The 72,089-nt window shown below is 44.1% G+C and overlaps 1 protein-coding gene across 6 annotated transcripts; it reads left to right on the forward strand.

The window, feature by feature from the left end:
* Positions 1–8,308: 8,308 nt before the first annotated feature.
* On the forward strand, positions 8,309–58,952 carry lmo3 (LIM domain only 3). Of its 6 annotated transcripts, none has more exons than XM_072673095.1 (4): positions 8,309–8,369; positions 17,524–17,737; positions 48,090–48,215; positions 57,220–58,952. In XM_072673095.1, the coding sequence occupies exons 2-4, from the start codon at positions 17,532–17,534 to the stop codon at positions 57,323–57,325; spliced, it is 438 nt and encodes a 145-aa protein (XP_072529196.1). In that variant the 5' UTR covers positions 8,309–8,369; positions 17,524–17,531; the 3' UTR covers positions 57,326–58,952. The 6 variants fall into 6 exon arrangements, with proteins under 6 accessions (XP_072529196.1, XP_072529197.1, XP_072529195.1 ...); XM_072673096.1 differs by lacking the exon at positions 8,309–8,369 and adding an exon at positions 8,699–9,113; XM_072673094.1 differs by lacking the exon at positions 8,309–8,369 and adding an exon at positions 12,120–12,597.
* Positions 58,953–72,089: the final 13,137 nt, after the last annotated feature.

Below are 72,089 nucleotides of genomic sequence, written 5' to 3' on the forward strand. Positions count from 1 at the left end.
TATTTTCCTCTTCAGGCGGAGTAAATTGGTTTTGGATTAAGGCTGATTGATTGCCGCGGAGGTATACAGCAGTCTGTTTGAAATGCTCAGTTCTGAACACACGCGTAATTTCAGCCGAGCTACTCGGGGAAAGCATGCCGGATGGAATCGATTGATATTATGTAGCAGTTAGCTGTATTGCATTGCATTGCTTAAGGTTATCATTAAAGACTTGAAGAGATATTATTCAAAGGTTCATCTTCTTGTGGTTTGTGTGTGTGTATATGTGGGTTCATTGACAGTAGAGGCCTAATTTAATGGAAGATTTATTGGAGAAATGTAAATAACAATGACCTCTAAAACTTCAGCTCAGCCCAGAGCCTCATCTGTCAAATGATGTGCAAATGATCAAGCTTTCTTTGCTATGGATGCTTACTTTCTTAAAAACCTTCACTAGAGCATCTTTTATTACTCATGAATGCCCCAACCAATAATTTCTATGATATGTCCAAATGTTTGTGGACACCCCTTTTAATGAAGGCATTCAGCTACTTTCAGTTGTGGCCATTGCTGACACGGATACATATGCAAACATACACAGCTTGTTTGGTCCCTGCAGAGAAGTACTGCCTTTAGAACAGGACTCTCTGTAGCAGATAAACATGAGCCTGTTGGCACCATACCTAATGTCATGTGTGGGATAGAGGGGTGTAAAGCCCCCCCCCCCCCCCCAGCATTGAGCTGTGGAGCAGTGGAACTGTGTTCTCTGGAATGATGGATTCAATCAAATCCTCACAGCAGTGATCCAAAATATAGTAGAAGGCCTTACCCAAACAGTTTTGGGGAGACAGTAACTCCAACAAAACAATTACTCTAACAAAAACATATAATTTACATAGCATGGCATTTTGGAATATCCAGAAACATCAACATGGTTGTTCTCTTTCTGTTTTTTCTGTTGTTTTCAGAAAATAATTAATAAAAAAGAGGATAGTAGAGGGGTATAAAGACCCCCAGCATTGAGCTGTGGAGCAGTGGAACTCTGCTCTCTGGAATGATGGACGGTGCTCCGTCTAGTACTTTTGGGATGAGTTGGGGAGTTGGGGATGTGGTGGGGTGGTGATCATCCATCCAACATCCTGACCTCACCAATTCTCTTATCATCGAATGCAATCAAATCCTCACAGCAACAATTCAAAATATGGTAGGACTTCCCCAAACAGTAGAGACAATTACTCAAGCAAAACAATTACTCTAATTTCTCTATTAACTCTATTACTAGAAAAATAGCTGCATATGGAATTGGCCATGGCATTTACGGATATCTGGAAACATCAGCTCTCTGCAACGCACAAAAATATTAAGGTTTTTATGTTGTTTTCAGAAAACAAAAATAAAAAAGAGGATAGAATGGTGCTGCACTGCTGGAGGGAAAGTAGAGGGGTATAAAGACCCTCGGCATTGAGCTGTGGAGCAGTGGAACTGTGTTCTCTGGAATGATGGACGGTGCTCCGTCTAGTACTTTTGGGATGAGTTGGGGAGTTGGGGATGTGGTGGTGTGGTGATCATCCATCCAATATCTGACCTGACCTCACTAATTCTCTTGTCACTGACTGCACTCAAACCCTCACAGCAATGATCCAAAATATAGTAGAATGACTTCCCCAAACAGTAGAGACAATTTCTCCAACAAAATTATTCTACAAACCAGATTACAAACTTAAGAGAAATGGCTGCACTGATGTGGAAACATCAGCTCTCTGCTGAAAATCCAGCTCAAAATAATGCTCCAGATAATTAGTAGAAAGCCTTCTTCCCTGGACAGTACAGACAGTTACTCCAACAAAAGCAGGATCAACTCTTTTTTTCTTCGTAAGAAAAATCAATGAATGAGCTGGTGTCCCAATACTTTTGTCCACGTAGTGTACGTGGCCATGTACATTTTGATATTTGGCCTTGTAGATTTCATTGCAGTCAGAAAGTTTCCTGTGTAAATCAGCAGTCTTACGTATATTAATATCACTGCGACAAAATCATTTACAGTAATGGCATTAACAGTGCCGGTCTGATCAATAAACTCTGACATATGCAACTTTAATGAGGACGGATTATTTATTATCATTTTCTCAAAGGTGGAATTCGTGCCATAAGTGAAAAATGACTTGTGCAGTTGCTTGGCCCTGTAAAGTCATATCACCCTTTATTTTAGCACAATGTACAATTAATTGAAACTTTACTCAGACTGAGCGCGGTGTTTGCGTAGGCTGGCGTTTCTGAGCATTGCTTCGGGGGATGTTTTATTGCATTTGCTTCAAATCAAAACTCCTTAGCTGATCCAAGAAAAAAGTTCTAGCAGGAAAAAAAAGTTTCACAGATCCTTTCAATCCTCCAATTTTGACTGTGTTCTACTAAAGCTACATTGTGTGAGAAGTGCTTAAGCGATCATCAGCTTGTACTGTTCAGTTGTACAAAGAAATAGCCTTGGTGATGGGTTAACGGGAGTCTAACGATCGCTGAGTCAGAGCTCGTATGTAGGTCACAAACAAAACAGAGCTGATGTGTTGAGCCATCATTTTCACCACAACCTACAGTCAGATCTTTCTAAGGGGGGGGGGGTCTTTGTTTTTGTGTAAATATGGAGTGGACTATTAAATCATGGGTCAAGGGTGAAGTTTATTATCAGGATCAGGAAATGCCACACCTTGTTGAATTTCAGCTTATATATATATATAATTAATAGTAATAATTTATATATATATATATATATATTATTAATAATAATGAACTTTTTAGCGAGCACTACTTATACCAAGGGTGGGCTACGGGGGCCAGAGATTTCCCTGCTCTAATGGACCTACTAAATCTGGCAATCAACAGGCACTAGACAATATAATTGTACACTATATGTCCAAATGTTTGTGGACACTAATACATGCAATCCATTGCTGACACAGATGTGCAATTGCACACACACACACACACACACACACACACACACACAGATTGTTTAGTCCCTGTAGAGAAGTACTGCCCATAGAATATGACTCTCTGGAGCAGATTATCATGAACCTGTTAGCACCATGCCTAATGGCCCCCTACAGTTGGAATAATTGAATAATGTCCGCATTGAGTCGCAGCCATAATGTTGCTTCAGAGACACAATACTGGAAACAGCAAGGAATGCTGGGAAGCTCTGCCCCCAGTGGAACAATATTCAGTCTGTATAAATACACACATTTCTGGACTGTCTGAGAGATACAAAGCTGAGAAAGTGAACCAAAAGTTAAAGAATGAGGCGGTAGAGTTAATATTACCGGATTTTACACTAATTTGACTCGGTTAAGGTAGTTCTGACTAGCGTTGATCTACCCACTTCACCAGAGTTACATAGTGTAGTTAGCAGCGTGCTGAGCCTGGAGTGGGTATGACCGAGGTGTCCTGTTACAAGCTAGTGGAGCAATCGGCACAATGATTCTGGAGGTGCTACTGTAAGGTAAAAAAAAATGCTACATTGTCCATGCTGTCTCAAAAGGCAGTGTAGTGCTGAAGGTCTCTGTAACTGAATCACGAAGCCAACAATACGCCCTGGTGTTGCCAAGGAACCACAGCTCAGTGCTAGATATGAGCGTTTAGCTGTGTTGTCATTCGCCATTAGCATTTTCGCCCAATAACATAAAAGGCTAGATTACTAACCTTCAATTGAGACATGACTGCGTGCCTTCCTGCTTCAGAATCCTGTCTGATTAGGCAGCATTTCTTAGGTTTCAGACGCAGCCGTGATGTTGCTTCAAAGGAACAATAATGGAAACAGCAAGGAATACTAGGACGCTCTGCCCTCAGTGGTCCAATATTCAGAGACAGTCTGCTCAAGGCTGCACAAAATAAAACAATGACAATAACACATATTTACTGTAAAATCCAACATTTTAACCTGTTTAACCTGAAACATGATTTGTATCTTCTAGATACACTCATTTGTTAGAAATGTCCAAATTTACATTGTGTTAATACCAATACAGCTGCTTTTAATTGATGCTTTGGCCTAAAATGTAATTTGCTAAATTTGACCAAATTTGTCTTGCTAAATTTCACAATTACTGCCACTACTGTTTTAACTATGTTTTAACCATATTTTCTTCGGATTATCTTAAGTATACTTGCACTGTAGCTTTTTCCTGAACCTAACCTGTACCCTGTTTCGTCAGCCTACTTGCCCAAGGGCATTGAGCAACCACCCCTTTCTGTAATAGTATCACATTGTACTTAGATATTCGGGCTCTCCGACCGGCCTTTGCGTTTGTTCTGAACAAATTAATTGCCAGTTGAATTAAGTAATCTCCATCAGTTCCCTCTGGTGCAATAGTAGGACCCAATTTTCTGTGGTCTGGATATACTTTAAATCCAGAGGGCTCCCCTTAGACCCATTACTAAAGGTGATCCTTCAGACTTTGTCAAAGAGAGTCTCCGTAACTCACAGCAGTCGCCGCTCTGCCAAAAGCTAAAATTGGTCTGTAAGGCAGAAAGAGAGAGAGAGAGAGAGAGAGAGGTAAAAAAAAGAGAGAGAGAGAGAACTTCAAGAGAAGGAAGAATGGAGGGAAGGAGAGAAAGAGAAAGTAAAGTGGGACAGAAAGATGGCATTAAAAGCAACGCATCCCTTGACCCTACTTGAGGGTCACCTACCTGAAGCAATTACCAAGTATCCCTCTAAGGAGAGGCCCTGCTGGTCGTTAGAGCACAAGTCACATGGCAGTCTCCTGGGAGAACAGAACTCTAAAAGTGGGGATAGATGTGGTTTGCGTGTGTGTGTGTGTGTGTGCATGTGTTAGCGTAATGTCCAGTTGCGGAAGCTTTAGGATGCGGATATTAAAAGTACAACATATGTTAAGATGAGATTTGGGAGCAGGCTCCTGAGGCTTTCTTTAAATGTCACTGACGCTCGGCAGAGGGCCTCAGTCAGAAGGGGAGGGAAATAAAGCGGCACAATAAACCAACACATGGCATCGCACCTGGATCCTGACGCCCAGCGTTTCCCTGCAAGGGGAACAGGACGCATGTGTCTCGCACACGCTTTGACGCTATCCTCATCGGAAAACACTGAAGTTTCAGGAAATGGACAGCGTTGTGCACTAAGAGTGGAATAACCCTTTGAAGCAATACTGGAACAATTTCAGCTCGATCTCTGTCCGCCATTTCTGTAGCATACAGTTGATTAGCACAGACAGTAATTCTGGCACATCTCCACTGAGCTTATTAAAAAGAACAGACAAAAAGTGCTAGACATAGGCATAATGTCTAGAGGGGATAGGGAGGCTACAACCTTCCCAATAATTAAAGCTCCATATAACCCCCAGTAATTAATTTTGATGATATTGATTTGGTAGTCGCTATATAAGCCAGTAGACATAATTGACCACGGTCAGAGTTATCTGATGAGTGTTAATACACTCTGCTATATCATTTGAGAAGAAGATTAGTTATATGGCTGTGTAACCATTACAACAGTTGCATATTTAGGCTTGAATTCTTGGTGCATTTTCCAATATTTCCAAAAGCCATTTAATAGATTCCCAACATGCACTCAATTAAATTCCTTTAATGCTCAACCCAAAGACCCCGTCCCATTCTCAGAACTACACACCAGTCAACATTAGCAGCATTGACAGGTAAAGTGAAAACACTTAATCTTAATCTACAGTGGTGTCTGTCAAGCGGAGGACCTACATGTTAGGCAGCCAGTGAACAGTCAGTTCTTGAAGGTGATGAAGGTGTTAACAGCAGGGAAAATGGGCAAGCCTAAGGTTGCGAGCCACTCTGACAAGAACCAAACTCCAAAACATCAGGCAGGTCTTGTGGGTGATCCTGGTCTGCAGTGGTCAGTACCCACCAAAAATGCTCCAAGTAAGGACAACTGGTGAACCAGCGACAGGGTCATGATGTGATTCATGGAGGCCCCACCGTCCAGCTTACAGGACTTAAGGGATCTGCTGCTAACCTCTTGGTGCCAGATACCACAGGACACCTTCAGAGGTCTTGTGGAGTCCATGCCTCGAATGGTCAGATTTGTTTTAGCAGCATGAGGAGGGCCTCCTCAATATTAAGCATGAATGTTTTGGCTGATTGGTGTAGATCTAATATGTTAATTACTTAATAGTTCCTGAATAATTCATGGTGGTTACTGAGTAATTAATGGGAGTGTCTGGACAATAGGCAGTAAGTTTAATAAATGAATGATAAGACTAGTGTTTAATGAGGAAAAGTCAGTTTGCATTGATGTTCTAGAATTACACCATTTGTAATATTCTCTCAAAGCATCGCTTAAAGGGGAATTCCATTGATTTTTCAAAACGTCTGCATAATTTAGTCGTTAAGATGTAAACACAGTTGTTTAGAGTACCTTCTTTTAAAATGAGCCATTCAAGAGAAACTCAAATAATTCACAGGGGCGGTGACAGGACAGCTGCCATTCAAATGTTTCCTAAAATGTAATGTTACTGTGGTTTTATGAGAAGGTTTTGACCTATATATTAAAACAAATACATACATGATGGAGAGGAATGCAGGGTGTTGGTGCAAAATCTCGTAAAAATCTCATAAACTCATAAAACCTACATGTGTCTTATTATGGTCGTATCAGGTTGTAACTAAAGTGCTTATGGTCGGGTCCTAGAAACAGGGTGGTTAGGACGATTTTAAGGGCATGTGACTGACATTTATTATTATTATTATTATTATTATTTTAATAGTAAACTATTAAACTTGTATTATTGTTAGAGTGTTCCTAGAGCATTTTATTTAATGCAAGTGGTCGAGCAGACTAAGGCGCTGCCACTATGACCTAAGGATAGCTGGTTCGAATCCTGGGTCATGCTGCCTGCCATCAGCAACCAGAGCCTGAGAGAGCACAACTGGCCTAGCTCTCTATGGGTGGGTAGATGTCTCTCTCTCTCTCTTGCTCCCCACATCACTTTAGTGTGATGCTGACCAGCGTGGGTGTCTGCTAGCTGATTCATCAAAACCGGACACCCAGTGCTTTCCTCTGAGCACGTAGGTTGAAAAAAGGTGGTGGTTGGTTGCACATGTGCTGGAGGAGTGTCCTCATTATCCCGGTATCGGGAGCATTACATGCGATAGGAGGAGAGTAGTAACGAGTGGGTTGGGTAATTGGCTAATCTAAAATTGAGGAGGAAAATTGACTTTTTACAGAATGACGCACAGCGGTGTTATATTTGTGTTGATATAACATCAGACACAGATATCGTGACCTAGTTCCTGTCACCACCACTATAAAGATATCTGAGTCAGTGAGCGTCTTGACAATGAAGCATTTCACACCAAACTACTCTGAATGACTTTGTTTACATCCCAGCAACTACATTATGGACACGTTTTAAAACTGTAAAATCCTCCTTTGAATGTAGATGTAGCGTGTGATACGTCTAAGCATAGCTTACAGTTTGATTTGTTGTGTCTACAAGTAGTTGATTCCTGAACTGAATAAATAATCAGCCTATAAGGGCTTACGGTCAATTCGCACTGATGTTCTTGAATAGCAGTGTTTCAGATGTCGGCTGTTTTAAGACTCAGCTGTCTGAATGTTGACGCTGCTTACAGCTTGATTTGTTGTGTCTATACAGTCTGCAGTTGTTGTTTTTTTTTTTTGAAGGGCACAAACACGCTCGCAACCTGTGCTGCAGAAAAACGTGCCCGCCGATGACTGGCATCGAGTGCACCCGCGCTTCCTCTGTCTCCCAGTGTGACGAAACTGTCTCCCCTTTTAAGTGAAGAAGTGTGACATCCCCATTTCCCTTAAGTGCTCTGTGTTTTAGCGTGCTCGCTAATTAGACGGGTAATAGGAGTGGCTCTGATTGGCATTATAAACGCTTCGCCATCGCTCCTCAAACCCTTCACGCCACCAGCCTCTTCTCCTCTCACAGCTGCTCTCAGAGTTGCCATCAGAGGAATTATCAGAGATAAAAAGACATTATAAAAAAAGATCCTCCCCTGACAGATATTATCATTACAACCTTTTATCAAAAGTACAAACTTGTTTTCTCCCCCCCCCCATCTCTCTCTCTCTCTCACTCTCTCTCTATCTCCTTCTCCCTCCCATCCTTTCCTGCTCTCGCCCTCCCTTCCTCCCCACCTTCGTTTCATCCCTTTCGCACACCATCCTTCACTCTTTCCCAGGGTGGTTTTTCGGCAGGGAGAAGAGAGAGGGGAAAAAAGGGGGAGCGAGCGAGCTTGAGAGAGAGAGAGAGCGAGAGAGGGGATAGAGAGAGAGAGAGAGGGAGAGAGAAAAAAGAGCGAGGGATGGATGGAGGCAGCAAAAAAGAAGACTGAGCTCTGTCAATTGGAGTGAGCGCACTACTAAGTCTGGCTTCACTACAAAGGTTAGCAGATCTGACTGTCAATACTGTCAGAGGGATGGAGTCTTTGGGAGACGGAGGAGGAGGAGGAGGAGGAGGAGGTGTGGAGGTTAGGTGGTGGTGATGGTGGTGGAGGTGGTGGTGGAGGGAGGGAGGAGAGGCGGGGGGAAGCAGAGCAGGAGGGTTTTTGCTTTGAGAGAAAGAGATACTTTGATATTTCGGAATGTTGGAAGGGTGAATGTGGAGAGCTGGAGGTTGGGGATCTAATTACCGGGCCATAATTGGGGGCTGGGGAATAGGTTGCCGTCCTCTCAACTCGCTGCAGATCAATTATGTTAAGAGAACATCTGTAAGTAGAGCTTAATGAGGTCCATTAGAGCAACATGCGCTGCCTTCCCTAACGGTGCTTGTCAGCTTCTTGGATGAGCTGGAGCGCGCTGCTAACTAGGGACCTGCTGGAAGGTGCTTAAATAGGGCCGGCTCAGGTCCGCCTCGACTCTGCTGCCAGAGAGAGGAGAAGAGAGGACAGGACAGGAGAGGAGAGGCGAGGAGAAGAGAAGAGAGGACAGGACAGGAGAGGAGAGGCGAGGCGAGGAGAAGAGAAGAGAGGACAGGACAGGACAGGACAGGACAGGAGGAGACTGCAGGGAGGGAGGAAAAGAAGGAAAGGAGACGAGCTGCTTTCTGGACCCAAAGCAGGAGGTGGAGGAGATCCAGTCCAGGCTTAGACCTGAAGCACACCAGCTTGGCTGCTGCTTGTTTTGCTCGGTACAGTATCCTGAGGCTTCTCGCGTCTTTCACAGTCTTGAGTCGCAGGTTGCACGTGCACGCGCGCGCCAAAAAAAAAAAAAAGGGCGGAGCGTTTAGTTCTGTTATGATTTACAAGGCTCGTGCGTGTGTTTGAATGAAGTTTGTGTGTTTGGTAACTTTTACATGCTTGGGGGGGGGGGGGGGGGTGGTCTTTTAGGAGCAGAGGAGTACAGTCGTGCTGCTGTGTGAGGGGCTGGATGTGCAGGTGCAGTAGAGTAATGGCAGGGCATCCATCCCTCGTGCCTTAAATGAAGGCTTACGGCACGAGGCTTACGGCGACGTGTGCGTGCGTGTTTATTTACTCACTGTTGCTGTAGTTTGTTGTAAGGAGATGTTTCTATCTTCCTGCGCGTGAAGGGGCAGGAGGAGCTCGCGCGCGCGGTGCGTCCTACCGCTGCAGGAGCGCGAGGGATTGTGTGTGCCTGCGTTTATGCGAGTGCCTGCAAGTTCGCGCGTTACAGCAGACCGGGAACTTCAGACGCCTGTGGACGTAAAGCGTGCGCGCGAATCTTTTATTTCTCTCGCCAATATATATATATATATATATATACACACACACACATATACACACACACACACATATATATACACACACACACACATATATATACACACACACACATATATACACACACACACTGCCGTTTTTCAGCTCATAACTAACACATATCTGTGCTGAATAATTGACGTGATAATGCGCGAGATGAAGTGGTCGTTAGAGGGAGGGGGTGCAAAAAAGGAGAGAAGAGCCAGCCTCGCGCTCCCCATCTCTCTCTTTCTCTCTCCCCCTATGTGTGTCTCTCTCTCTCCCCCGCAAATTGCATGATTACGCAGATAGCCCGCTTTGAAATAATTCAATCCATGACAAAACCTAATTACTGGCAGGTAATACCCTGTCAGCTTTAATGCATCTCATCACTCATAATGGTGGCGAGGAGCGTTTTATGACCCATCTCATTAGCGCTGCGCTTTAGCCACAGTGATTGGCAAGAGGCCGCGAGCTACCGGTGGACTCGCTAACTCTGACCCCATCTCCTCACCATCATCTCCTCACCATCATCTCCTCACCATCACCTCCTCACCATCATCTCCTCAACATCACCTTCTTACCATCACCTCCTCCACATCATCTTCTAACCATCATCTCCTCAACATCACCTCCTCACCATCATCTCCTCACCATCATCTCCTCAATCCATCATCTCCTCAACATCACCTTCTTACCATCACCTCCTCACCATCATCTCCTCAACATCATCTTCTTACCATCATCTCCTCAACATCACCTTCTTACCATCACCTCCTCACCATCATCTCCTCAACATCACCTTCTTACCATCATCTCCTCAACATCACCTCCTCACCATCACCCCCTCACTATCAACTCCTCAACATCACCTCCTCACATCATCTCTTCAACATCACCTTCTTTCCATCATCTCCTCAACATCACCTCCTTACCATCACCCCCTTACTATCACCCCCTCACCATCACCTCCTCACCATCACCTCCTCACCATCACCCCCTCACCATCACCTCCTCACCATCATCTCCTCACCATCACCCCCTCACCATCACCCCCTCACCATCACCTCCTCACCATCATCTCCTCACCATCACCTCCTCACCATCACCCCCTCAACATCACCTCCTCACCATCACCCCCTCACTATCAACTCCTCAACATCACCTCCTCACCATCACCCCCTCACCATCATCTCCTCACCATCACCTCCTCACCATCACCTCCTCGCCCCCAGACTACACAAGAGGGACAACTTCTGTTGGGGGTGGGGGGGGGGGGGCTAATCTTTTAGCTGCTAGGCTACACTAGGAGTGTTTATACCTTGTATGTCCAAATGTTAGTGGACACCCCTTCTAATGAATGCACAGATGTGCAAATGCACACACAGTGTGTGTATAGTCCCTGCAGAGAAGTACTGCCAATACACTAGAACCCCCTGGAGCACATGAACCTGAACCTGGATTGGCCCAATGTCAGGCGTGGGGTCGAGGTCAGGCTCCGTCTAATACTTTTGGGCTGAGTTAGGAAGCTGGGGGTGAGGTGAGGTGGTGGATCATCCAACATCCTGACCTCAATTACATTTGCTCTTGTCGCTGAATGCAATCAAATCCTCACAGCAATTTTGTTCCTCCAAAATGTAGTAGAAAGCTGGGTAATGTTTTGTTCGGTACCCTTGATTTCAAGGAAAAATAAATGAGTCCACATGAATGAGCAGGTGTCCACATACATTTGTCCATATATACATTATGTGTGCAATGCAGACATCAATAGGCGCTAAAGGGAGTAAAGACTGAGCACGAGCTTAGAGTTACCCCACAGACCCACACGCACACGTGTTTACCAGTGGAAATCAATCATATCTGCAGTAGCGCGAGGTGTAAGCAGATCAGAAACACTCTCTAAAAAGAGATGTGCTACAGATGTCAGAATTTCAGCACAGCTGGTGAGTTCACAAACTCTTTAGGCTAACACCCCCCCCCCCCCACACACACACACACACACTGCATAAGCAGGGTGCACGCCGAGGTGGAGTTTGGTAATGGTCAGATCTGGGCCTGCAAAGTTGATCGTTTGTAGTTGATCGAGTCCCATTTTTGATTGCATGTGGCCTCTATACAACTCCACAGCCTTGCTTCTGCTGAACGTCCCTCTTTCAGAACGTGCGGTGATCCTGCACGGCACGTGCACATCTTTTTTAAAGATCCTGAATTCGCAATTAGTTGCAAATTAATCTAAATCTATAGCATGCACGCTCCTAACACGTCGCGCGGGCCAAAAAACCCCAAAAAAACCCAGAAAAAACCTGTAGGAGAGAAGTAGAATACCAGAGTCGTTTGAGCGCGCGGCTCGACCTCCCCGCACGCGCGCCAGGCGAGGAGAGCGCGCGAGAGTTTGTGTAGAGACGAACGAACGAGCGAACGAGCGAACGCACGCGCGCACGCACGCACGCGCGCACGCACGCGCGCTCGCGCGCACACTCACGCACGCGCGCACGCACGCACGCGACTCCGACTATCAGTTATAAGTGAACGACCTTTTCCCTCGCCGTGTAAAACGTCTCTCTGTACCGGTTTCCAGTAACGCGGTAAAGCTCGCGACGCACGGCTGCTGCTCGCGCACCGCTGCACGGCACGAGTCGAGTCTAGTCTAGTCTACTCTGGTCTTGTCTATGTCTATGAAGGGCTCGCGCAAGAAGAACACCTGTAGCTGTGGGTCCGAGCAGCGGTTCGTACCTCGATCCATGTGGACCTCGTTATTTTCCACCTGAAGATTCGCTGTCGTCCGGCCGCCGCGGCGCCATGTCGGTCCCCTGAACTTTACTACTGTTGATTTTCCGCTCGGAGATAGCAGAGAGTTGAGGGGGGGAGTGAGAGCTCGAGCCCGGAGTGAACCTTCTGCTCAACTTGGTCAAGAAGGTGAGTGGAGTGGAGTTTGGGGTGGGGTGGGGGGGGGGGTGTGTTGTGCAGGGGTGGTCGGCGGAGGACACACTTTGGGCTCTTTTAGGCTTAGTTTAGTTAAGAAACGGGGGTTTTAATTTAGCGACCCCCTCCTGAGATTTGATTGTATCCGTGTCTGCGGTGCTTCATACGGGCTGTTAGGGCTGTATTGGAACAGCAGCATCTTTCAGGTAGTTTACAGACGTTTCCACGACGTGCACGCGTCTTCATTATGCTAAGCATTGGCTGGAGCTTTAAGAGTTTAATTGGGTCCACAACTCTTCATGTAGTGCTGTTAAGGTGCTTTAACAACGTTTTTACAACGTTTTAAAAACGTGCATACGTTTTTATTATACTTTTTAAAGGACTATTTCTTTGCCACGCGCTATATGTATTTAATATTTTAATTTTTTAATATTTGTACGTGTATATTTTCCCCCTTTCAGTATATTATTATGATTATTATTGCACGTGTTGTCTGTTAGTTTTGTCCACCGAGCACGAGCGAGAAGTCCAGACTAAACGCACGGGCTGCTGCTGCTCCGCGCGGCTCCCTGTTTGCTGTGTCTGTGAGTGAAGCGGGGGGATTATACTGCGAGGGCGCCGCGGAGGGGTTTGCCTGAGCCTATGCCTCCGCTTTGTCGTCCGCTGTCATTTTGCTCGCCGTCCCTCCGCGGCGGCTGCGGCTGGATCTAATTTCATAGTCGAGCACCGCTCGTGACGAGACGCACGGTGTTAACGGCGTGTGGCGCGCGGCGATAGCGAGTCTATCTCTAGCTCTCTCTCTCTCTCTCTCTCTCTCTCTATGCCTCACTCTCTCATCCCGCTCTACCATCAGCACCGGCGGTCCGACTGTGCGCCGTTGATTGGTGTTTTCCTCGTTTCTCCCTCTTCTCTTGTGAGGCGAAGCTGGATTTGTTACTTCTAACAAAAGCGAACCGCCCTCAGAGAGAGAGAGAGAGAGAGAGAGAGAGAGAGAGAGAGCGAGAGAGAGAGAGAGAGAGAGAGAGGGAGAGAGAGGGAGAGCGAGAGAGAGAGAGAGCGAGAGAGAGAGAGAGAGAGAGAGAGGGAGAGAGAGGGAGAGCGAGAGGGAGAGGGAGAGCGAGTGTGTGAGAGAGCAAGAGAGAGAGAGACAGAGTGTGTGTGTGAGAGAGAGAGAGAGAGAGAGAGAGAGAGAGAGAGCGAGCGCGCACGCGGCTGCTCACTTTACGAAGACCGGGGGGGAAACAGCCTTGGCTCGCGCCTCCTCCTCTTGTTGCATGGTGTGTGTGGTGGTGTTTTTGGAGGCGCTGAAGCGGGTCGACCAATGCAGAAAAGGGAGAAAAGTTTCGGTAAGAGCTTCACTGTGTGCTTTTCTACCGTTACCGTGCGGCCGTTACCGCCGCGTGACCGCGAGTCGCCGCGCTGTCCCCGTGCTCTAGCCGTGCCTCTTACCGCTAGTTCACCCCAGCGCGCGTGCCCATTCCGTCCCTGCTGATCCCGTTTACTGTTGTTGTTGTTGTTGTTATTATTATTTGTCGTGTGCGCGCGCGTTTCCCCTTTCGCCTCTCCTCCGCTCCGGAACGGTGTTTCCGCCGTTTCCACCGTTACCCGTCTTCAAACGCCTTTTTTTAACGGTCCCCGAGTTTAACGGTCGGGCTTCGTTCGTGTCGCGAGCCGCTTGGAAAATTGGCTTCTCTGTAGCAGATCTTATTGGCCTTTTCCAAGCACCGCGCTGCCATGGCAACCGTAATTAAAGTGATAAGCGGGTGAAATGTCAGCATCTCCGGCTCGCGCAGCTGTGACGCGCTTGAAAGCAGGGTGGTGGTGGGGAGGGCTGGGTGGAGGAAGAGAGAGAGAGAGAGAGAGAGATAGAGAGATGGGAGGAGGGGGGTAGGGGTAAGGGGTAGGGGGTGGGTCAAATTGGTACTTTTTGCCCAAGTCTCGCTAAAATCGCTCAAAAACACACGGTGAGAGGAAAAGCTGAGGAAGAAGAGCACGAAGAAGAGTCTCCGAAACTGCTAAATGAACCATCCTGATGAAATTTCGAGTAAAGACTGTAAAAGAGACAGACCCGAGGACAGTGGTGGGTTAGAGGCCATTTGGGCTAGCTAGAATATCCAGCAATTCTCCTCTTTTAGACCCCGGACATCAGGAGGCAGAGCACTGAAGAATAGGGCTGTATCCGAAAGCCGTACTATAAGATAGTACAGTACACGTATACCATTGAATGCCGTAGTGACGTTCTTTGACGTGTAGTGTCTCTGTATATGCATGCAGTACTCTAATGCATGTAATAGTGGTGCACTGTTTTGACATACTAGTATCTTAGTACTAGTACTAGTATCAGTATCTTAGTATGCATGATATCGTAGTGAGTGTCCAGCTGAAAAGTGCGGTACTACACTGATATACTGCTTAGTACCTTTGTTTACTAATACATTGTACTAATGAATGTATCGCATGGTGATGGTGATGTACTACTTTGACTTTAGTACGCATGTTATTGTAGTTACTGGTCTACTAAAGGGTGTTGTGTACTGTATTGGTGTATCTTAGTGTGCACATTGTACTAACGAGTGTACTACAGATGGTGGTGCACTAGTTTGACAGGCTGCTTGGTATCTTAGCAGGCAGTTCTTGGCGCACTTATCAGAAAGGGGCCGTTGTACAAGTGTAGTACGAGTGTACTACAAATGGTGGTGCACTATTTTGACGTACTACATATTGTACTAATTGTACTAATGTGTGCACTACAGATGGTGGTGCACTAGTTTTACAGGCTGTTTTGTATCTTAGCATTTAGATTTGGACGCAGCCTAGGACGGTCCACTCGAACCAGTTCTGATATGTATTGTACTAATGAGCGTACTACAAAAGGTAGTGGTGCACTACATCGACATGCTATTCAGTATCGTAGTATGCATGCCGTACTAATAATCTAATCGCATTGTGCTGCACTATTTTGACATACTGCTCAGAATTGGTACTAATGCATGTACTACAAAGGTGGTGTACTAGTTTAACAGGCTGTTTAGCATCTTAGCATTCAGATTTGGACGCAGCCTAGGACATGCACTCATCAGAAAAGGGCCATGTTCCGATTCCCGTTGTTCTAATGAATGTGCTCTAATGGGGACGTACTGTTTTGCCTGTTGTTCAGTGCCTCAGTATACACGTTGTACTAATTACTGTACTCAAACGATGGCGTGCTACTTTGACATGCCGCTCAGGATGTTGCTGTGTGCGGTTCTGGACACAGCCTGGGACATGCCCTCATCAGAACAGGGCCATCGACTCAAACTAGTTGTCGGGCAGAAGTAAGAGGAGAGTAAAAACTGGAACTTCTTTGGCTGGGTAATGAGAGGCGGCGGCTGTGTTGTGTTCCCCGGGCTGGTGCGGATGAGTGCTGCTGAAGAGGAAGCTCGCATAGCAGAGGCGATCAGCCGTGCGCTCCTCACACACACTCACCATCCAGCCAATTAAAAGCTCAACGGCTTAAATGCAATGGCTTCGCTCATTACCGCAAACAGAGTGGCAGTCCTTTTCTGCTTTTTTCCCCCCGTCTCTCTCTCTCTCTCTCTCTCTCTCTCTTTTTTAACAAATGCTTCACTTTTAATCAGCTTCTTAAAAAAAAAAAAAACTTCTAAGCAAAGGAGCATTTTGTTTGCATTCAAATGACAAATGTGTTGAAAGGGGTTTGTGGCCTTTGGATGGTTTGCACACTCACGCCTGTGTTTTTTTTTTTAACACTGTAACTTACAAATTCCTACAACTTTAGAGCGGCTCTGTAGCTGAGCGGGGTCATCGCATGGCGCTTTGCTCTGGTTTGTACAGGATTACATTTTTGTTACTAAGTGATAGTAGATCCTCGTATACCTGCTGTTGGATTCACACTTTAAAGGTTGTTTTTCCACCTTCTCACTGTTCGCTGTGTGTAGAGGGTACAGTCAGTTGCCATGGACAGTAATTTCCCTGCAGTCAGTTTTGAGTGGAGTGTTCTTTACTGTACAGGGAAATGTGTCGAAGTGATTGTCCATGCTTATCGCCCATATGCTGATCCAGATTAGATAAAATAATAGTCATAAAAAATGACTGCTCTTTATAATTTAGAGATATATAAAGACCTGTTTACCTACTGTTTTAATTGTGGTAGGCTAACATTTCATTTATTTGTTGTTTCAGTATAGAAAGTTGAAGCCTCGCACAGCTTCCAGCTTCCAGTGCCAAAGTCTTCCAGCAACTTCCCTTCGCTTAAACTTTACCCTTATTTCTGCTTGCACTTTTACAATGAACTGCGCAACATATACATTCAGTGTAGGCACCGCGGCTGTGACAGTTCTCTCGGCAGCGCGAGGCGAGCAAGGCGTACTGTCCCGGTGTCAGCACAACAGGCGGGAATCAGACACACTTGTAATGGAGGACAAAAACTTATTGGGGCAGGACAAAAGGGGAGCGGGAGTGCAGGCGTGGGGTAGAGCTCACTCTCCTCTGTATGGAGGGAGAATACTAATTACAGGCCGTCTGCATGAGCCTGCATTGTTCCCTCTCTACCCAACAAAGCCCTTTCAGAGCCTAAATGGGGGCTACACAATGGCTGCTCTGGGGGCAAGCTTCTCCTGGCCCCTCCCATAGAGAGGGGGAAGAAAGAGTAAGAGCAGGAGAAGGAGAAGGGGAGATGCTAGCAGCTGTGGCTAGCTGTCTTTTTTTTTTTTTTAAGTGGATAAGTAGCAATATGTTTGTCCTTGTTGACTTGCCAAATTTCTTCCCACTGGATCTAATCTGTATTTATGATCCAAGGTTTGCATATATGGGGTCTCACTTTGTATTGTATTAATGAGCCAAGGGGTACTTGTCAAAAATACTTGCTAATTGCAAGCTATCGTTTATTTTCTCACAGTGTGCACTCTTTTCTCATTACTGCAGGTATACAAATGCTCTCCGTCCAGCCGGACACGAAGCCAAAAGGCTGTGCCGGCTGCAACCGGAAGATCAAGGACCGCTACCTGCTGAAGGCCCTGGACAAGTACTGGCACGAGGACTGCCTCAAGTGTGCCTGCTGCGACTGTCGCCTGGGCGAGGTGGGCTCCACGCTCTACACCAAAGCCAACCTCATCCTGTGCCGGCGGGACTACCTCCGGTAAGAGTCCTCCACCACTTCACCTTCCTCTGAGACAGCTCACGTCCATCTTCACCAGCCACTGTATGGACATACATTTTGTGGTGCTTTTAGCACAACCAGCGTGTCAGCGTATTGAACACAGGCATGCTTCGAGAGTATGGTCAGATATGTTCTAATTACACTGTCATGCTGAGCAGTAATAATAATAGGGATAACGCAAAAAGTGTGTGGTGATTAACATGTCACTTTTGAGAGAGGGCAAGATAAATAAAATCTCTTCATCAGAAGAGATAAACTGTAGGATCTAAAAGAAAGAGGAGACATTTGGGGTAGACGATAGCAAAGGAGTTGCAATTTACAAGAACAGTGAAAAGAGGTCTTGAGATTTTTCCTGATTGATGCCTGAAATCAAACGCTACATTTGCCACATTCAAGAAAAGGCCTCCTCTAAATGCCCTCCCTGTGAAAGCGAACGTCTAATAGGCCCTGATTACTTGCAGCAATGGTGTTCTTACCATTCTCCCATGGCTTTACATATGCTGTACTCTGTATAGAAAGGGGAGAATTTTATGAGCTAATAAAAAGCCAATGTTTCTGCTCCAGCTTGAAGGAATTCACTTGTTAGATCCAATCACTGTGCTGGAGCATTGAGCTTTTTAGACCACCCCAGATCCTGTTAATTTTCTCTCATAGAACGAGGACTTCGTGTCCAGTCTAGTGAGCACTACTATGCTTTTCACACTATTGTAGCAAGGCGGACAGCACCAGACTGACACGGGTTCATTTGTTTGCAAACTTTTTAGTGCGATTTGGCTCAGCTGCAAGCACACCGAGGTGTCCCAGTAACGGCACAGACGCTGGCCTCATTTCTATTCCTTCACAAAAGAATGACTGCAAATAAACTTTTCTGAATGTATAAGTAGTTAGTGTAGCAGTTTGGAGCTGCCTCAAATATTATTATTATTATTGTGAGGTCAATTATAAAATTAAATTGAATAGTTTGGTTTTTTTTAACATGATGCTGCTGGTAACAGAAACATCAGACCATAGTGGCAAAATGTAGGATTTTAAAAAAGCCTATTTTGATGTAATGCTTTAATACAGACCCTCTCAAAATCATATTAGAAATTAGCCTATGTTAGACCTGCTGGTTAATCTATTCTACAGCCTCATCTGTCTGCTGTCTGTAAGTTTACAGTGGTGACGATAATGATCATTACAGCGATGAGATGTTCGGCCGAAAGATTTCCAAAGGGCTGATATTATTTCACTGTTCTATCTGTGGGGCGATGTGACTCCAGTTGGACTTCCTGCTGTGTTTTCACTTGCTTGCATGCAAGCACATACGTAAAAAGATTCCCTTGATGCGATCAGCTCTAGTGAACTCTGTTCTTAGATAATGTCAGAAATGCACACCAGTGTCACATACGAGCGTACGCAAACTCATCGAAGCGCTGTAGGCATGCTGGGCTTTTGTGAAAACGGCTGGAGCTACAGTAAGAGCTTGGAGCTTTGCGAAGTCACAGTTCATTTAATTTGGGTGGGAGGGATGAGGGTCTCCATTAGGCGTGGCGCGCACGAGCAGACTTTGGGGAGACAAGAGGGAAACGCTGCCAGAGGGCTGAGACTGTGCTCAGATTACCATCCTACATCAAGCCTCATTGGCTGCACCCTGGTAAAGCGCATCTCCAGTCAGGACAACACACACAGGCTGTGGGTAGGCGATAACATTTAACATCACAATATTTTACGATATTTTTATAAAATTATATAAATTTTTTTATCCAAGATGCAACGGGGTGAAGCTAATCAAATAGACTAATAAAGGGCAGTAAGGCCACAATCGACTGACGTCCTATGTACTCAGCTACTTGAATGCAGTTAGTGCAGTTGCTATACACTAGCTGCTGGCAATCACAGGCTAGGTGTAATGGGTCTAAATCTTTACATTTTTATGATGCACGCATCTTTTCAGTGTTCAAGGAGTTCTGACATTCTCAGGGTGATAACATGATGTGATTGATCACTATAACAATAACATTATTACATTGATATTCCTTATTATGTACATTCTGCCATAAAACAACATCAGGTGAAGAAAGATGACAATAAATGTGCTCAGCTGTGGAAGCTGGCTCCTCTTTGTTAGTGTTAGTTTTGATAATGCAATTAAAAGTGCAGGGTTGTGTAATTCTTTTCTTTCTATTCCATTCAGCCACTGCCTGAATCTTTCTGATGTCTGTCAGTGTTTGCCAGGATGTAGGCAGCGCTCACTTCTTTCTGTCTTCCTCATCATCAAAGTTCAAGGTGACTGAATTGATTTGATTGTGGCTATCACGCAAGTGGCCCGTCCTCCTGGCATCTCCTGGCCGGCGCTTAATGAATGGCAAACATGGCTGAGGCCCGGCTCCTCACATCGCATTTGCAGCACCACAAAAGAAAAGCGGTCTCCATCGACGAGACAATCAATGGGCCACTCTTACAAAGCACTACCTCTCGACTCACACGCCTCGATCCGATCGTTCCCTTATTTATTTTCTTAAGTTAGCGCCGCCATCGGACACAGAGATAAGAGGGGGACTTAATCCCCCTCTCGCTCTTTGTTCTGCGCTCTATTTCAGCTTTCTATTTAAAAGTGAATTATGCTTGGATTTATTATACACAGCCACCCAGCCCCCCCCCCTTGCCTTCCATCCACACAGAATCAATCCAGCCCTGTTTAGCAGTGTGGCATGTTATTAAGGCTGACATAACCAGGGTTAATAGAATTCTTCAGGGGTCTACAACCATGAGCAACCAAGAGCAATGTGATCCCACCAGCTGAGAAATAATAATCCCTATCACGACGCACACAAAACAAATTAAAAAAAGCAACCAAAAAAAAAAAAAACCTCCACCCATCTCCCTCGCTGTTTATTGTATTATCAAGTAGAACGTGGGACTTTCCTTAGTGGCAGCGGAGGGGCAGGAAGTGTTTGGTCTCCGACTGGCAGTTACTGGGGAGAGAAAATCAGTCGATTCATATTCACAGCATTGAGAAGGTAATTATTGATGGAAGGTGTTATCGCGCCCGGCTCGATTCTTGTGTTGCACTCCAAATGTGGGTCTATGGTGTTGGGTCGCGCTATCGCCAAATGATTCTTTTGATACTGTGTTGACGTCTCCATTATTGATAAAGGTAATAACAGCAATAGCAGTGTTTATGCTGATGTGGTTGCATTTCACAGAGCACGGAGAGATAACGTTAAAAGGCCCAGACAAAAAAGAGACGGACACATTTGAGTTGGGAAGGTGGCAGAAATAAACTGTGTCGCAGCCTACAGAGAGTAGCCACAGACAGAGAAGCCATCCGCCAAGGCCAGGATGCAAGCAGGGGGGAAAAGCTGTTAGGCATCAGTTAATGGAAAACTGTAAATTTCAGGCATCCATTTTAAAGACAGCACAGGGAGACCACTTATTTATTTATCTATCTATTCATTCATTTTTTTTTAATCCAACTTCAATTTTCCTCTACAGTGGTTTTACTAAGATTGTAAATGCAAGCCAACTCACAGAAGCCGTCAACATGACTGGATTTATTACCGTTTTGGAAAGCAGGCTATCGGTGAAAGATAACCGACATGTAAAGCATGGTTTAGTTGTAATAACTTCTAGTCTCCCTCACTCATTCAGAAGCAACTTTGTGGACCACATCCACCTTGTCCTGTATAAACTCATGGAAATGAACCATGAAAATGTATCTTTGACTTTTTCATATTTGCATCTGCTATATCGCAGCCAGTGCAGGATTCGCATGCATGCTGTGTGTTGTCTGTCATACAAAAGATCAACAAAGTGTAACACATTTGCCTTATCTGGAACAAGTCTGGAATTAAGGTAAATTGACTTGAATATATTTATCATATATATATATATATATATATATATATATATATATATATATGTTGTTTTTTTATAATCAGTCCAGCATTCCCGATGTGCCCATCAGAGAGGTGATCATACGTTCCATCCAGAGTTGCAGATGCCGCACTTCTACAAAAGCACTGCAGTCTGTCAGTGTTCCTGGCTCTGGTGTGATTTCATGCCTTGGATTTGTCCTTGATGGGCCCCAGACACTTTGCATTTGGGTCAGGGGCCCAAAGAGTAATGACTTTAAAGAAAGAGACATATTGTTTGGAGGTTTTTTCCTTTTTGGTGTGCACAAATAACTTTGTCCAATCAGCTATTTATCGAATATTTCAGGTGTGCTGCAGGTGTGTGCAGTCGCGTGTTGCTCTTTCAGTCATTCATCATTTGACTTAAAGACGACTGCAAAAAGGTCACGCAAGAGTCCGTAAAGTCCGTAAAAAAAAAACTTGGAAAGTTTCAAGGCACACATTTGTGTCCTCAATGAATTAATGGCCGTATGATAATTCACGTCAGCTCATTAATTGTTCGCTGATGATACAGTGCTAGGATAGTGCCGTAGTGTCGTCAGTGAAAGGTTAGCGTGGGCTCTCCACGGGGACCAGTGCAGTGCAGCCTGCTGCAGTTTGTCATTGGCTCTCTCCCCCCAGTTTCTCTGAGGCTAGCTGAAAGATTGAGGCCAACTCTGCACCTAATGACCAGTGCAGATGTTCATATGGAGTAGTCTCTCTGCACTCTGCCACTGTGGAGCAATAGGCAGGACTCCTCGGTCAGTCGCTTTCGCTTTGGTCACCCTCCTAATGGCCTACAAAGAGCATTCACACTGAGTAGTGTGTGTATAAGTACATAGATGGACTGTGGGAACAGTCAGCACCAGTCAGGTCAGGTAAAGATTACACCAGTCACATGAGACTCTTCCACTAACTTCTGAGACTCCAGAATGACGACTGTAGGGGTACACAGGTTCAGATCTGTGTGTGGCTGGTTTAACATGTTTTAGCTGGTTTTACTTGAACAGCAAACAGCAAAATCCCCAGACCTCAATCCCAGTTCTCAATGTGGGACAGCAGGTCCACAAACTCCAGGTGAAACGTGCCCCAGGGACGAGCAGACTATAATGACCATCATCTCAAGACACTGGTGTAATCCTTAACTGACTCAACTGACTGTGCTATTAATGCAAAATGACATATTACTAAGAATTATGCAAGAAATTATGCTTTTAGTGTGTATTTGATGTTTTATGTAACATTACTTATAATATTTTATTGTCATTCACTGCATGTCTATATTAGTAGTTCATGTGTCACACTCCTGATTTTATTGTGTGAATCACCTTGACAGCTGCTATAAACTATGTAAGTACTAGTATACTTTCTCGTTTAATAATCCAAACATATCGGTGTATAAAGCACCCCTCTGGGCCTCTTATGTGTAGTAGGAAAAATATTTGCATTGAACAACAACCTTTTACAAGTGTTTACAGATGCATTAGCAGAGATCATGGCGATCACATTAAACTCTTCGATAGGTCAAACAAACAAACACCTCTCCAAAACCTTTTAATGAGCAGTTTTTTTCAGTTGGTTTAGTGAAAGTCAGGGATTTCATTTGTTTCAGAAGTTTTACATGACATTTACATACGCTTCATTTAGGCCTAGTGTCCGAGACATGTTGTTTACATGTTGAATGTGGGGCTATACATATTACATACTAATATTAACTAGAGATGGGCCAATCAGTGTTGTTGGGGCTGATACCGAGCACATTTTGTCGATCGAGATGCTACAGCAAGGCTGGGTGATACGTTAACCTGTCCAGGCAAGGGCTCAGCTGTTTACTGCGCTGCCACTATGGCCCAGGGTAGTGAGTTTGAAGCCAGTTCAGCCATGTCCATATCTGCAACTGAGACTTAGTCCAGAAAATTAGTGAAATTCAGATGCTTCCTGGGGTTGCTTAAATGTTTTTTTTGTGCCAGTATTGATGTTTGAAACATGCTGTGTATCTACTAATACTAATGTGATACCAGTACCACTGTGGCCATTAATATTGTATTCCAACAAAAATCTGTGCACTCACCAGTTTCATTGAGAAGGTCCTCTAATGTAAGTGATAATTTGTGCTGCAATGCTTGGAGCATTCTTCTCTTTGTGTCATTAAATATAGAAAACCGTGTAGACTGCAGTTGTGCACAGGCTGCATAAAGCTGAGCACGTTTTGCTGTCTGGAGAGAGGTCCAGATTGAGCTAAGCATTAGGGCTACACATATTAAATAGATGAGGTTAAAAACAGCTATAGAGAACAGCCTCAGGTTCATTCGGAAACGTCTCGGGCGAATGCTCCTGGAATGCAAAATTTCCAACATTAAGACACTTTATGAGGAGTTATGCTCCACCTTTGTCAGCAGTGTCATCTCCTCATTGACAAATCTCCATAGTGCTTCAAGGTCAACTTCTGAAAACACATTGTGCTCAACACAATGTTGCTGGATGCACCTGTGGTTGCACCTGTGCTATATTTTCTTTCACCTTTTTTATTTTTGCAAAGAAGGCTGATCCCCCACCCCCTTCCTTCTTGTCTTTGTGAAGAATACTGCTTTCTTTGGGGTGATCTCTGTGTCAGCAAATGTTTGCAGTGTCCTCGTGCTGTCGACCTCTTGTAAAGCTTATTTCCAGTGAAGAAAAACACTTGATATGGTTTAAACACGGACCTGCAGCAGGTTGACCTGAAGCTCTTGTTGGTTGGACTACGGGGATACCTCGATTCATCTACTACCCACAGAACACCGAAATAAATATTACAGTGTTGCTGGTCAGGACGCTGGTCGGACACAGTAAACACTTCGCTCATTTGCATGTCGCATCCCTCATCTTTCCTTGCAAAGGCCACATATTACAATAAAGCCTATTGTGCAGCCCCAGTTACTGCATGCTCTCAGGCTGTTGCAGCAAACTCTCACACCGCTGAAGTGGGGTTAGAGTGTTAAGCCCCGAGTTGGACGAGAAGATGTCGTGCTCGTTTGTAAAAGCGCTCATTAAGTCTTCAGTTGCTCAGCACAGACTTATGAGGTCCCATTTCAAAAGAGGACATTTCAGTGGCTTTGAGGAGGCAAATGGAGAGTGTGCTCTATTAGGAGCCGCCTTTAGTCTCGCAAGATCAGAGGCACTTGAGGTGTGGATTCAGCGTCTGCACAGTGTCTCTTAGACCCTGATAGCCCTCTGTCTCGGCAACACTTGTTACCATAGAGCACTCACTGTGTACAAAAGGGCTTCTCCCGGTGAAGATTTTAATGGGCCGGCGGCACCGGACTCTTTACCTCCTTATCCTCTTGGTCTCATTAGGTAGCCCCACATCGCCTTCGGTCCCCCTACTCCCAAGCCCGCGTCCTTGCTAGTGCTCCTCAAGGGCCCTTGTGGATGCAGGTTTTCTTTAGTAGGCTTGTTTTTGTTCTCACTCTGTTGATGTCAACAGCAAGTTTGTCTCGTCCTTTGAAAGGGAGCTGGCATTTATCAAAATGATGAACGCTTTCGCTGTTGGAAATTAGGACACTCGCGCTCTTAGCCTCAGTGAAGGGACTGATTTACCTAAACTGCTGTAGCCGTGTGAGCTGATAAAGTAACTAGGAAGGAAATTGTGGAAACAGAACATTGGCGATATCATACCCCCATGTCCAAATTTTTGTGGACACCCCTTCTAGTAAATGCATTCGGCTACTTTAAGTTCAATTGCTGACAGATCTGCAAATGCACACACACACTCAGCTCGTCTAGTCCCTGTAGAGAACTACTGCCAATATATTAAGACACTCTGGAGCAGATCAACATGAATCTACTGACACCATGCCTAATGCCAGCAGTGCCGTTGAGCTGTGAAGCAGTGGAACTGTGTTCTCTGGAATGATGGTTGATGCTCCATCCAGTAGTTTTGGGGTGAGGGATGACGTAGATGAGGTGGGGTGGTGATCATTCAATTTTCTGACCTTACTAATGGTCTTGTCACTGAATGCAATCACATCCTCAGCCTTCCCTGGACAGTATAGACAGTTACTCCAAACTCTTTTTTTAATGCCATTGATTTAAGAAGAAACAATGAATGCGCAGGTTTCCCAATACTTTTGTCTATATCATGAATTCGTTAGTTCAAGTTCAAGTTTCAAGTTTCAGGTTTATTTGTCATTTGCACAACATGTCAGGACATTGAACATGTATGCATTGAAATGCTTGTGGTGAGGCTCAGGTTGATACACTACAGGAGGACAAAACTTTATACATACTAAACATATTAAAATAAAGTTAGATATGAAAATTATATTAAATAAATACAAAATACACACAGAATATACACAAAATACAGAATATACAAAGACAGGAGGGATCTGTAGAAATTCTCTGATAAATTCTTGAGAAAATCAAACCACCTTCTTGAAGGAATTAATGAAGACAAAATGAGGGAGAAAGCAAGACTGTTCACTCAAATAGTAACAGAATGAAAAACAAAGACAGACGTACGTACCGTGAATATACATCAGTATATCAATATCGTAAAATTAAACATTGAGTTGTGATGCCTTTAAATGTGAGGCTGGCATAGAGGAGTAACAAGAGCCTTCGTTTGATTAGTCTGTGAAGCACACATCTTGGACACTGACATCTTGGCAGCTGAGCTTGCTCATTTGAACCCATCAATAATCTGAGCTGTAAGACCCATGTGACTCATTGCAGAAAGACAATGTGTAGAAGACACAACTACACAGCTGAACACACCTCACAAAAAATGCTTATTTTTTGGCTCTTATTTCTATTTGAGGAACAAATCAAACCTGGATAATGGTCCTGAATGCCACAGCCTGATCGATCCATGAAGGTTTAGCAGTTCAGAGGAGATTGGAGCTGTAAAAATGAAAAAAGGGGGTTTAAAAACATGTGATGATGCGTCAAGGTGAAAGTCTGATTACAGGTTACGCCAAATGTTAAAACTCAAGTCAAGGTAGTCTGATATTTATGGAGCCTATGTGAAGGAGAGGTGGAAATTCAGGTCGAGACAGTAAAAATTCTTCGCAGGATTTTGTTCCAACTGCCTGAGCAGCTCCTGTACTGATTTGAGCTAACTAGAGCCGGCCAGGCAGTTGGAACAAATCCTGGTGAGCATTTCCACTTTCTAGACTTCCTGAACCTTTCCATCTCTGATGTGAAAACAGAAGCTTGATCAGGTGAAGAGACTGGTTAGATACAGCCTGGAGCTGGTGATGTTCATCACTGTTGTGATACATTACAGTATATTATGTGACAGTATGCTCATATTTAGGCCTGATGAACTAAACGCCCCGTTATTAAGAGAGCATAGTTATTTATAAAAAGGCTGTCATGGCTGGTTGTTTTTTGTCTGTTCTAACATTAGATGTATGGTGAGACTATGCTCATTTCACAATCAGGCAGATTACATTACATTACATAACATTGTGCCAAAATTTCATGAAAAATGAAAGGACCAATAGAAATGCTTCAAAATTACTTGCAATTAGGGCTGCACAACATATCGCTTCATCATCGTTATTGCAGTGTGCACATACACAATGGTTGTGCAATGTCCTTGTTCAATATTATTGCCTAATGCACGATATCATATTATTTGGTGGAAATTCCTGTATTTTTTGATATCGCAGAACAGCAATCGCAATGTCAGTTTTTTTTTTTTCAATATCGTGCAGCCCTAATATATAAAATCTTTTTACACAGACTTCCATTTCAGAATTAAATAGTTTGCATAACAGTGTTGATATGGATGCAGTGTGTGTATAGAATCTGAATCATTTTGAATGAAGGTCAGGTCCACACAAACTGCACATCATACATTACAATGTGTGAGACAAATTAGACCTTCTTCAAATAACCTTATCAGGCCTATATATCATATAAAAAATAACATGCAAAGAAAGTTCCAGAAGCTCCAGAGTTTTTGTTTCGGAGCTGGTCGGAGGCTGTATTATTTGTTCCCCGCGGCTCGTCATATGATTCCTGCCCCCGGAGACTCCCCAGTCGGGCTGTGAGCTGCAGCGGCCTCTGCATCGCCACAAGGTGAACTATTCCCCGCCGCGCGTTATTATTAATAACTGTCAGCCAGAGGGGGTCACCCACGACAACTCCTTGAAAAGAACCCAGGGCGAGGCAAGTAGGCCGCAGCTGGGCGCCTTGTAAAACAATACCCCCCCATGCCCCCCTCCCCCCTTCCTACTTCCCCAGAGAATCAATGCTTAAGGCAGGAATAATGCATGGGGGTGATTGGGGACTAGAGCACGGCCATGTTTGCGGTCGTGAAAAATTAAGATGTCACTACCTGGCGCTGTTAAGCATACCTTTAGCCAGAGCACGGAAGTTATCTGTTAGAGCGGAGCGGGGCAAGGGGAGTGGTTTTTTTTTTCCCCACCCTCATCAACCTTTCTTTTTTCCACACCTTCCCCCGTTCCCTCATCCAGGTTTAGGGTTCCGACAGTGCCTTTAAATTGAAACGGATGCAGAACATTAAGTAAAAACTGTGTGGAGCTTCTGCTGATCAGTACCAATATCGATGGTGTGGGATATCCGGAAGTTACGGTGGGCACTAAAGAAAATTCCAATGAATTGCTCGTAAGATGGATGAACTTTCTAATGGATCCCCTTTTAGATCTTGGTGTGTCAGTGGTCAAAATGATTGGAAATAAGTGTTGCCACAACCCTGCCTCCAGCAGCTCGACCACTTCTTAAAGCGCATTAAAATAAATGTTACTGCTGATGTGTGGTGGTAGTGGCGTGCATGGGTGCTGGGGGGTAGGGAGGGGTTGGTCGGGGGGCTAGTGACAGCAATTTATTCATGCTAACCTCCCCTCCCGTGTACTTTCTCTTTGAATGCATTACAAATCCTGCTTTAATTTTCTCTGCGGTACCACATAGACATCCAGCTACATCACTCCAATCTCTCCAAATGAAATTGGTTTCGGAGGGGTCAGAGTTCGGTGAGTTGGTCTGTGTTATGATTTCCATCTAATCTGGGAGAGGAATATAAAAGCCTAATCCTCCCTACCTTTCCCAGCCACTGTTGCATTCTCATGCCCAGCTAGGGAAGCCATAGAAAGGTGGCGGGGTGGACGGATGCAGTTTTTCTCCCCCTATTTGTTTTGTGGATTTATGGGAAGCGAAATGTCGGACGGCTCTGACTGCGCCATGCGTGGACAGACTCCATGAGTCTGAGGCTAGATTAAATGTCAACTTTGACCCTGCTGCTGATCAGAAAGGGCCACCCAGGGGCTGGAGATGGGGTTGATTTGGTCCAGAGGAGGAAACGGAGCGCCTGTGGATTTATTGCTGCAGACTGTTGCTGTTGCACTGAATTCCCTCACTACCCCATTTTTCATCATAGGCCTTTAATGGAAGGCAAATGTCCACCATGAATTCCTTTTTTTCGTAATTGCAATTTAATGTTTAAAAAAGAGAAAGAAATCAATTCTCACCCAGACATTTTGTTTTATTTTATTTTTTTGCTCTGTTCCCCACCTCTTGTCTATAATTTCTCTGAAGTATATTTTTAAGGATAAAGAGATTTTTGAATCACTGTTTGATTCTGACTTGGTCAATATTTCTCACCCATTATTAAAATACATAACTTTAAGCAAAGTAAAAAAAACTATACAGTTGATATGAGGGCAAGAGTGAGTCACAATGAATTTGCAAGGTCTTGTGCACGGGTATTATTATTATTATGGATTCTTGGTACCTCAGGTAAAGCTGCTGTAGCTAGGCTGACTGGCATCATGCTAGCAGTGGAACACACTGCCTTATGCCACAGCTACCTGCTGAGTGCAATATTATCTTTTATCATCCCAGAAGTGGAAGAAACTGTTTGCCGGCAGCTTGCTGTTCCTTGTTGTTTTTGCTGTATTGATTTCTGCCATTATGGGTTTTTTACCCCCTGTTATGTAGTGATACAATTCTCTGAGGTTTGATTTGTATTGACAGAGCAAAGGCTCTGAACAAGAGCAACGCTCTTAAGGTTATTCATTAGCTCTTCACGTACTGGACCTGCTACTAGCTTCAGTCCGTAACACACCCGACCTGTTGGCACTGCCTGTTTATATATTAGACATGCATCTGCAATGGCTTGATTCTAATTCTCTTTGCTGGCTGTAGTAGTGCTTTGATTTTTTTTATCAGTATTTGTTTTCGTCAGGTTATGTCACGTGTGTTAAGGCAAACTCTTGCTGGCTTACATGATGTATGATTGTATTGTATAAGTATAAGCCAAGTCTTCATTTTTTTCCCCGATGTACATTAATTTGCAGAAACTGCAGCAAGTTAATGAGGAAATTAAATCAAGCACCTGCTGACTGGACTCAGAGGGGTGATCATTTTTGCTCTCTGACAGACTAAATTTAACTTTCACCGGCAGACATTCTCGCCAATTCCTTTTTCTTGCCCTCCAAACCATTTGATATCCTTGCTCCTCAGAGATTAACCTTTACGCCCTTAATAAATGGACTATATTGACATCAAAGGGACAGGGAAGATGGCGCATGGCCTTCTGGGAAGGGGTCCCGGGGCTTCCTAAAAGAGCTAGGCCCCAGCTCTCTTACATGAAGAGTAGTAATCTGGGCTGGCCGTATGGAAATTACACTCTTCTTTGTCTTTTTAATTAAACTTGAGCGTAGTTTGGAGGCTATTTGACCTTTCCCGGCCCCTCTTTGTGAGGATTGCTGCAGGTCATTTCCATGCATATATTACCACCGGTCTGCCCGTCGCTTCTTCTGGCCTGACCATGATCTGCCAGGCTTTCCACATTAAGTCTGAGGTGTGGTTGAAGAATACCGGGCAGGTTCTTATCTACAGTCATTGAAGAATCATGGAGAGGATCAAGAGCATACTTTTAAAGAGGCCTCATTTTCAGCGTGGGATGAGGGAACGAATATTTGCCCACTCACATTTTCTCATTGTGGTATCAGGTTTCACTGGTTTTACCACAGAGTACAAAAACAGGCTTTTCTTTTCTTTTCAGAGACTCTGTATCTTCACATTTCTGAGTTTTAGGCGCTCTGTAAAGAGGACACCTTCAGAGCATGTGGAGTTACCACTGTGTTATGAAAAAAAGAAGAAAACTGAATCGCATTTGTCCTGTCTTTGAGATTACTTACCTCCCAGATCCATGCTGTGTTACAGCTCCAACTGCAGCGGTCCTGCAGGCCGCACATGCTAATTGAAAATCAGGCACTGTGTTTTTGCAGGTCTGGTGTACCCTGTCCCAGCTGCGCTGGTGGTGGAGATGGTGGTAGGGGTATTGGGGGGGGAGGGGGTGTGTGGGGATGAGGTGCCGTCGCATACTTGGCTGGCATCTCTCCTCTGCCGGCATGCGAGAGTGTGATAACCAGCCTTGCCGTTTGACACACACAGATATGCAAGCCCCCCGCCGCCCCCAGAGCTTTGGCAGACACCGATCGGCTTTTGTTTCTGGGCTCGGCGCTTTGGAAGCCCACCGCCATCTTGGCTTGAGACACACCGCAGCCATTCGAAAAGGCTCACAGCTCAGCCTCCAACCTGCCGACGCAATCCTTCCAACCCTGCTCGCCCCTCACCTGCGATAAAGCAACACGCGCAACCCAGGAAACAAGACGGGAATGGATCCCCTGCCACGAGAGAGAAGGCGGGAGGCTCTGCTTCTTCGCGGCAGGGTTCTGTTTTAAGAAATCCAGCATAAATTTGGTTGCGGTGCAACAAAAACATAATTGTTGATGCAGGATCAAAAGCGGATGCCTCAGATTCATTTGGCCTGTTCAAGATGCTCAGGGGGTGTCTGCTGCAGTGCTCACAAAGGAGAGACACTGTTCGGAGGTTTGTGGAAAAGCACAAACTCTGTCTTGCTGCCTTCTAGCTTCTGATTTCCTCCATTGCTGTGTGAGAGTGGGTAAGACTATGAGCTCTCCATTACATCAGGAACACACTGCACTCTAGGGAGAAACATTCTGCCTTCTGCAGATCTGTGGCTGTGCAAGTTCAACAGGGCTCATCCAGGTTCATGGGAGTGTGAGAAGCACATTCTTTAACAATATGTAAAGCCTTAACTTTTGCTATTCTCCAACAAGTTAAGCAAAAACACAGAAACATGTTCGAGTCAAATATTATTATTTCAGTACCATGACTTCAGGCTCTTTCTCACATACAGATTTCTAGACGCCGATCTCACCTCCACACCTCGTCTCATACGCCCGCTATAGGCTTCTCCAATATTATGCATGCGTTAGCCAGGTGCAGCCCCCAGCACTAACGAAGACCACTCTGAAATTCTGAACCCATCAGCCTGCCTACCGTTCTGTCTGTGACTGGCAGCTTGGCAGACTTCAGCTATCGGTGCGGCTAGCCGACAATTAGCCTAGAGTACGCAAGGGAAAGGAGGCCGGCCTCAACCCCTAGCCCCGCCCACTGTGTAACGAGCCTTTTACAGAGATGGAATGGGGGTAGATGGAAAAGCAAAGGCCACAGCTCTTCTTGTTGATATGGTTGAAGGGGAGGGTGGTTGTGGAGAAACCTCCAGATGGTGATTGGGACATGTCAAGCCCATTTACGAGAGCTTGATTTGGATAGGGAGCACAGGCTCCCCTCCCCCTCCCCCCCAGACCTAAACCCCTGAGTGACTTCTCAATTAGTGTGCGGCCTAGCGGAACTGCGAGACACCTCTGAATGCTCCATGGCCCCCTCTGCTTCTGCAAGCAGCGTCCGCAAGGGTCCGCAGAAGCTGAGGGTTATTTCGCCGTGGATACAGCATCAGTACACATGCTCATATTGAGCCCAGCAGACCGCAGCTCGGGCTGGCTGTGAAGGTGGAAGCAGGAGCCTGATTTTGACCACAGTGGCAGCAGGTTACTACCAGTTCAGATCCCTCGAATTTTGACACCTTTCCAACTAGAGCTGGACGAAATCTCATTGGTTATACATTATCGCAATACTGGCTTTTGCATTACTGATATTGCAGGATGCAATGTACTATGAAATTGAGCCTCTTGACCAATCACTGTTCTCTATAAAAAATGGTCAAACTAATCTTGTCTGCCTCATCACATTATTGGTTCACCGATGCAGTTGTGTGATATTGCAAGACATATCAGAATCGTCGCATAATGTTTTTAATGTAAATCTTTCACTGGTGGTAAAATCTGAACCTTACCCAGCAGGCACTGGACATCAGTTTGACAGCAGAAAGACAGCAAACTCTTAACATTTAGTTAAAAAAAAAACAGCATAGTACAGACTAGGGGTGCAACAACTAAAATTGACAGAAATTTGTTGCCAACAATTTGAATAATCGATAAGTTGCTGATGTCATCAAGTGTGTTGCTCACACTAGAGTCAGTGCAAATAAGGAGACCAGTCACTGGTTGAAATACTGGTTGAGTTTACAGGTAAAGCCTTGCCCTTCAACAAAGAGAGCCAGTCACATTGCTGGTTATGGATAAAGTCCTGCCTTTCAGTCACTAATACAAACAAAGCAAAGCGGTGAAGTATTTTTGAATCTGAAAGCTAAAATTACTCTTTGTCTCCCTTTTTTATTTTTTGCTGATCCGACAATTATGGAAAAACTGATCAAGATAGTTTTGTTATATATTATTGTCTGGTACTTTCTCGATTTTTAATTTTTGACAAAAAAAAAAGATATTGAAGGTTCTATTTATGTCATGTTAACAGGAAAGCTCATTAAAACAACCTCAAGCTAAATTCAAAAACAATAAGCTACATAAAAGCCACTTGTATGTACAAGTTATTTGGTAATTGATCGATTCATAATCTGAATATTGGACTATTTGTTCCAATAATTGACAGACTATTCGACTATTAATAGTCCTTTGTTGCAGCCCTAGTACAGATGTTAAATTCTTGTTAAAACCCAGTGTTGGGTTGACATCAGTCGCCAACATTTGACAGAGGTTGTATTTTGGTTACTTGACATCAGGAATTAAACCAGCAACATATCAACACTAACAGAGGTTAGAATTTCACGTTGTGAGGACGTTAACTTTATGACGTTTAGCAGATGTTGGATGTTGCTCTGTGTACCTCTGGCGTTGGCATGTGATATTTGGAAGACGTTGGATTGTGGTTACTGTCGTCAGAATTCTGCGCCCAACTGACGTCAGCTGACGTGAGTTTTGGTGAGCTGACGCCGGGACTTACATTTAACCAGATAACAACGTCTGTCTGGTTGAATGTACCAGCTGGGTTAGTCACCATCGTTTTCTATACAAACCAAACTAAATGCAGGAAACGAGCAGAAGATAAATAGCATAAGAGAGCCAAATGATCCCATCTTTCTCAGTGATGTTGGGATCCGAACCTCAGTCACTGCTGTATTCTGTACATCCTGTGTGGCAGGCTGTACATGAAAGAAAGGGAGGATTTTCTTTTCTCTCAAATTGCATAAGTGCGCTCCGTCTAGGCCAGTCACTCGACTGTACTTGTGTAAAATGAGATGTAAATGCAGCCATTTTAACAGCCTGATTTATTCATGAGCGAACCAAAAGAGAGAGGAATGCAAATGAGCCTCTCTGGCTTTGCCCTTGGCCCGGGCACAGCCACAAACAAGCCCGTCTCACTGAAGGAATTAACAGCTTTATTACCTTACCTGACAATATGCCCCGCACTTGACAGCTGCCTTCACTTCCTGTGCGAATGCTGATGTCATCAGCTCTTGTTGTTGTGTTGTCTTTGTTTTTGTGTGCGTGTGTGTGCGCGCGTGCGTGTGTGTGTGTGTGTGTGTACGTATGTATGTGTTGCTTTTTTTGCCTCTTCCGTCAGACTGATGCAGTTGCAAGACCTTAGGAGACTCAGAAGTAATGAAATGTGTGAGTGAGCGATCAGTATTATCCCGCTTACACACTCCCTGTTAAGCCTGCTCTCGTGTGCGATGTATTACAGTGGAGAGGTGTGTGTGGGGGTAGTGCTGTAGAACTGTAAGTAATCAATGCAGTCCTAAAATCACACCCAGCCTCTTCATTAAATGCCTATCTGAGCATGGGGAAATAAGGGCATGGGATTAATCCAGCTGTCTGTGCGTATGTGCGTGCCTGCGAGCGTGCGTGCGCGCGCGAGAGCGAGCGAGTGTGAGTGAGTGAGAGAGAGAGAGAGAGAGAGAGAGAGAGAGGGAGATGAGGAGGCAGTCGCTGTTGGTGCTGCCGCAGCATTGATTGTGCTGAATCTCCGCCACTTTTCCATACACTTTTAATCTCTCTGAAATGCTAAAGAGGCAATCAAAGGGAATCGCCCCAGCGTGGGTGTGGGTGTGTGTGTGTGTGTCAAAGTATGTCAGGTCTGGTGATTTCTCAGTCCAGCTCCTCTGCATTGGGGCTGTACACCCTGATCAATCTCTCTCTCTCTCTCTCTCTCTCTCTCTCTCTCTCTGTCTCTCTCTCTCACACACACACACATGCAAGCTTCCCCCAGCCATGAAAGCCTAGCCTCAGAGGGAGTACAGCTGCTGTGGGCTAGGGCTAGGCTAACTCTCTACTATCTATCGTAGCTTTGTCAACAGTTTCTGTAAATAAGAGGACTAACCTGACCAAAGGGGTGGGCAATTTCACAAATATGGAAGGCCTGCACTCTTAAAAACACAAAAGGTGCTACAAAAGGTTTTAAGGTGAGCGATGCCATAGAAGAAGCACTCTATGCATCTGTTATAGCGATGCATAGAGAGCGTGGGTAAAAAACCTTAACATCAAGATAATGTTTTTAAGCTTTTAAAATGCTCTATATTCTCACACATCTCTTTTGCAGAAATGGATTTTGCTTCTGTGGCGTTGCTCTAAAAGAACCTTTTGTAGGACCTTTATTGTGTTCCATGTGTTTTCAAGCAGGACAATATGTTTCACAGTATGTCGTTCGTGTAATCAGACTGAATGCACCAGAAAATCAGTTGTTCCTCATCTATACGTGACGTGTCTCGCTTTCGCCACCCCTGAGTAATAGTTTACATTCGCGCATAAGCAATCCACAGCAATTCATTCAAGAGCTGTTTGTCTTTGTTCCCGGTTAGGTTTCGGTGCCGAAAGAAGCCCCTTTCATGAGAGAAAAAGGTATGCCATAATGAAACAGTTAAGGCTTTTTCTTCCCCAGTCAAAGTTATCGCTGCGCTGGCCATGCATACACTCACAGCTCCAGATATTTGGATTTGATCAGGCCTGGGGCTTTTGTGTGTTCTCATTAAAATAATTGGCTGCTCTTGGTCCATTCATTAGAGACTCCTCTATTGTTAGGCATGGGTAGCGAGATCATTTGCCCTGATTCTTTCCTCCCTACCACACATCGGAATAATAAAGAGACATCACACCCGGCGAAGTGGAGGTGCCGCTCTCCGTAACACATTACTGTGATACCCATATGTCCCTGGCACAAAGCAGCAGAAGCTTTTGATACGGAGAGGGGGGTGTGGATAATTAATTTGATTTTCAGACGAAAGGGGGGGGGGGTGGGGAGGGGAAAAAAGCGTATTGATCATGAGTTCATTTGGCTTTATCTTTATTCGACTAATTACTTTTAGTCTGAAGAACATTAAGGTGGATTTTCATTTCAGCAGACAGTGGGAATTCTTGAGGAAAAAAAAGAGTCCCAATCTGTATTTTATCAGTGATTAAAACATTTCAATCATTATGTCTACAAAAAAACACCCCTCAAGCTGAATGCGGGGAGCCATTTAGAATTCCATCTAATTAAAAACCTACATTAAGTATTTCTTAATTCTCTTACTCGTGATATGAAAAGGGAGGCAAGTTAATCAGGTGGGTTTTTGAAGTCATTTTTGCAGATTGGATCTGAAAAAAGTGCAGCTGTTGAAGTTCAATATAGCTTCTCTTCTCGAGGGTAGCATGAACGTCTGATCATACACATTTTAGAGGAGTTTGGAGCCTGATCTGATCTCTGACTGTTTTGAAGGCAGACGTTCCTCCTTTTTTTTTCGAACCAGAACACAGCGACACTCTTCAGTACAAAACAGTCTGAGCTTAAACCTAATTGAGATGGGCAGATTTGTCTGTTTTGACAGTTGGCCTGAAGACAAAAGAGTGAATTTTTAGAACGTGTCGCCATACAGCTTGGTAACAGCACTGGAGTATGGAGAAACACACCACTGCACAGGGGCGGAATCAGCCTATTTGAGCGGCCTGAGAAATTTAAAGTAAGCTGAATATTAAGGGTGAAAGATGACTTTCGGAATCAAGTTCAGACGTGAACTTTGTAAAAGTGTGTGTTACTTGGACCTGTATTAGTGATTCGGGATCTTTATTGAAGGCTAACCTGTTTGTTGTTTTTTTGTACCAGCTTCTCATTTGCACATTTTCCATGGGCATTTCACGCAAAACCTTACACACAGCCATCCAGCATTACACATACATTGTTCTTTAAATAAAATGCAAGTCCCCTTACCACAGAAAAAGTCTAAAAAGCCGTAGCACAAAGAAACGTGACATTCCTGCTAGCCTCTGTTTTGCGTTTTAATGGGATGACATGGAGATGTTAAAAGCTTTGAAGGCGTCTGGTAATTGCTATGTTGTGATTGGGAAAAAAAGCTTGCCCACCATTAACCTCTCCACACTAAAATTCACTTCACATGTCTGGCAATTACCTCGCCAATAATGCCCATTCTTGCAAATGTGTGCGTTCTTGACTTCCTGTAATTAAATTGGGCTTTTCACATGTAATCTGGAAATGCGGGGAGGTCAGAACGGGCACCTGTAATCACCATCAATCGAATCTGATGTAGAGGTGCAAATACTTAATCCTCTGTTTTTCTTCCGTGCTAAATTGTCGTTACGGAAGGGTCAGGGTTTCAGTCGATGGGTCAAGGGTAGGACGGCGTAGGAGCGTATTGTTTTCTCTTTCTAGTCCTTGTCAGGTTCTAATGAAACGGAGTCTTTGTAGTGAGTGGATGAATAGATGATCTGTTTGTCCTGATGGATGGATGGATGTTTTAGCATGCATGCTGAAAAGAGAAAAGGCTTCTTATTTGAATGGAATTCATCTCTCGAGAGGTTATTTTTTTCCCCCAGTTAGAAGTTTGGGAGGTTACAAGGTTAAAAGTTGCTCTTTGGAAAATGAAAAACGTTTCGGAGCGTTCAGAAACACTCGGAAGTGTTTGATCCCCGGGACTGTCAGTCACTGTATTCAAACCTGCGCTGCTAAACACTGTTTGAGCACATATCTGAGGCATGAGAAATAATGTGAGAAGAATCCATTTGATGCGTTGACATCAACACTACACCCCATGCGTGCAGCAAGTCTACATTTTGACTCAGATGTCACAAACAATGCCTGCTATTTCCATTACGGAGCCCTCCACTGCAGCAGTGTCCCTGTCCATCATTTCCTTTCCATTTGGGAAGCTAAAGATCACCCTACTGGTATTTCCATTTGAACTAAACGGTTTCAAGATCAGTCAACTGGACGCATTATGTTTTTGGATGGTCCCCTCCAGTTGAGATTAGCTTAATTAACTGTGAAGAGCACTGACTCGTGGGACCGCGTGTGTTTGGTGCAGATAATTGCAGGGCTAGCGTGGCGCACCCTGGCGCCCAGCTTGCGACTGCAGGTGGGTTGGCACTGAGAAGTGCCTATCGAAGTGCACATCTGGGCCCTGCGGGGGTTGAAAACTTTCATTACACCCTCTTCAAAATGCCCTCCGAATCCCCGCACACCACTGCCAAATTTCCGAGCCGAAAGGCCTTCCAAGCTTTTGGATGGTTGTATTTTGCGAGGGCATAATTATTATTTTTTTCCCCCTCTTTGTTTCTCGCCGATTTGCAGTTAAAAGAGTCCCAAAAAAGGGAAGCTTGTACAGTGCCTTTTTCCATTCTGTTTGACTTCCCTGATTCCTCTGCAGGCAATTTAAGCCACCATCTTATCAGAGTTTTGTTCGTCTGTGTTAAAATGCAGTCATTTTCTAAACTGTTCTCTCCTTACAAGACTGTTTACAATTAATTACCTCGTAGAGGCAAACAGATGCTGTAACCTTTTGCTGTCGGGAAGCAATGGACTTTTTCAGGCTCTGGTCCAGGCTCTGGCCACAGATTTTTTCTGTTGGTGCAACTGTTTGGTCACACAGGTTGAACGAGCTTTACAGAATGCTGAGGAAAACTTAGGGCTGCAATTATCGAACGTTTATTTGCGGTTTTCCAATAGTTTACTTAGTGTTATGTTACATGTGTGACTTCTCTGTGAGAATTAGAAACACTTAATAAATGTTAGATTTTTAGAAATGGGTGTAAATAAGTTAATAAATAGTAGCAACTATAGTTTATAGAGATTCTTCATGCTATGATAACCATCTCAGAAAATATCATAGTATCATAGTATTTCACAATTCTTCCTCTTGTTGTTATTCTTCTCCTGCTGATTTGACCTTAATGGAATAAAAACAGGGTTTTTTTTCCTACAGTAAATCAACATATATGCAATGTCTCCTTTTTGAAAATAAATAAATATGATTACTCCATTGATTGGGTTTTAAAACTCTGGAAGGTACCACAAATCCCACAAATTGCAAATGTACACAGTACAATTACCATCCATTTTCATACCGTGGTATACCTAACAACAGTATACTGCCGCAACCATAGGATCAAGTGCACAAACTTGATACATGAACATGTAATTATATACTGAATAATTATTATGAATGCTCAATCAAGAATCCTCCTCCGTCGAGCAGGCCTGAACAGTTTGCTGGCTCTGTTAGAACAGCCGTGTACGCTTTTAAGCCTTTCAGCTCTATACCACAGCTGCTGTATACTGCTGTATACCAGAGCACCACGCAATGATCACCGCAATCTGAGTGATCTTCCTGGTCCTACAGCTCTGAACAGCTAGCCATCCAGCATATGGCAATCGTTTATTCGTAGTAATAAATGCATAATAAAACCGAGAGTGTGATGCTAACTACCACTCCAGAGCTTTTGGACTGCACCTGGAGTTACCACTGATCCCACATGCTGTGTCAAATTAGACTCCAAAGGGTCTGGAGTTGGCAACTGCTGTACAACTGGAGATACACTAGCAGTAAGCTTACTTAATAAAGGAAATGTGTGGACATGTTTCACATAGTTTTATTAAATATATTAATTGTTAAATCGATCATATACGTAGCCTTAGACTCATTGATTAAGTTTCCAGTTTGAAATGCTGTGTTGAGTTAGAAATGACCACAAAGTACCACAACAGAGCATACCATGTTGCAGCACAGACTAAATTCTTCCAGTCTCACAGCAGTTGAAGCTACGAAGAAACATGGGCGTTGTTTGGAGGGAGCATGGGTAAATGAATGACTCTTTCTGTGTCTGTTTCAAATATTAGATCTCATGCCTGGCTTACTGAATTCATCTGCTGCTCTAGTATCCCAGTGTCCAAGATGTCTAGGACAGAGATAGAGAGTAGAAGGGTTGGAGGGAAAGGACGTGAAGCTTAATGAGTGAGGGATGGTCATGAGATGCTCATAAGTCTGAAACATGTGCGCAGTCTTTCTGGGCGATTAGCTCAGATCCCTGACTTAGCCTGAGCAGACTGACAGTTGGGTGGAAAGTCTGCTCTGTCCGTACGGCAGCGAGAGAGAGAGAGCGAAGGAGAGAGAGTGAGAGAGAGCGGGGGCCCATAATTCATCATTAGGATATCAGAGTCCAGGTGCAGATTAGAACTGATCCAGCCAGCAGCCAGGCAAGACAGGGCACTCAAGGAGGAAAATCTTATCCCACGGACAATTCCCAGGTCATGCCCGGCCTAATTGAAATAATTTTGCCCCAAGAGTTGTTTAATCTTTGGAAATCGCACATGCGGGAGGCTGTAAATTGAAGAAAGCACACGTCTGATCACATCTGCCAGTTCTATCCAACCTCCATCTTGCAGCAAACAGCACACCCTCCTCCTCCTCCCTTTGGCTTCGCTCTTTTAGATCCTCCAACCCCTCTCCAGCAGGCGGACCATCGCCGCTACCCCCTCTCCACCGAACGCTGGCGTTTAAAAGCTTACGCCAGCGCAGGGCTGCGGATGCTAAGGCTGCTGCATGCTAGCGCAGGGGCGCCTGCTGCTCGAGACGCAACAAATCATTTGTCTGTTATTAACCCTGAGCCTGTAATTATGCAGATTGCCATAGATTTTCCCTGGGTGCCGGGAAGTGAGATCCAGGGGTTGCTCTCAGCGTGGCAGGCGGACGAGGGAACGGCCGTGCATTACTGAACTTGCCACATTCATCATGTTGACTGATGGCACGGGGAGCCGGTCCCCGGGTCCCGGTGGTTAATGTAGTGGGTAATTAACTGTCATTTGCCTGGTAATAGGCCGATGATCAATGGTTTGTGAGGAAACAAATTCTAATTCGGCAGCTGATGAATGCACGCCGAGGCCGGAGCAATTGAAGTGGCGGGGGTGGCTGAGGGGAAGGGGAGGAAGCCGAGAGAGAGAGGGGGTCGCTGTCAGAATTTCAAATGGCTCTGGAGGTGGCGGTGTTATCAGTCTTTCTTTTTTTCACTTTAAAGAAAAAAAAATTATTAATGATTAGCCCTGAAAGAAAGTAACGCTTAATTTGTTGCCCTTGATGTTCAGAGAATACCCAAACAGACAAACGGCGAAAACCACAGGGCCGATGAACTCGGATAAAGATGTTTCGGGTCATGATATGTCTCTGGAACCAGTTTATCTCTTTCAGATCATTTTTTTCGCTTTGTTTTTTTTTCCGTATCTCATTTGATAGCTCATGATAATGATGAAAGTCTCTTGTTTGAGTTTGACAGCGAGTAAATTACATGAATTTTGTAGCTTAGTGAGCATGTTAAGGTGACACTGTTTATGCGCTTTCCAACGGGGCGCTGTCTAATGATTACAGGCCAGCTGAGTGCCTGGATTTTTCACTCGTGCGACCACTGGGCTAAAGCCTTGTGGAATAATTTAATTGGTGTCTGTTTTTCTCTCATCAAATAGGTACCATTCAGCCATGAGGCGCCGCTGTGCACTTCCAAAGCTTTTTTTTTTTTGGTCTCCAATAAGGTGCTGCTGATTGCGCATTCTCTTTCAAATTCGAAGCGTGAGCCTCCATGAATTTTAATTTCGTGTTGCCTCTACAGCCTTTTTAAATATACATGCTATTTTGTCAAACCTTGAGTTGGAGGGGATTTGATTTCCTCTGTAACAGGCTTCCTACACAGTTCCTGACCTGACTCAGAACTTAACCAAGCCCGGTCTGGACTGAACGCACTGAAAAAGGAGGGGGATGTTTGTGTATCGTATCGCCTTTGTCACCCACTGTTTATCGGAGCATTTAAAGCCAGGATTAAAGATGCTAGAGGCTGGTCGGTTTTGCACTCTGAACTGGTAGGCCTTTTAGAGACCACATTTGGAGAACATGTGCCTTTTGAATTCATTACTAGCCAAGCACGCTTAATTTGCCGCCTCCCCTGAGAGCCATTAGCGTCTGTGGCATCAAACTGGCGGAGCAGGGAAAGACAAGTGGCAGGTAGGCCTCCATCCATCTCCCCCTCCTCCCTCCACTCCTGCATGGCGTAGGCACGAGCTTTGCTCGGGAGACGTGCATATTTGCTCCGTCGCCAACATCTGTAATAACTGCAGTTCCCTCCCATTTTATATCACACGACCCTATCTCTACTGTATGATGTATGAAGAGATGTGCTATAAGTGCTTGTGACGTGCAGGTCAGCGCTAGGTTGTGGTCCTGAGAGTAACACATCTACCCCCCGACCTGCTTCGGTATTCACTTGAACAGCATCGCCACATTTCTTTGATCGGCTTCCATAAAATTTTGTCGTACTTTTTTTTAGGGAGTCTCCTGACCCAATCTGAAATTCCAGTGGAACCCACGCACTGTGACACTGACATGAATTATTCCTCTCAGCCATAGCAGCCATCTTTGAATCAGTAGGTTTAAGTAACTGACAACTTACACTACATTTTGAATTATAGAGCAAACAAGTGAAGAAGAGGCTGAGTTTCTGAGAGGCGTCAGGACTCAAGTGTCTCCTCCTTTATTTATAAGCCGAAAGTCTAGCCTTTTTGAAACTCTTGAAATAGTTGAGTGTGTGGAAATTGTGACTTGAAGTAAAGTTGTCAGGCTCTGAAAGCAGAGTCAAGCCAAAATCAGTAGCCAAGAGTACTTTGTGCTTGAAGAAGAGTTGAAGAAGTATATCCCCAGAAGAACTGCAGCCTACACCGAGATGTTCTGGTGATTGATCCTAGAGCAGCTAAAGAAGGAAAAACTTCCCTTTGGACTTTCATAGCTTTCAAGGTCGATTCCTTGCATTTTCTTTGTGCATTTGCGGTTTGTGTTCCTATAGGACAACATAAATATTAATATACGATACATCTTTCCACTTAGTTGTCTGTGATTTCTGGAAAGCAGTTTTCGGGGCTTTTTGTTTGACAGTTTTCTGCTTCAATCACACGGCGTATGTGCCATATATAACCAGGGCATGTACATATTAAGACATGCATGCTTGCCAAACATCCACAATGTCAGTAATAAGCACCTCCAGACAGAATACACTAATCAGCAATCACTAACAATTTTTAAATGGCTTTCTGATAAAAAATCAACCTAATATGTAGAGAAGTGCGGGTAAGATAAGATAAGATAATCCTTTATTAGTCCCACAGTGGGGACATTCTCAGTGTCACAGCAGAAAGGGATAGCAAAACACCCAGTTACAAAAAAATGTAGATAAATAATTTACACTATATACACAATATAAATAAGAAGTAAAAAAGTAATAACAATATTATTTACAGATTATTGCACATGTGTGGGGGGGTATTTTTTACCATTAGCTTTTTACCATTAGAATCCTAAATGCACCGTATATTTGAATAACTACATGAGTATAGACGAGTGGTTTTTCTTCAAAGCCAGGTAAGTGTTGCTTAGGTATTTATGAGGAATGAACACAGGTACTGGATTACAGGTGCAGATGTTGGAATAATGAAGTCGCTGAGTGTTAGGGGTGGGCAATATGACAATATTTTATCGAAATCATGAAAAATTATTATCATAATAGAAATGAGAGTATCATGGATATCGTAAGCGCTTAAAGAACACATAGCCACTGCACGTACCATTGCAGCAGAGTTTGAATATAAGATCACTGTACTTAGTATGAGAGAGTATTTGAATAGCAGGTGGTAAGAATCTCGCTACTGGTGCATTTTGTCTGCATGTCAGTACACTGCGATAAATATCGTGCATTGTGAAATTGTCTTTAAATGTCTTGACATAATATTTTTACACCCACCCCTACTGAGTGTGTTTACATGCACTCAATTATCCAATCATAATCCCATTGCTGCAGTTATCTGATTATTCCTGTGGTCATGTAAACAGCATACTCCGATTTCTAAGACCAGACAAAGGCCGATGAAGAGAGCTGGATTTTAGCTCAGTTATCGGAATTCCCATCGCATGTATACCCTTAGCCCGAGGCAAAGTTAACCAGGTTGGACAGAGTGTTTAAAAAAAAAAGCATCCCTGCGGTAATATTGAAAGAAAAGCTGTAAGAAGGGCAGCATTGCATGTTATTAGAACCTGGAAAAAACGAAGATCCATATTTGCGAAGATCCATACGGTGGATCCATGTTTACAAAAAGCCGCTGTAGTAGGTTGGAGGTTAACGTCACGTCATTCTGTGAGGTCAATGGCTGGTTGCAGAGTAGAAATCCGATTATTGCCTGACTCAACTAAATCCAGAGTTGTCCCATTATCTGATTACCCAAGTGCGTGTAAACGCGTTGATCGGATTACTGACAAAATCTGCAGTTTTTGTCAGTAATCTGATTTTCTGCCGTTATCAGATTATTAAACGCATGTAAATACACTCACTGTTTGGGTGTCAGTTATGATGCTCTAATGGTACCCACAGCTTGTTTTAGCAGTTCTATCAAATCTGTCCGTTTTTGGCTCAGTTTTGTTTGATAGAATGAAGCATGTTTTAACGTGTTTGTGTTGCCTTGGACGTGTTTGATGAATCAGGCATTGCACGGTTGTAATTAGGCTAACTATTCCGGCCTGTGTTAGCTAGAGACAGAAACAATGAAAAGCCCTGTGCCTCAGTGTTCCTTTCACAAGCTAATGTATTAGCATATCTTCCACTGAAGACAGCGAGTCATCTGCATCTACTGCTGATCTGGCTTGCTCTGATGTTAGTGAGAGCTTGTTAGCTCATCCAAGGTAGTTCCCTTTACTCTCTTTAAAGATCTACAGGTACAGGAATCAGGTCAGCGATCTAAGGATTCCTCTTGGCTATTTTGGAAAAACAAGATGTTCTCAAATTTAAACCTCTGCAAACGTTTCATTCGTGCTACTCACTTTTTTTTAGCATGCTAGCACCAGTGTTTTGCCATTGTGATATGTTAGTATTATGGGAAAACGTAGCCTAGAAAGATATATAGTCATAATAAACAGCCCTAAAATCTATATGCATATTCATTTTTCTGATTACACATCAAGACACTGATATGTTATAGTGGTTGGTGTGGTGCAACAGATAACACCACTACCTGCCAGTGAGCTACTACACCATGTGGGAGACTGGGGTTTAATTCCCGGTCTGGGTGACTGTGCTGCGCTACACCAATAAGAGTCCTTGGGCAAGACTCCTTACACTACATTGGCCCACCTCTGTAGTACGAGTGACCTTGTAAGTCGTTCTGGATAAGAGAGTCAGCTAAATGCCATAAATGTAAATATGTTGTTGTCATTTCTCAGTTAAGTGCATGAGAAAAGGCTCCTTCCGACATATGGCTTTTACCTTCATCAGGCTTTAGGACAAGTTTTCTAGTTGCGAATGTGTGATCTACAGCATTATAACACAGTGGTAGGAACCCCTGAATGGTACCAGTGTACCATCAAGGTGAAATATCATGTATGAATGAATGGGGCATATATAACTTTGTAGCAATAAATGACGACTGTGGACATTCAAGCACATCGATTTCTTAAAAGTACTGAGATGAGTCCTCTGTCAAAACTCTTCAGTCTACTGCCTACTTTCAGCATTTTCAGTCTGCTCAAATGTATATACACATCACACTCATGGAGCCTTTTCACGAATTTGATATCATTCATGTTGAGTTCTTGTAGCTAAGTGTATTAAAAGTGAAGAACTGGTTTGAGAAGGTAGATCTATTCAGCTCTTGATATGTGCCTTCGCACCTGCTGCCTCCTCATCATCGGTATATTATAGTATATAATGGTCAGGGTACTGGTATTCTAGTTTGTTAGTAGCTTTTCATATGTCCCATAAGTCTTTAACCTTTCGTATCACGTAGCTGCAGTGATACTGAATTACTGAATAATATATTGTTTCAGCATCTCCCCGCAATGTGTACATGCATAATAGTCACATCGCAGGGCATGTAAGGTCACGTGAGGCAGGTTAAATAAAACCTACAATGTTTGATCAAACTTACAACATTTCTGCTGCCCAATATTATTAATTTCACTCCAATCTTGGAAACATTTATTAGCGTTATTAATATCATGATTAAATTCTGGTATAATCTGGTGAAAACGTATGTATTTTCTTACATTTTGCTATACATATATACAATAACTTAGTGGTCAGTTTTTTAATATTGTGCTGCATTAAATGTTTATTACATTAATGTAATACATTTTGTAGGATTCTGTGTTTTACTCCTTAACAAGACTCCATATGTGGTCAAGCCGAATCACAGCAGGCAAATAAGTACAGGTTTATGTGCCACTCATTGGCACATGCAGCACCTTGTGTATTTGCAGTCCAGGCCCACTGTATCCAAAGCGACTTACAAGGTTACTCGTATTACAGAGGTGGGCCGGTGTAGTGTTAGGAGTCTTACCCAAGGACTCTTATTAGCACAGCATAGTCACCCAGACCGGGAATCGAACCTCAGTCTTCCACATGGTGTGGTAGCTCACTGGCATATAGTGGTGTTATCTGTTGCACCACACCAACCACTAGGCATTTTCCCATTTGCTCACAGCAAAATTGTGTGACAGGCCTATTCAAAGGTGTGGGCCACTTTACATTTAAGAGATGGGAAGTTGAAGCACTCAGATTGCAAGAGCGGCAAAAATGCAATGCTATTTTGATTCGAGCTGACAAAAAAATAAAAAATAAAAAAAAGCATCAGGCATCACTTTTTCATATGGGCATCGTCTATCATTCATCAGGTGAAACCCGAAATGTTTTCTCTGCCTAAAACAAATCAGCTTTTCACTCCAACAACATTTTTCATGCAGTCTTGTTTCTGTAACCTTTCATAGTCTGCCCTTCTCCTTTTCCATTTTAATTCATCATAATCATACATGAGTGCATCTCTTTCCTTACATGGCTGTCATACTTTATAGCATCATCAATCTTTTGTGTCCCTTCGTATTCCTGTTTAGATGCTTTAGATCAATTGCAAGTCTTTGTAAGAGAAAAAAAAAACAATTTAATCTACTTCACGCTGAGGCCTTCTGGCATTTGCTCAAAAAAGGGAGAGGGACAAGAGATAACACACATGTATTTAAATTTAGACAACTCAAGAGGAAAGGCATAATTCTTTTAATTATATCAGCACTAAACCAATGGCTGAAACCTCATTTGCTCTCTCCCAGTTAGCCTTCGTTGTCTGAAGGTGTGTTGACAGTAACCCTTAATACTGTAGGTATTCATAAGAGCACAATCTGTCTACCCCTTTTTCTTTTCTTTTTTTTTTTTTTTTTCGCCTGTGGGGAACATGCTTTCTGAAGGTTAATAAACAACCCTGCATATCCCGGGCCCTGAGATCATTTATCAGATTGCGATCTCTTACAGACTCGGAGAGTGGCATGCAGTTTTATCATTTTAACAACGACGGCTAAAAGTGCCTGGAGAAGTCTGCCTAATAGGTTATTTTGTTATATGATTTTGTTATCAGATCTCTCTCTCTCTCTCTCTCTCTCGCTCCCTTCCTCTCTCTCTCTTTCCCTCTTTCTTGCCCCCTTTACTCAGGCTAGGTCGTGGTGGAGTAACAGCCATGAATCCCTAATGAATCCTCCCTCTCTCTCTCTCTCTCTCTCTCTCTCTCTCTCTCTCTCTCTCTCTCTCTAATGTCCCGCAAGCAGCCTCTAAAATAATAGGATCTTCCCTGGGCTGAGTCTCAGCTGCTTGGCCTCCGCGTTGCTAACCTTGTCTAGCCCGTGTTAGCGGCACTAGTCATCTCCGTGATATTTCCATTGTACTTGACCTGTCCATCATACCCTCAGGGCACCTTCTAAGTCCATATTATTATGATTGTTTAACCCATCTGGCTGAGCTGTATTGACGAGCCACAGGGAGAGGAAGCTTTCGCGAGGGCAGTAGGGAAGTAACCCTGTGCAATCCGTTGCATTCCACTACATTTCCGTTATTGATCTTCGGCTATCGAGGGACGATCTTCGGAAAGGCTTGAACCTTTGTTTGTTTTGGCAGGTTATTTGGCGTGACGGGGAACTGCGCGGCCTGCAGCAAGCTCATCCCAGCCTTCGAGATGGTCATGAGGGCCAAGGAGAACGTCTATCACCTCGACTGCTTCGCCTGCCAGCTCTGTAACCAGAGGTAAGCACTGCCAATCTGCCTCCCTCCAACTTGTTGTGGGAGCCATTGAAGTTATGATCAGAGCCACTGTGTTTGCTGACATATCCGTCAAACCCGAAACTCTGGGCTGCATGCGTTTATGAATGCGCGCATGAGGAAGTGAAGACTCACTCTGGTCTAGGTGACGCTTGTCAGTAATCCTTTCACACATTCCTCATCATTATGATTACTCGCAATCATCATCATAAGCAGCCATCACACAAACTAGGCCATGTTCTGACTGTCATAGCCCACACATATTAGTCAAGAAACGGAATCCTTGATGCACTCAGTGAAACCGCTCCCTCCGTTAGATTCATACGCCCTGCGTGTACATCATGTTCGAAAGTATTCCACCGAGATGTCTAAAACTGGCAAGCACTCCCGAGATGCGCACTGCCGCTTCTGTGTTTTAAGTAAATTCGGATTTGTGACTGAACAAGGAATGCAGTATTTCAAATTATCGCACACGCTAGATTTTTCTCATTGCCTGATCTGTTTTGTTCCATCCCTCCATATACGGAGTAAATTGCACTGTCAGTCGTCTTTCGCCATGAGAGAAAACGGCCATTTGTCATCTCGCCACGGATAACTGTGGTAAGGCGAGGTCAGTGTAGCATCCAGCCCCTCTACACTTGGAAGAAACCTTGAGCATGGACAGTTGAGCAGATATCTCTTTCTGTTTCTCTTTCACACACACACACACACCAGCCGTGAGAGCTGTGCACATCAGCGGGGCAGATTGCAGGCTCTGGTTACGCACAATTAGCACCGGGTTATTGTCTTGCCACTTCACTTGACTGCGCGAGACACGCTCACCTAATGCAAGAAGTCAGCTAATCTTCATCAGCGAGGGCCCAGCCTGGGTCCACTGGCCTGCTTGGCATTAAAACCCATTTAGACGCGGGCAAATCTTTCTTTTTACATTAGGCCAGCCGATCAACTGTTTAATAAAATCGACGTCAGTCCTAGGCGTTCTCTGCTGAGGCCTCGCCTGCCCATCACAATTCCACCCGCCCTCACGACAAGATTTATGGCATGGTGTTGGCGCTAATTGCTGTTGTTGCTCACCCTGAGGCTTTACTTTTTCTGTAGTTTCTTGACACTTTGAAGCAGGGCTGTTTATAAGCTGGTTTAAGGAAGGTTATAATATCTTTAATGTAATGATCAAATGATCAGATTTTCCAATAATAATAATAATAATAATAATAATAATAATACACCCAAAGGTGCTTCACATCAGCAAAACACAAAATAAAAATTTTATTAAAAAAAAACAACCAAACCAAAGTTTCTTAGCATGCATGGGAAAAGCAGCATAGACCAAACCCCAATTACCTAACTGGCCCACATAAGACCTGATCACAAAGCACCCCAAAGACCGTAATGGAAGGGCTCCAGGCAGCGATGCAGAGACATCGCCAGCCAAGACAAAGGGTCACAAAATCATCCACGCCACGAAGCAGAGTCACTCTGACACCAAAAGATCTACACTGAGGTAAAGAGCTACTGCAAAGGGTCAGTTTCAACTATTGGAATAAGAATAAACATGCAAATGAAAGAACATCCAACCCTCAGAACTGGGCGAAAACAATTGGAAAAAAATTATATCAGGATATACAAAGAATTTTTTTACGATATATGATATTTATCACAATATTTCGTGATGTAGACAAAATGCACCAACAGCGTACATTTTTTTAGAACTTCCAAATCCTCTCCCATACTGAGCACCATGATTTTTACTCAAAATATGCTGCACTCCATTCAATTAAATATAACTGATTACACTCTTTGTTATGAAATGTGCAGATAATCAGTGATCTTTAAGCACTGACGACATCCCCGATAAACTCATAAAAGCGTGTTGTGTATCACGATAACGAAATTAATATAAAATATTGTCATTGTATTGCCCGGCTCTACTCCAAAGGTTCCTCAAGGATCTTGTACTTTTAACAGTGAAAACTGCCCGTTAAAGTTGCAGGTTAATGCAGATTATCTGCACCGAATACAGATTAGCCAAGACAGTATGTAGCAGACAGTTAATTAAAATTACAGTACAGCCTACTAGTTAGGACTGTGAAAATGGCATTGTGTAAATGCTATCCCTTTAAATCATAGTACCCCCACACATCAGAGATACATACTGTAGTCTAAACCAAATCACAGAGCTGCACCCACAGAGAAACCTGCAAATCCACACCTGCTCAACCTTAACTGAGATTTACATATGCTGTAGTTCACCTCTGCAACCCCACAGCTGCTTTTTTTTTGCTCTGTTTTTAAGCTGGCAGTCCAGAAAAGCCTGTTGCGTCAGACCTCCTGTGTAGGGAGCAAGACTCTGGAGAATGGAGCCTCAGCAGTACAATATGTAAATCCGCCCCCTCTCAATGCCATTTGACTGCGCACAAATTCATTTGTCAACAACTTGACGAGATATTATCTACACAGCCACACACACACGCACAGATGCACGCCACCTGACACTTCTGAGCCGCTTTGTTGTTCCCTAGCCGGGTTTTTGTGAAAGCGCCTCACAAAATTTTACGCGCTTCTCCGAGAGAAAGAAGGCTGGAGGAATGGCAGGCCTGCGCATTAGGCTGCTGTCACACTGACGGCTCCATGCGTCACCCTTGTATCGGCTCACGCCAGAGCTGTGATGTTCTTTGATAAACATCAGTAAGGACAGGAAGACTCTGTCAACCGCCTGTGATGGCAGTAGATATTAAAAAAAAGAGGGGTGGTGGGGTGGGGAGGTTTGGGGGGTGCACTCCCTTCGGTTTCAATTGGCACTCATACCGAATTCAGTTTGAATGTTGATTTGCTTATCAGGGGCTTCCAGTGCAGTGCACTCCTTGCCTGCTTTCCACATTTAGTTCTGCAGGCAAAACTACAAAGGGAACCACAAGCATGAAAATGAACCATCACTGTTTTTTTTTGGAAAAGAACCTGAATTTTAGCTGCCATGTGGTACACCCAGTTAAAGCCCCTTTTAGCAGGAGAAAGATGAAGCATGCATCATACAGAGTTCAGGGTTTTAGAACATCGTTGGTAAGTTTTAGAAGCAACAACTACACAGCTAAAAACAATAGGTTCCTGAAGGTCTCCCAATTTGGTACTGCCAGTTAACCGTCCCACTAGCCATGCTCTTGACACTAGGATAGTAAGGACTCTGATACGTGCGAATCCAGCCACTGCTGCCAATGCGGTATTGCGCTCAGAGGAATACGGTATACACTCAAAGAATAGTGCCAGCACCACTGCACCATCTCTTGGGCTCCGGCTGCTGATGGCAAAGCGGGAACTCGCGACCCTATAGTGCCATAATGATAGTGCATTAGACCGCTGAGTCACTGTGAACCTGATTATTTTTAATGGAACATTAAGTGTTCTTTTTTACGGCACCACTGCAAGCAATTCTTCTTGACAATTGAAACTGCTAAGAAATAGAGGATATAGAGGATATCTCTTATGCCGTTTGGTTATTATTATTGCTTTATAGGGCTGGGCAATTAATCAGAACCTCCAAGTCTAGCCCATGTCAGTTTTTTCATCTTTTTCACTGTTAGTACTGTTAGTACTTTCCCCACTGTGTGTTTGGTCATGTCTGTCCCATCAAACACATACTACTGAGTCTGTAGTCATGTGAATCTGACCCATCCAGTCTGCGACATGGCAGCAACATGGATGAGAACTCAAACACTGAGCCAACGAAGCAACTTGAGCAGCTTATATAACCTTCCATTAATCATTACTCAGTTTATATAATCAAATGTTCAGTTTTATAAGTGATACTGATATAATATTTGCACATTTTATATTGTTTTAAATGTTCAAAGTGAGTGTCTGTAGACTAGGGATGGGCTATATGATGACATTTTATCTAAATTGTTTTATTTTGTTGTAATTAGTGCTGCTTAATTGGATAAAATGAAGCAGATTTTGCATACACATGCACGCTGTACTCAGTATGAGAGTAATATAATCATAATACTGTATTTTGCCCTATGATTTAGTCCTGAAACAAACATATAATAAAATCCCTTGCCTGTAATAGAGTCATCTAATCCATTTTATGGATTAAAAAATAGCCAGCAAGGACCTACCGGGATATTCTGATACGCAGAAGTGGCTATTGAAGGTGAGCAGGGTTCACAACATGTAATAATTCTCCCTTCAGAGGGTCAACGGTGGCACATCATTGGTGTTCTGTGGGTAAATGGCTTCAATCAACACACCCCTACCCCAACACACACACACACACGAGCACACACACACACCAACGGAACCATCATTTCCTTTAAAGCAGCTTTATTAGTATTAGTCAGTGCAGCCCACACAAAAGCCCAGCTGAGAGGAGGGACTGTTACACACTGACAGTGATTAGCCTGATTTCATCAGAGCGAGCTGCACTGAACTGGACTGACTGATACGCTCAGGCTTGGAATGGAAGCTATTTAGAGACACTGAATCCATCTCCCTGGTACATTTGATTGTCAGTTATGCACTACATTGCATGTATCAGACATGATTAAGGCTATGAGATATATATTTCTGTATTGGCCTTTGCAATGCTGATATACTGATGTATAAGAAAGCTGCTATACAGAAATGAGATTCTGACAAATCCAAGTACTTCCAGTACAGATAAACCAAGGAATTTTGCATCTAGTTACTTAATATTTCAGAGATTCGTTGTAATCACATTGTGCAACCCCTAGCATGAAATAAATAATCATTCATAGTCAGTAAGCTGCCCATGAAATATCACAGGAATAGGCCATGCCTGTGAATTTCCCTTTCTGAAACCTGGCCTTAATCTTTTGGGGTCAGATCAGAGTCTCGTCACCTGGGTCAGAGTTATTTCCTCAGCTTAGTTAACGGCTACTGGCCTGTCATGGCAGTATGTGTGTGTATTTGTGCGTGCGTGTGGTTGTGCGGTTGTGTGTGTGTGTGTGTGTTAGAGGTTGGGAGACTCTAGCCATCCATTAGCCACAGATCAGCCCTGAGGGAACAGCTAATCGATGAGCCTGTCGTCCACTCGGGCCTCATCAGGCTGCTTCAGATGGCTCGGCTCGTGCCTATGAGCCTGACCACTGCTGCCCAGAGGCTCCCTGGGGACAGGCACAGGGGCCTGAGGCCCAGGTCCCATAACCGAGGGAACGTCACTAGTATGGGTCACTGTCCCTTCTAGAGAGAGAGAGGGCGGGAAGTTTGCTGGAGCCAAATTGGGCTGGACACTGCTCAGGGACTGCGCTTGTGCAGGAGGGATCAGTGGGCTGTGGGCACCAAATGACTGTCCTTTTGTTGTTGTTGTTGTTGTTATTTTTTTCTTACAGATAGATCTCAGTGTGTCTCAGTGCCAGTCTAATGATGCTGCTAGTGGTCATTGAAAAGTTGCAAACACCTTTTCTTATGGTCACTGATAGGATGCAAATAAGAACTGACGCAAATCGCTTCATAGGTGTCCTGGGAAATGCTTGTATCTCCAAAATGGTAACTTTATAAGAGAGAAAAAAATTGGAAAAGTTACTTGATAAGTTACTTTTCCATTGATCCATTTGTCGTAAAATGTGTGTAAAAAGGGCAGCTGGGAATATAAACTGAGGAAAATAAGGATGTCCTGAATCAGTGGAGTGACTCAGGAGCGGGGGCAGATCCAGGCATTTTTAATGGATCAGGTGTCAACTTTTAAAGCCCGATCCACTTCCGATCCTTAATTTTGTTGCAGCAGAGGGTCCTCCGGCATCCTCTAGGTGCCATTAACAGCCTGAATTCTCAACTGCTTCAGAAAGGAAATCGAAAACTACCCTAGAACATAGAAAATTTATTTGTGACCTTATTCCACTGAACAAAACACAAAAGCTTTTTATTAACTGATATGTGTGGAGATGTTACCAGTTAGCAGCCAAATTTTTCATTCCACATCATTTCCGTTCCACCTTAAATGATGCAGTAGTTATGTTTTGCTGTTGAGGTGTACACACTAACTGCTGCGGTATTTAAGGTGGAATGGAGAGTTAGAATTAGAAGCCTTGTTTCGGCTGTTAACTGGTAACGTCACTACTCCACATCAGTTTAGAGAAAACTCAGATAAAAGGGCAGTTTCTAATAAAACAAAAAAGGTGGAACTGAAAGTTTGGGTAAGACAACAACAACAACAACAAACATTATGTTTTCTGACATTGGAACAGGAAATCATAGCCTGTTCAGTTTTACACATTAGTGATCGACAAACAGCAGCACCTAATTTAAGTGTGTACCACTATACACACACACATGCACAGTGATTTGAAGGCAGGAACTGGGAGCTGAATGGTCAGGGAGGTCAGACATGGTTATAGCATAGTAAACAAACTATATAGTTTAAAACAGTCATTTAAAAATTATATTAGTTTGATTATAGAAAGTGGCAGTAAAAATAGTGATTGTACTTAGAGCTGGGCAATATGACGATATTTTATCGTATCGTGATAAATTTTGTTATCGTGATAACAATAAGCTTTTCTAAGCATATTGAGGATACTGTTAGTGAATAATAAACCAGCTATAAATCAGCTGCAGGTTTCATAAAGTTATATAAGTTAGAAGTTATATAAGAATCTGTCGCACCTGATGTTTTTAGTCTGTGATTACGTTTCGCAAATAAAAATCTTTAAATATCGAGATAGAGTGTTTTTACCATAGTGCCCAGCCTTTATTGGAAAGGTGTTTATATATATATATATATATATATATATATATATATATATATATATATGTAGTGACAGTGTATGACAGTGACAGCTTGATTCTGTTCTGTTCTATTATGTCCAGCTCGCTCATATTCTGCCAAGTACTCTTGTATTCTCTACATCCCTCATTCAGTGACTGCCTGTTATTCTGACGGGGAGGTGTTACTACTATAGTTAACACAGCCCTACGAGGCAAATCGCAGAAGTAGCCATACATCATTAAGTGTGCTGCCTTGGAAGCTATCTGTTCTTCAACTAGATGGGTCTCAATAGACATATTAATCATGACTGTCAGACCTGAGGGGGCCAAGTAGTTGGAGGGAGGAAGGGAGGGCAGGAGGAGAAGGAAGGAGGAAAGAAAAAAAGAAAGAAAGAAACAAAAACTGAAAGAAAGAAAGAGTGAAATCCATCCATCTATGTTGCGCGAGAGGAAACTCCCAAACTCAGACGGTTGTATCATTTGCCCAAAGTGAAGCGAGTGAAAAGCGATTGGAGACGTTGAAGTCAGGCAGAAAGCATTATTGAGGGGGCGGGATGGCACCACATAAAGTTGAGGGTAATGCCGGTGCTCTGAACATGTGGTGATCCGTAATGACTGCGAGAGCTGCAAGACAGAGGGCAGCACAAGGGCATTTATTACTGCTACCTCTGATGGGCTGCCTGCAATATCCTCGTCATAATTGGCGCACAGATGTCACAAGCGCTGTTGACATTTCGCCAAGCAGAAACAATTTGGCACTATGAAACAGGGCGGTGACGAGACTAAGAGGCAGCAGAAAACACAGGCTTTAAATAAACACACAAGGATCCTATTAGCAGAGACAGAGAGAGCGCGAGAAAGAGAGAGAGGGAGAGCGCGAGAGAGAAAGGCTGGAGATACGAGGAGGAGGAGGAGGAGGAGGAGGAGGAGAAGGCCCGAATGTCAAAGAAGACAGACACTAATGGATTCCCAGGAAGAATGTGTCATTTAAACAGGACATTTTTATTGGAGCCAATGACACCATTACATTAAGCACACCTCTGCTTTGTGTTAATCACCGTGTCAACAAGCAGGATTAATGGATATTACTTGTTGATACTTGATCCTGACTAATGGCTGTGGCTGCCACCTGACGTCATCACCTGTGACTAATAGAAAGTTTGCAAAAGTTTCGCCAGCAAAGCGAACAGGATTAGACGCGGTTCGTTTTGGGTGCCGCCTCCGTCGCTTATTAGGCGCTAGAATGACGGAAAGGTTAACGTATCTTTGTCTGATTGATCTTTCTCTCCCCCCCCCCCACACACACACACACACACACACTCTCTCCACCCTCCAGAATACAATGCAGCGTGGTCAACAGAACATGTTTAAGCGCTCCTAATTGGAGGCAAATGGGCACGCAGGGGGATTGAAGCCTGCTTGCGTTGTTTGTGCTCCTGTTAGAGCCTCCAGCAGAGAGTGAACTAGTCTTTTAATCTTCCACTAAAAATGGTGATGGGGGGAGTCTCAGGTACACAGACAAACTGAGAAAGAGAGAGAGAGAGCGCGAGGGAGCGAGGATGGAGAAACGTGGGTAAACAGAAGCGCACACTCGTAGTCCGACCTTGTCGAACTCTTGCTGTGAGCAAGATAAGCGGCCCTCAGGACAACTCGACACAGAGGAGCTCTCTCTCTCTCTCTCTTTTTCATTCTCTATCCCTCTCTCTAGCTTTCTGTCTCTCTCTCACACACACACACTGTCTGACTTATCATTACCCTTCTCACACTCTCTCCCTCTCTCTTACTGCTGCTTGCATTCTCTCTCTCTCTCTTATGGCCAACATAGTCTCCTCTCTGAAAGGTCAAGTGAGACAGTGGCCCATTGGGCAGGCTGCAACTACACTCCGTCTTTGCGATTTATTTATGTAGCAGCTGCAGGTAGAGGAGCAGCTCTACGCCGCTGATGCACTCCAGAGATACACAGTAGACGGCATTCACACACACATGTACACACACACACGTACACACACACTGCCTTTCCTTAGGTCAAGTCCTCCTCACATACTAATAGTGAGGGGGTGGGTTAGAGCTCATGGACGAGTCTCATCGCCTCGGTATGGAGGAAGACTTGTTCACTACGCCGAGGGAAGCCTGCAAGTGATCGTTAATGATGAGCCCGTCTGCGACTTTCTCACACTAAATAAACACCCCCTACCCCTCTCTCTCCCTCTCTCTCTCTCTCTCTCTCTCTCCCTCTCTTTCTTGGCTTCCCTCTCCTGTCACATCTCAGGTTTTGCGTCGGAGATAAATTCTTCCTGAAGAACAACATGATCCTGTGTCAGACAGACTACGAGGAGGGCCTGATGAAGGAAGGCTACGCCCCGCAGGTCCGCTGACCCCTCCGCAACCCTTTTTTTCGCCCGCAGGGGGATGGGAGAGAGAGCTGAGAGAGGACCTGAAAGAGGACATGCAATCAGACACCGAAAGCTCTAGCATCCTCTCCAGCCCCTGCTCCTTGACAATGTACATAAGAAAAGCCCAGTTAAGGGGCACAGCTGTACAGAATAGCCATAGAGACTTTTTGTGAGTGGGAAAAGAGGGGGTTCTCCCAAGCCCCGCCAACCGAGAGCAAAGTCGTCACGGTGGTCATGGACGTTGCTGTCGTTCGTTTGAAAAAGACCCTGCCTCTCCCTTGTCCCACATGGCCTTATGGAGACAGTTGACCCCTTGGCCTGGCGCCTCAGTTACAGCACACATACGCACACATTCTCTCTCTCTCTCTCTCTTTCTCACACGCACACACGCGCATACATCCAACCCTGCAAAACGCAGCCACTCCAAGACCCCTCTCCAAATCACAGTGACCCCATTTCACTCCCTTCACACGCCGAGGACCACAGAGAAGGGGAAAAAATGAGAAAACAATCAAGGAATTGATTGGTGAAAAGGCACGAGTATGGTATGGCCGTGAGAGAGGGAGCTGTGTCAACATAAGATCTCAGGTTGAGTGGGTTTCCTTATTTCTCTTTTCTATTACTTTTCTTCTCTTTTCCCTTTGTGAGAAAAAAAAGCGATAGGCAGTCATCCCTAGCCCCGTCCAGCTGAGCACTATTCAGCTCTCCCTAAGACTTTCGACCAACCCGCCCTCCACCCCCGCCCCTCCCCTCCTTGACTTTTTCCTATGGATTCAACAGATCCGCCTGCGATGCCTACACTCGGTGACGCAACTGCATTAGTAAGGTCATGACATTCTCAAATAAAAAATATATTAAAAAACATCTGCCTGCTTTGTATCTTAGAACTCGGCCTCCGGAAATGACTAGGAATACATGGAGATATACGCCAGGTCTTTGTCAGGTCAGAACACTGGGGGGTACTAGTGAGTTTGGCACTAGTGAGTTTGTGAGGTGAGGGGTGGGTCTGATTAACGTCTTTTATATACTGTATTTATTTGATAGTTTGTTTTTTCCCCCTTTCTTTTCTTTCGTCATTGTGCATTGTACTGAGGCTTTGTCCTTGGCATGTTTATACTTGAATTCGATCACTGTCCGGTTGCTGAGCCTCACAAGTGTTGCCTCATTAGCTGCACGCTGACTGTAACACTTGTTCTAACTTGAAGACCAAGCTGGAGGAGTTTGTGTAACCTCTGAACTCCTGGCTTCAAGGGTTTTTTCGTTCCCCTTCAGCCAGGGGTTCGGTGTTGGCTCAAGGCGACCAGCTAAGTGCAAGTTACTACAAGATACTACTGTACCGAGCTTAAGCAGCATCCCTCCGACAGACTTCAGTTAAACCGAGGGCAAAGCCGAGAGAAAAGACAAAGCGATTTGTATATGGTTGTTGTACATATTTGAAAAAAAGAAAAAAAAAAACACAAAATAAAAGTATTCCTTTTTGCTTGCTATTATTATATAATGCTTTTCTTTTTATGTGTCACTCAGCATGAGATGTTTATTTTTAGGACACGTGTACATACTGTATTGTAATCATTTTAATCACAAATGTAATACAGTTTTATTGTGTTAACACCGTGTGCTGGTGGTCTTTTCTTTCCCCCCGTCCCTAAGCCGCTAATCCAGTGGCCTGTCCTTGTGAGAAGGAAAGAAAAAAGACTAACAGGCTGGTTTCGCATAGTCTTGCGCCTCCGCTTCCGACAGCGAGTGTTTACTGAAGCAATTTAGGTTAAGTGCCTCACTCAAGGGCACGAGTGTAGATGCAAAGGAGCCGGTGGAGGCCTCTCCGGTCGGCACTCCATTAGCCTAGCCACCAGACCATGCTGTACTCTCTGCTCCATGATTGATCGTAAGTGCAATCATTTTTGTCAGCCATTTTGTTGTCATTGCACCTCAAAAAATCGCCACCCTCTTTTTTTTACCCCCCCTCCCCCTCACCCCCTCTCCTGCAAAGCAAAAGACAAGAGGTAGAAGCATATCTGCCAGGGAATCTGTCAGCAGCAGAGTGCATTTAGGGGGATCAGCTGAATCGAGGAGTGTAGATAATCACCTCCAGTGGAAACGTTGGTCGGCTTTTAATGTATTGTTCGGCAAGGGGACCAGAGCCTTTTAAAATGGCTGGAAGTTGAATCCCTGCTATGCCTCCACACACCAGCTCTACAGGCCCTGAATGAGGCCTACACTCAGACCACTTAAAGCCTTTTGTAGCTTGGTTTACAAGTGAAGCCAGACGCCTGTTCTAAGATCCTCCGTACTGTACGAGTAAAACAGTGAGATTAAAGTTCCTCTAATTAGGGAGGCAGTTTAAAGTGGCCTGTGAAGTTTGACAATAGCAGCACACTCATCACATTACAGCCCATAATAAGCAGACCAATTAAACTAATTGAATTTCTTTAGCCTGAAACACAGAGGGAAAAATGTCTTTGATTAGACTCAAGCTGTTAAGTCCCTCAACAGAGACGGAGACTGCTCTGAAACTACACTAAGTCTTGAAGGACTGGTGGGAGAGGGAAGAAAAACACTTTGTTAATGATCATTCTCTCATGATATTTCCAGCCAGTGAGCGATTATTGAATCATACCCTGTCAAACTGTGAATATTTCTAGCTTTTGAGTGACACATCTATGCTAATTTGTGTAGGCCGGCGTCACACTGGGTAATTGCAGACCAACGCGTCCTATATTTTCTTCACTCACATTTGGTTACGTGCACTATGGTGTCCAATGACTGAAGGATTGTAGACACCTACTCATCCAGTGTTTGAAATCAAGGGTATTAGAATACACCAATCAGCCATAACATCAGCACCAATATGCCTAATATGGACTCCAGAGGACCTCTGAAGACGTCCTGAGGTATCTGGCACCAGGACGTTAGCAGCAGATTCTTTAAATCCTGTAGGCTGTGAGGTGGGGCCTCCATGGGTCACATCAGTGGGCCTTAGGTACCCATGACCCCATTAACGGTTCACTGTTTGACCGTTCTTGGATCATTTTTGGGCGGTACTGACCACTGCATTGCAGAAAACCGCTGAAAGACCTGCCTGCTGTTTGGGCATGTTCTGACCCAGTCATATAGCCATGACAAAGATCATGGCTCAGATTCTTATTCTGGCCCATTGTCCTGCTTTTAACAACATCATCAGCTTCAAGAACTGACTCTTCACTTGCTGCTTAATATATCCACCCCTTGACAGATTCCACTGTAGATGAAGATCACCTGTAAGTGGTACTAAGTAAGTTATGGCTAATCGGTTTAGGTGCTGACTGTCAGGATAACCGCATTCGTGAGATCAGGCAGAGATGATTAGTTCTGGATCACAAATGCCAGTCCAACCCAGCCCAAAGGTATTTGAGGCTGCTCCAACAGAATGCAGTTCCACTAGTCCACAGCCCAGTGCTTTACACCCCTCTAGCCAACACATGGTGGCTCATGTGCAGCTGCTCATAATGGCCGTGCTTTTCTACAGAGGTTATACAAGCTGTGTATGTGCATTTGAACTTCTGCGAGAGCAACGTGTCCAACAAGAGCCTGTATTTACTATTTACATGCAGTCTAAGGGACTACAACAGCTTAGAGCTGCCATAGAAAGCATTACCACAGTATTTTCAATTGTTCTCTGATGTCCACACGGAAGCCATGTGAGAAATCCTCAGATGCGGGTTTATATACCCTTTACAACTCTATGATTTGGCCTTCGAATGAACAATTGATGAGCTCTGTTCTGATTGCCTTTGCTCGTGATGGCTTATGATGCCTTTAAGTCCACCTCAAAACTTTGTACTTACAACTAAAGAGCTCGTAAGTACGGCACGGTCAGCCACCAAACCCATTGCAAGTATATTTACAGCCACTGTAAACAAAAAAAACAACTAAGAGCACCTCAGTGTGAGCATAAGGTGAGTGATATTTTTATCCAATAAGACGTATCAGTAGCAGTAGGCCGCAGTGTCGGCGTTGCTGCTAAATAGCTGCTAAATAAGCCCTGCTAAAAAAGCTCTGCTAAAAAAAAAGGTTATGGGAAAATCTGAGTTTGCACAACAGATCTGACCATTCAAGGCATTCCGTGCTATCTGGCATCCAAGACGTTAGCAGCAGATCCTTTAAGAAGTCCTGTTAGCTGTGAGGTGGGACCTCCATGCATCACATCAATGAGCCTTAGGTACCCATGACCCTGTTATCGGGTCACTATTCGTCCTTTTTTGGATCATTTTTGGGTGGTAATGACCACTGCATTGCAGAAAACCCCCAAAAGACCTGCCTGATGTTTGGGATGTGTTCTGACCCGGTCATCTAGCCATGACAAAGTGGCTTAGAGTCAGCGTCAGTGTCGGTGTTGCTGCTAAATAGCTGCTAAATAAACCCTGCTAAATAAAAGCTCATGGGTAAATCTGTTTACGTGTTTACAGTGTTAAAAACTCATCTCATAAATATGATATTTCCGATATTTTGACCTTCTTACCAGATATAATGTAAATGTTTTAGCCTAGCATTTTAGCCTTTGCTATTCTACTTCCTGTCCTCACACACTACTTTTAAATTCCCCCTCTGTGGACAGTGGCATATACAAAGGCATGGTTATGAGGCCTACATATACACCGGTATCTAGCAGAGTCTGGCGGTGATGTGCATGCTCAGCAGTGTTGGTGCACAATCCTGGCAAATATTGGCTGAGGAAGTGAGACAAGACAAGACAACCATGCACACACTTCCACCTTTTTAACCCATCCGTGCACTGAACACACACCAGTGAAACACACACAGTGGACAGCAAGCGGTGGGCAGCCATTGGTGCAGTGCCCGGGGAGTAGAGAGGGTAAAGGCCTTGCTCAAGGGCCCAACAGTGCCCTTGCCGCTTGCTGAGCCAGAGTATCGAACCCACAACCCTGTGATCAACAGCCGGGCGCTCTAACCGCTGAGCCACCACTGCCCACGTCGCCATCTTTGACTAAGGCAAGAACGCTGCTGTATGTAAATTTTGGGGGCGTAAATATAACGAGTCAAGACTGTTACCCAACAGTTTAGGGAGGATTTGCATTTGAAGGAGGAGTCAATGGGTTTTGAGGTTTACATGGTCACATCCATGTACCGTAACTCCCATTATTTAACTGTGCCAAAGACAATACAGTTTTCTATTCTATGGCACCTTTAATTGGGTATTTACAGTGTACGGGGCTAAGCACAATAAAAAGTGCTGTCAGCTCCAGCGTATTCTTACATCACAGACTGAATGTGAGACATCGTCGTGCATCGCCGTGCCGCGTTAAACAAGCTTGCGTGAATTGCCTGTGGATACGAGAATTAAAGCAGCGATTACCGCATCTGGAGAGAGAATCCCAGGCTTCTCCAGTGCATTCGCTCCGTCTCAAACGCCTCACCTTATAACTTCGTCGTCGCTGTGAACAAAGAGCGGTTTCATCAGCTCTGTTTTTATCCTCCGAGAGAAGAGACTGGAGTCTGAAGAACACCCAACTCGCCAAGAGCACGCGGAGAAATGGCGCGTATACAAAACGGTGTCTTATTTAACATGCTGTTGTTATTGTATCAGACCCTTGCTACTCGCCTGGGCGTTTGTTAAAGATCTAAAAGCTGAAGAGAGCAAAGACCGAAAGGAAGATAAAGAAGAAAAACACATCTCAGCTTCACCCCCCCACCCCCCCTCAGCAACAGAGAGTCGACGAAGCACAGAGGAAGACGAGGAGAGGGGAGAGACGAAGAAGAAGAAGAAGAAGAAGAAGAAAAAAAAAACAACACGCACATGAGTTTTCTTCCACAAAATAGTCATTAGGAGCGTTTAGAAAAAGCATTAGCTGCCAGGCCGCGTATCGTTAGCCGCCTCATCCCCGTGCCGCGTCTGACCCCAGAGTCTCCGTTAGCCCCACTCTCCTCGTTTGGCAAACGGCTCCAGGGGCGAAAATAATGATCTACGCAGACATGCCAATGCTATCTGGACCAGATAACGCTGCCTTAATGACTCCTTATCCTTCGGCCCCCTTTTCGTAGAGATGGGTGCCCTGGCAAATGTATTCCCGCTGTTGGGTCATTATCTCTTTATTGCGGCGATAATAGACTTGAGTATTTTTGGGTCGAATTTGTGTGGCAGAAAAAAACAGCCCTCAGATACATCAGCCAGCCGCCAGTAACAATGTGCAGTGGTCAGCGTGCTATTGCAGATCATTGACTGGTATTGCCAATAAACAGTGACATGCTTGTTTTAATAAAGAGCTGATAATGATTGTGAGCGAGTGCTGGGCTACTCCGTATGTACTCCGTTTCTTTGAGAGCGTGCCAATCCTCAGAAGCCGAGCAGAAATGTAAATCTCTCTGAATGAAGCTCTGGCCAGATTCTTTTATTTTTTTCACGCTTGACAGATGAGTTGGGTCATTCGAATGGTCTTTTGCATGGGGGTGATTACTCAGGCCTTTTCATAGCTCAAGGCATTATCATCATCTTAAACTCGGATAAACCCAACCCGCGCGCATGGCACAAGACCAAAGCCTTTCAGGAATTCAGCAGCTATCAAATCAATCAAGATGATTGCCGTGGCAGCCGTGCACCTGACCTCACACATACACACGCGCGCAGGGCGCACATGCAGATACACACACTCGCGCCGATGTCCTGTTCCATTTTTTTCACATCAGTCCCAACTCCGCAGATTCACATAAGTGGCTCAGATAATAAACTGTAAGTCGGGAAGAATGATAGTTATTTCACCTAGAACACGCTCAAATGCCACTGGCAATTTCTTCCATGCGGCTCGGTCCACTGATGTGTCATTTAAAGAATGCACAATGTGTTATCGGCGGTGAGCGATCTGCAAAGGCTGCCTGCCATTATCAGGAATGTGCTCTGGATAGCATAGCACGGGGCAAATGACTCAGGGAGATGGGATGGGAGTGAGATTCGGAGGCCATTCTCCTCTGTGAAGTTTCCCCCTTTGATGTGGCACACTAACCTATACCAGATGAACCAGGCCTGGTCCACTAGGCAGTGACACAGGAATGCACACAGCAGATCAACGGCTGCAAAGAAAGTCTCTCTGTATATCTGTCCCGCTTCCGCCGGCACACAGACATACGGACATATGGACAAAAGTATTGGGACACTGGCTTATTTATTCATGATTTCTTCTGAAATCAGCAGTATTAAAAGAGTTTATCCTCCTTTTGTTGGAGTAACTGTCTCTACTGTCCAGGGAAAAAGGCTTTCTACTAGATTTTGGAGGAGCTGTGAGGATTTGATAGCATTGATGATCACCAAAATATCGGATGGAGCGCCATCCATCATTCTAGAGAACACAGTTCTTCCACTGCTCCACAGCTCAACGCTAGGGGCTTTATAACTTTATACTTCTCTACAGGGCCATTTATTAGAATGGGGTGTCCACAAATATTTGGACACACAGTATAAACATGCAAAAACCCGCCTACAACCTCCTGCTGCGTCTTGATCTCAAGGTAATCTGTGCAGCTGTTTTACTGCAGGTCCACCGTCTCTGTTTTGGTATCTAGGCACGATTGCCGGCTGCACCAGTAGAAACCCAAAGGTTTCCCTTCAGCAGGCCCGTTTGTTTATCGTGCACTATTTCCATTTTGCCTAATCTCGAACTGGAGAGATGATTGTATTCAGCGGGGGCTGCTGGAACCACATTAGTGCCGACAATAACCTTCACAAAATCCTTCAAAGGAGGAGATACAAAAAAAACGATTTGAGGCAGTTTTCTGCAGTTCCTTTTTTTTTGTTTTTCGGTTGGTGAGGGCCAACGCAACCTGGAACATCTCACTTTGCCCGACTGAAACGTCCAGGCAACTTGAGATTCTTCTCAGAGATTGATACGGGAGCAATCGAGTGAATCTGCAGTGCTATAGGAGTCGAGGAAAGGGTGTTAGAGCGAGGGATGGTGAGATGCGATCCCCCCATCTGATCCTCACCCAGCTCGGATACATTGCGCTGTCCTCCGAGGGCTATTGGAAGATGATGGCTTGTTATCTCGGCAACAAACACTAACAAAAGGGGTGATGAACGAGGTGGGGAGGGTATGGATCTGCTAGGCATTAGCACACATCGCAGCTCTACTGTATACCTACGGCCTTGAGTGTGTGCTTGAAGCTGTAGCACTATGTCAGGCTGTATCCTCCAGTGGATAAGAGCTTTATTTCAGGTGGGTAATTGGACTCCTGGCTTTTATGGTCTTATTTGCCGGTGGGGGGGGTGGATAAGGGGGGTGGGGGGTCTTGTGTACACAACAACAGCTGAAGGTTATGTTTGTGCCCGAGTGCCTGTAGGATCACCCGGCGTATATAAACCAACAGCTCCTACGCTGCAAGTCAAGTTGACTCTGCAAACAGCGAGCCGACATCAGAAAGCGCCGACCCCTCGCTGACCCTAACCCGCACCAGCGCTGAGCACAATGAGCCAGAGGTACCTCAGCTGGGTCCGAGCCTCTCTCGAATGAGAGCGCCCCAGCATAATCGGAACGGCTCCTAATGGCCACTCAGGAGACCCAGAGGCCAGCGGAGGCTGCCAATCGGCCATGCTCGTTTTTGACACGGAGATCTCAGCAGGGCAGCGGATCCACGCAATTACTGCCCACCGTCACAGCGCTGATGGCCAGCAACACCTGACCAGGAGCCCACGCTAAAGTCTGAATTGGCCCACCACGTCACACAAACTAATCAGAAGATGAGGCAAAGAGCAGCCAGGGCCTTTCAGGCACCATAACTCAGTCCTGTGTGGGGCATCAGGAAACCTCAGGCAGGGTAGCATGTCTGCATGGGAAAAGCTGAGAAACTTGTGCTTTAGCTATGCATAAGCTAATGACAATGACAAGACAAGCTGCACTGTTACCATGTATACAAGTCATTCTATAAAACGGCTGCATCTCCACATCATTTTCATCATATTTTACTGAAAAGAAATGGTCATCCTCCAAAAAAATACATTTTCCCACCTCAGGCATAAATTCCTTATTGCTAGTATCGTTTTTATTCAGACAGGAAAGACATATTCACAGTTAACAATGCTGGGGTTGTATGTAACAGGGTGGTAAATTTGCAACCTGCTCCCTAAACTGGCCGCAGTTCTAAATGTGGACAAGTTCCTGACCCAGCAAGCATGTATGCTTGATAATGCACATATATATATATATATATATTATGCTTGATAATGCACACACACACACACACACACACATATATATATATATATATATATGTGTGTGTGTGTGTGTGTGTGTGCATTATCAAGCATAATATAACAAGAGGCCTCACTAATAGCCTTACTTTGGAGGCTTGAAACATTCATCATCATGGTCATCACTACAATCAGGGGGAAAACACACATATAGGAATATCACATAAAACAATATCACAGCAGGAAGGTTTTAGATATCAGATGCAATGGAAGATGTTGCAAAAAATGGCAAGAAGACAGGTTTAATAAGTCCTGAGGTGTGTGCCGTAGAATGTAATGGTTCATATATATGGCTTTCTTCATAATGCAGGGCAAAAAAGATCTGTTTATTAAATGCATTAATAATGCCTTTAATAATTATATTTTAATATATAATATATAAATATATTGTACTGCATTATTAATACATTATAATTTATTATATGCATAAAACGTTTTTACAACTTTACAGTGTGAGGTTTCCTAACACATTATAGCATCTGTCCATAAGAAAATTGTAATCACAAATCTTACTTAAACTATAAAGTTCAGAACACCAGGTTCTTGTATAATTTTCTGTATTGCAACAGATCCATGCGTTCATCCAGGTACACATTTGCATAAGTAAACAGGCACAGTGACCATAATCACAAACAGCTCATGCAGAAATGAAATCACAATCTGACAGCCATGTTTTAGGGCCTGTGCATTTCGGCGCAGAGTGCAGCCTTTTGGGCTACTCTCCATAAATAGATTTTATTACAAACAGTACAGAATGAATCATCTCATGAGTGTACATTAATCCCAGCACTGAATATAGCTGGCAAACTCTAGGCAGAGAGGCAGGTGCAGTAGGCTACAGTTAAGAAAGGGAAAGAAGCATTTAGGCCCATTTTATATGTTATTTTTATAAAATAAATAGAACTTGCCCTAAAATGTGCAGAAAGAGAGAGAGAGAGAGAGAGAGAGAGAGAGAGAGAAGAGAGAGAGACCTAGCTAGCAACCAGTGTGAAAAACCCTGGCTATTCAGAGCACTGCTTCAGAGCCAGTCTGAGTGTGTGCATGCTAGGCTCCTAGCGGTTAGCAACCAGGGCTAAATTCTTAGCCATGCAGTCAGTTAATGAGCAGTATCTGATGCTCATGATTTTTTAGTTTGTTGAAGTTTCCCTTTTGAAATGTTCTCCTCGTTTGGTACCGCCAATCAACCCACCCCTTCATAACTCCCTCTACCACTAGCAATGACCAAAAAACATTTGGTCAATAACAAAAGTTCATCTTAAAACTTTGTTATATATCCTTTGTTGGCAACGACAGAGGTCAAACGTTTTCTGTAAGTCTTCACAAGGTTGGCACACACCATTGCTGGTATGTTGGCCCATTCCTCCATGCAGATCTCCTCTAGAGCAGTGATGTTTTGGGGCTGTCGGCGGGCAACACGGACTTTGAACTCCCTCCAAAGGTTTTCTATGGGGTTGAGATCTGGAGACTGGCTATGCCACTCCAGAACCTTGAAATGCTTCTTACGGAGCCACTCCTTTGTTGCCCTGGCAGTGTGCTTGGGATCATTATCATGCTGAAAGACCCAGCCACGTTTCATCTTCAATGCCCTTGCTGATGGAAGAGGGTTTGCACTCAAAATCTCACAATACATGGCCCCATTCATTCTTTCATGTACACGGACCAGTCGTCCTAGTCGCTTTGCAGAGAAACAGCCCCAAAGCATGATGTTGCCACCCCTATGCTTCACAGTTGGTATGGTGTTCTTTGGATGCAACTCAGCATTCACTCTCCTCCAAACACAACGAGTTGTGTTTGTACCAAACAGTTCTATTTCGGTTTCATCTGACCATAAGACATTCTCCCAGTACTCTTCCGGAACATCCAGATGCTCTCTAGCAAATTTCAGGGGAGGGGAACACGTCTGGCACTGCAAGATCTGAGTCCCTGGCGGCGTAGTGTGTTACTGACGGTAGCCTTTGTAACGTGGGTCCCAGCTTTCTGCAGGTCATTCACTAGGTCCCCCCGTGTGGTTCTGGGATTTTTGCTCACCGTTCTTGTGATCATTTTGACCTCCTGGGCTAAGATCTTGCATGGAGCCCCTGATCGAGGGAGATTAGCAGTGGTCTTGTAGGTCTCCCATTTTCTGATTATTGCTCCCACAGTAGATTTCTTCACACCAAGCTGCTTGCCTATTGCAGATTCAGTCTTTTCCACCATTATTTGCAAATAAATTCTTTAAAAATCAGACAATGTGATTTTCAGATTTTTATTTCTTATTTTGTCTCTCATAGCTGAGGTCTACCTATGATGTCAATAACAGGCCTCTCTCATTTTTTTAAGTGGGAGAACTTGCACAATTGGTGACTGACTAAATACTTTTTTTTCCCCAGTATATATATATATATATATAACTCTCCTTCATGTCTCACCAACCCGCCAAAGATGTTCCTGTAGCAGTTTAGCTGCTTCCTCTTAAGTGCTGGAGAGAGCTCACTTATTGGTTATTCACAGTGTCCACATCACAACTTGCATGAGCCAAGACTAGAACACTTAGTAGATATTAAACACGGCTAATTTTATGGGAATGTCAAAACAAGAAATAGAATAAGGTATGACAGCTATCCTGACCATCTGACAAAAAGTGACATAGCTTTCCAAAGAGGTCGCACTTCACCTAATCTAATTACACATTATTATTATAACTGCAGGGACATCTGTACAAACAGTCTGGGCTATTCCCTGGTCATAGAAGGTGTAATAGCACTTTTGGCCAACTGGCAGTCCACATGATGTTTAGGGGTTGAGGCCTGGAAAGAGCACTAATAATGAAGTGGTTTGAGCACATAATCTGCGTAAAATGCATTCCTCCAAATGAATACTTTACTATTGGTCTGCGGTCCAGGTGGCAATATCGCACTCTTAAAGTGACCACAACAGTCAGTTTCCATATATCGTCATATATAAAATATATGATAGAAAAAATGTAAGAAGTGTTTTTCTTCTTTCTGTAATTGTCAGGAATCTCAGATGAGAGGACATGTTACTGATGGAAAACCCTATTATTTCAAAGACGTGACCGTGCTCCAGTTTGGGTAAGTGCAGTAGCAGCGTTCTTTTGGCAATGACCCAAAGTTGTTATGTTAACCCCTTTAGGCTCTGTGGCTTTGATCACAACACAAGAATTGCTGATCAGTAACTACATGCAAGGCAGGGCAAGCTGGCCAAGTTGTTCCTAAGTTATAACAGTGGGAGAAAAAAGCCAGGAACCATCAGAGGTTCAGAGGAGTTTAGGATTTGAAGGTACGATTGCTACATAATATTGCTTCAGGTGCACAATTTTACCACATTTACATATTATATTTACGCCATTTAGCTGACGCTCTTATCCAGAGCGACTCACAAGGCCACTCGTATTACAGAGGTGGGCCAACGTAGTGTTCAGAGTCTTGCCCAAGTCTTATTGGTGTAGCACAGCACAGTTAGCCAGAACCCCAGTCTACCACATGGTGTGGTAGCTTGCAGGCCGGATAGTGGTGTTATCTGTTGCGCCACACCATCCACATTACTGGGTGTTATTATAACAGTATAGAGAAATTATGACATTAATTACATGCTACATGACTTATTGGGACAGACCTTCCAAGAATGACTTTCAACAGATACACACTAGGATTTATGAAGTATAATAAGGATTATATTGGACTAGTTGTAGGAGTAGTTACAGTGGACCAGTGTCCCCCTGACTCTAGGCCTGCCTGTCTTTACTAACCATGCCAAATCATGCCTGAAGTGCAGTGTAAAGGTAAAGAGCTCAGGTAAAGGAAAGACTAGACCTCAAAACCTCACTTCTCAAAACCAGTATTCAGCCATTCTCGACAGAATGAAGGAAGTTGTTGTCCGTTCGGTGTTCCTGTTTGTTTGTTTGCTTATTTGTCAGTTAGATGTGTTTATATTAGTAATGGCGAAGAAAGATGTCTGCTTTGTGCCTCGGCTGGTGAACTGCGACCCCTGGTAAAGCACGCCCACACGCATGCTGCGCATTGTGGGGCCCAAACAGCTGCAGGTCAGATACGTGGGATGTGGGAATGCGTGCATGTCTGTGTGTGTGTATGTGTGTGTGTGTGTGTCTTCGTGTGCATCTCACTCAACCTCCAAGCAAACACTGTAAAACGAGTGATTATTTCTTGGGAGCTTGTGTAACAGGAGTCTTAGCGTTTGCCGTTCCAGTGCAGCAATGAAACAGCAGTCACGTTAATGAATTATGCACAAATATCTCACACAGCATGAATAAATCAGCGCAAGCGTTATTGATTATCTGGATACCTTAGAAACCCTGTAATCATGCTATGGAGAAACTGTACCTAGGCATTCTTCCCAACCTGTGCTGCCGTACAAGGGTAAATACTGTAAATACTGATCCGTTCCTGTGATATTAAGGCGCCCTACACTCAGACGGAAGCGTTATTTTTTTAAGTGTTTATAGGTTCAGTGTAATCTAATTAGGACCATTTGAAACGAATGGCATCTACTATATCAGCAAGCCACAGCGTTCATTACCATTGCTAATAAAGGGAACATCTGCTAGGCCTAATCTCCACCTACAATAAGGCTGCTTTTGTCCTCATTGAGGGCATTGTATTTCCACCACACAAGAAGTGAGAGTGTGTGTGTGGGTGCGTGTATTGCCATTTCCAGGAAACTGTGCATATAAAAACTGGAGAACAGGGAAAACCTATGATTTGCAAAGAGGAGTGTAACAATACAGGCTTCTCTGTTGAATATGCAAATTAACCTAAACATTCAACCAAGGGTGAAGCTTTGAAATGAACATTGGATCTTTAAAGTGTTTAATTATTAATGATTATTTTTTGTGAATATTTCCAGTTTAATATTACCATTTAATGGTAATGGAGAATTGATTTGTGGAGCAGTGGAACTTCCAGTGTTCTCTGGAATGATGGTTGGTGCTCCATCCAATACTTTTGGGATAAGTTGGGGATGATGGTGGTGGGGTGGTGATCATTCAACATGACAACTGACCTCACTAATACACTTGTCACTGAATTCAATCAAATCCTCACAGCAATGCTCCTTCAAAATATAGTACAAAGCCATCTTCACTGGACAGTAGAGACCACAATCCAACAATTGTATTTTTTAATATGCTTCATTTCCAAAGAAACGATGAACGAGCAGGTGTCCCAATACTTTTGTCCATATGGTGAATATCGAAATATTTACTCTAGTCTCTAGTCACGTCTGATCAGATTCTTTATTTCAGTTTGTGAGCGGTTAGATAACTACCTAGTCACGCCTGACCATTTCTTCTGCATTCAATAAGTCGACTATGAGAACTGGACTGTTCGCTTACCATTTAACGTACACTATATGGACAAAAGTATTGGGACACCTGATCATTCAAAAAGTTTTTTCAAAGAGTTTTTCCTGCTTTTGTTGGAGTAACTGTCTCTGCTTTCCACAACTGCTCCACAGCTCAATGCTGGCGGCTTTATTCCACTATAGCCTGTGCTTGAT

Source organism: Salminus brasiliensis, chromosome 2, assembly GCF_030463535.1.
Source record: "Salminus brasiliensis chromosome 2, fSalBra1.hap2, whole genome shotgun sequence".
NCBI lineage: Eukaryota > Metazoa > Chordata > Actinopteri > Characiformes > Bryconidae > Salminus > Salminus brasiliensis.

Bases quoted from the DNA above. Each gene is read 5' to 3' on its own strand.
- lmo3 (XM_072673097.1), top strand. From the start codon at position 13,878: ATGGTGTGTGTGGTGGTGTTTTTGGAGGCGCTGAAGCGGGTCGACCAA. The intron at 13,979-17,497 runs GTTACCGTGCGG...ATTTTCTCACAG, and splicing joins TCACTGTGTGCTTTTCTACC to TGTGCACTCTTTTCTCATTA. The intron at 48,216-57,219 runs GTAAGCACTGCC...GTCACATCTCAG, and splicing joins TGCCAGCTCTGTAACCAGAG to GTTTTGCGTCGGAGATAAAT.